A 72,089-nucleotide genomic window follows, 5' to 3' on the forward strand; every position below is an offset into this window, starting at 1 on the left:
AAGCTTCCCCTTTCAGTCTGCCTGGTTGATTTTACATTTTTCCAAGAGAAATCCCTTTACGACATTCCTTGGTGGTCCAGTGGTTAGCGCTGTCGCCTCACAGCAAGAAGGTCCTGGGTTCAAACCCAGGGGTTGTCCAATCTTGGTGGGGGGGTCATTCCAGGTTGTCCTCTGTGTGGAGTTTGCATGTTCTCCCCGTGTCAGCGGTGGGTTTTCTCCGGGTGCTCCAGTTTCCCACACCATCAAAAGAAACATGCATGTTAGGGTTTATACTCCTGTCTGTGCCCCTGAGCAAGGCAATGGGAAAAGAACTGGAGTTGGTCCCTGGGTGCAGCATGAAGGCGGCAGCCCACTGCTCCTAGCTACACAGATCACAGCTAGGATGGGTTAATGTGCAGTAAATGAATTTCCCCAAGGAGGATTACTAAAGGAAACTTAAAAGATACACCCACTAAATCCATGGACATTAGTTCCATCAGACCACTTCCTGTCTAGTGACCACTTCTGTAACCCAAACGCAACTCCTTGTTCACACCGAGCTCGATTGTTTCATTGAGTTGTTGCTGGGATTATGTGAGGGCCTGCCAGCCTGTCCAGGGTGTCTCCCCGCCTGCCTCCCGATGACTGCTGGGATAGGCTTCCAGCATCCCCGCGACCCTGAGAGCAGGATAAGTGGTTCGGATAATGGATGGCTAAATGTTCAAAACAGGCACATTTCCAGATGGATCAATTTGGTGTGATTTTGACCCTTTCAAACAAAAATCTAGGATTTCACTTGGGTCCGAAAAGAGCACAGAACGCATCACGTGTCCACAAAATCAAAGATTAAGACATCCACTGTGTTCAATTGTGCTTAAAACACCTCAACTATTGGGTTTTACCACGTCATGTGCTCATCCTGTGTCCAGTTTCTTAATTCTGACATACTGTTTTCTGTGTTATCTGCTCACCACACATGTCTGCAGTTGCGCCAGTGCAGCCTATCACGTGGTATCAGAGCACACTGTTGTAGAGATACTGTGTGCCACGTGCAGACTATGATCCGCGCACCCAGACTTGCCACGAGCTATTTATCACTTGGGCCGACGTTACGCGTGAAACCTTTTCGTGCCGCTTCAGCCTAGCTCACACTACCCGTCTTTCAAAGCCATCGGATCGCTGCACTGTTCACACTACACAACTTGCTGTCTTGTAATTGGGAATCTTGAAGTTGTTGTGGTTTTCACACTACATGACTGAGCGGTGATAGGGGGGGGGGGGTCACACATGACAAGATCTTTCACCCGGAGGACTCCCTGACGAGTCTGCCTGGTCTCCAAACTACGTTTTGTCACGAAAACACACGCGAGAAGTGACACAGGAAATGACGCAATCCAGGTAGCGGTCTATTCCATGGCATACCAATACGGGATCGCCAGGTCGAATCCCCGTGTTACCTCTGGCTGGGTCAGGCGTCCCAACAGACACAATTGTCCATGTCTGCGGGTGGGAAGTTGGATGTGGGTATTTGTCCTGGTTGCTGCACTAGCGCCTCCTCGGGTCAGGCGGGGCGCCCCCCGGATCGGCAGAGAGGGGGTGGAGCAGCGGGCGGGACGGCTCAGAAAGAGCGGGGTAATTGGCCAGATACAATTGGAGAGAAAAATGGGGGAAATTTGGAAAAAAAAAGAAAAAAGAAGGCCGTTTGGAAGGGAGGGGCAATGAGAGAGGAAAAAAATGACCACTAATAATCACTCATGGGAGGACATGACGCTGGAGCACACCACCAGTTCACTGGGATTGCCAAGTACTTCAATTCATACACAATGATAGGGAGGAGGAATTGTGTACTGGCCACATACGCCACGATAGCAGCTATTGCCCTCTTCTTGAAATTGAAACCCAAGAAACAGGCTGCTGTAACAGAAAAGTGATAATGGGTTCACATATTACATAACAGAATGGAAGAGAAAGCTGGATGTTCTGTGTAATATTAACTAACGTTTGCTTATTGGGGTCCCGATGTAAACAATAAAGATCTATGCCCCCCCCCCTCCCAAAAAAATGGCGTTCATCCCGGTGCCCGGGTAGCGTAGCAGTCTATTCCATTGCCTACCAACACGTGGGTCGGTGGTTCGAATCCCCATGTCACCTCCGGCTTGGTCAGGCATCCCTACAGACATAATTGGCCGTGTCTGTGGGTGGGAAGCCAGATGTGAAGAGTAGGGTAATTGGGGTTGTGGCTAGATGGGGTACACCCACAGACGGAAGTGACGCAAAGGCAGCAAATTCAGAAGAAGCCCACAAAGGCTGTTTTCACAGTTTCCCTTCGCATAGATGTTTTGAGGGGATTTTAACCAGGCAATAAATCTGATACGTTGCAGTTTATTTGTGTAACTTTACCAGGACAAATGCTTGGTTATACGGTGTCCATGCATTGGCAATGAATCTGATACATTGTAGTTTATTTCCCGCCCCTCACTACTGGCAGAGCGTGGCAAACGCGATACTTAATAGGGATAAATGCACAGAATTAATATTCTAAATATAATGTAATCTCTATGGATAAATAGCTACGGTGTCGCAGACACTAGCTAACGTCAGCTACCGTTTTATATAGACTTAGCTGGCTTGCTAGCGTTGGGAAGCAGTATCTACGTACAAGCAACAGTGATATTTCACTTAAAATACACAATTACCAGTTTTTATTAAGTGAAATTGTAGCTGTTTTAAGTAAAACTAATTCACCCAACTCATCATTCATCTGGCTTTAAAAACCAAAGTCCAAACTCGCGGTGGCTCAGGAGGTTAGCTTGGCTAGCTATCGCCATAGCAACGAAATACACCTGGCGAGATTTTTGCGTCACTTCCGTCCGTGGCTGTATCCCATCTAGCCACAACCGGTATGTAAGGTAATTGGCCAAGTACAATTTGGGAGGAAAAAAATATGGCGGGTTTATAAACACCAGTGGCATCGTTAGCACTGGGCGTCTGAGGCTACAGCCCCGATTGTTTTATGAATAGCCCCCGATCTAAATAAATAAATAAATAAATATTATTTTTTTTTTACAAAAATAAGAATAAAAAACAGCCCCTGATCTATTTATCTGTCATTCCGATCACACACCAAAGCCCCCCTTAATAACATGATACCGTTGATCAAAAACGTAAGTAACTTTTGGGGTCCTCTGTTTGTCATTGTGTCATTAAGCAGCAGATCTACTACACACTACTTGGCACATGCGCATTGTGTGTGTGTGTGTGTGTGTGTGTGTGTGTGTGTGAGAGAGAGAGAGAGAGCGTCGCACCGGTTACCAGGCTCGTCATGGTTGGCATCTGGTGGTAGCTAGCTAGCTAAGGCAAGCCTTGAGGCAATGGATATAAGAAGCCTTTTCAAAAAGAAAAAGGATGGAGGCAACGAGGCGCAGGCAATGCTAGAGGAGGTGAGGGAAGAGTTATCTCCTGTTGCTGTAGCAGCAGATGAGTCAGGGGGACGCGAGAGTGCCACAGTGAGAGAGCGAGAGAGAGAATGTGAAAGAGCAACAAGAGCACAACAGAGGAGGGGAGGAGGCTGTGAAGATAGATGTTATCGGCTGGAGAGAACACAGAATCCACTGATCAACCTGCAGTCAGTAATGAATAGCAACAGGATGCTGACCGACGTACATCTGTTGCTGTGTTGAAAACTGACCTGTAGTTGGCATCCCATAGTGTTGGTGTGCTGAGTGACTGTTGGCCCATATGGAATAATGAGGCCTGATGACTATTTAGCCCCTATGGGATGGAATAGTGCACAAATGATTTGTTTTTGTATAATCTGGTATTGATTGGTGTGTTCAGTCTATTGATAAAATAAAATTGATGAATAACGTGTTTATGATCGAATCAATTCATCAAAAAAGTGAGAGAGTTGGTTAGATTTTGCTTATGCTGATTGCATCCTTTTTCTGAGCAGGGCAGGAGAGGAGAAGAGAACAAACAGCAGGAGAGAGCAGAGGAGATGAGTGCGACAGACAAGATGAGACACCGAAAGAGCTACCGGCGAGGTGAAGAAGAGCAGGGTATCCGAGAGACAGATAAGACAGAGTTAACACAGTTTGTCACAGTTCAGAAGGAGCCCTTATCACACAATAGAAAGCAGAGGATATGAGACCAGGGTTGGTCAAGCTTCAAAACTGAACAAAGCATTGGCAACATAGAGTCTAGCATATGACTTCTTCATCAGTGTCAAGGCTCTTATTTTTTCCCAAGGATTTTACTGCTGCTGCTGAAAATAAAAATAATAATGAAGTTGAATGAAAACTCAGATTGCGTTCATTTTGTCCATGTTGTGAAAACCAGCCTACGCACCTGACCAGAACCTTTTGCTAGAGCACAGTGTCTCATCTCACATCTTCACCCATCACTTACACCTAACAGCACCACCATTCTCATTCACACCCTGATTACATCCCGTATTGACTACTGCAATGCCACCCTCTTTGGTCCATAACTTCCGAACATTGGGAATATGATCACACAACCGCATACCATCGTATTTGGATAATCTGCCTTTCCTCAGCTTGCAGACCCCACCGTTACGGGACATCCCCCGGCAGCTACCCACTTGAGAAAGCACCAGAGGTGGTACGAGAGGACCCGGATGCACAGAGGCATCTGTGCTAGGCTAGAGGCTAACCCCTTCTAGACCAGCTCCCCCATCCTTTTACTTGCAAACGTACACTCTCTGGAAAATAACATGGACTGGATACAGCTTCGACGGACATCCCAGCGTGAAATGAGGAACTGTTGTATTTTTTAATCTTAACTGAAACCTGGCTATGACAAAATTCCAGACACAGCCATACAGGTAGATGGGCTAGCATGCAGGGTCGTGGCGGTCGATTCCATTGCCAACCAATACAGGGATCTCCGGTTAAATCCCCATGTTACCTCTGGCTTGGTCAGGTGTCCCTAGAGACACAACTGGCTGTCTGCGGGTGGGAGGGAAGCCGGATGTGGGATATGTGTCCTGGTTGCTGCATTGGCGCCTCCTCTGGTCGATCGAGATGCCTGTTCATGAGGGAGGGGGAACTGGGGGGAATAGCGTGATCCCCCCACGTGCTACGTCCCCCTGGTGAAACTCCTCACTGTCAGGTGAAAAGAAGTGGCTGGCGACTCCACATGTATCGGAGGAAGCATGTGGTAGTCTGCAGCCCACCCCGGATTGGCAGAGGGGGTGGAGTGGCGATTGGGACGGCTCGGAAGAGTGGGATAATTAGCTAAGTACAATTCGGAGAAAAAGGGGGGGGGTCAAAAAAAAAGTTGAGCTAGCATGCTACCCAGCCGACAGATGATTTAGAGAGCAGAGAGCATCACCTTTGACAGGTAAGACCCCTGGTGGTGGCTTGTGTGTTACATTAACAAGGGATGGTGTGCAAATGCTATGATGGTCTCCAAACACTGCTCTCCACTTGTCGAGTTCACAATTGTCAAGTGCCGGCCATACTATCTGCCGAGAGAATTCACTGTTATTGTGGGCGTGCACTTGCCCCCGAGTGCTAATGTCCCAGAGGCACTGTGTGAACTACACAATGGCATCAGGGAACAACAAACCTCTTACCACGATGGATTTTTCATTATTGCTGGGGATTTCAATCATGCAGACCTAAAGACTGTATTACCTAAATTCCATCAACGTGCAAACTTTGTCACCAAAGACAACAACACACTGGACCTCATTTACACCAATGAGAAGAATAAATACAGGCATTCCCCCTCCCCACCTCGGAAACCCAGACCACATCTCTGTTATGCTAATTCCAGCATTCAGGCCACTTCTGAAACTCGCCAAACCGGTTCAGTGACAGATCAGGGTCAGGCCAGAGAGGTCTGTCTCAGCTCTTCAGGACTGCTTTGAGCACTGACTGGGGCATAGTCAAGCGACAGCCTCCTCTGGTGAGCACCCTGATCTGGAGGAATACACAATGAAAATGACAGCCTACATCAATAAGTGTATAGATGATGTCGCAGTCACCAAAACCATCTCTTTGCGGGCCAACCAGAAGCCATGGTTGACAGCAGAAGTCTGGGCGCTGCTGAGGACCCAGAATGCTGTATTCAGCTCCAGTGATAACGCAGCCCTCAAGACAGCATGGGCCAACCTGTCACATGGCATCAGGGGGGCCAAAAGACAATATGCACAGAAAATCAACAGCCACTTCACTGAGATGCACGGCACATGTGGAGGGGTATCCAGGCCCTCACTGACTACAAGCCTCCTCCTCAGACCTGTGGTGGTGCCCCCACCCTTCCAGATGCATTGAATGACTCCTACACACAGTATGAGAGACTGAATAATGTGCCAGTAGTGAAGACTAACTCCCTGATGGATAACCAGGTTCTGCAGGTGACCGCAGATTATGTGAGAAAGTCCCTCACAAAGCTGCAGGTCCACTCCAGACAGAATCCCAGGCGGAGCCACCGGGGACTGTGCTGAGCATCTGGCAGAGATGTCCTTGCTGACATCGTCAACATCTCGTTGTCTCAGGCAGTCATCCCTACATGTTTCAAGTCTACTACAATCATACAAGTCCCAAAGAAGTCCCCCATGTCCTGCTACAATGACTATTGCCATCATGAAGTACTTCGAGAGTCTGGTCATGAAGCATATCAAGTCCAGCCTCTCCTCCACTCTGGACCCCCTCCGGTATGTATACTGCACTAACCTCTGCCCTTAACCCAGTCCTGTCCCACCTGGAGAGAAAGAACAGATATGTGAGGATGTTGTTCATTGACTTCAGCTCAGCTTTTAACACAATTATACCTCAACACCTGATTGGAAAGCTGAGCCAGCTGGGCCTTAACACCTCCCTCTACAACTGGGTGCTGGACTTCCTCTCTGAGAGGCCACAGTCAGTCCAAATCCAGGCCATCTACAATGCAAGGTACACCCGGAAGGCCCTCAGCATCGTGAAGGACCCCACCCAGCCTTTGCACATCCACTTCACCCTCCTACCCACTGGCAGGAGGTACTGGAGCATCTGTGCTGCCTCCATCAGACTATGCAACAGTTTCATTCCTGGGGCGATGAGGTTCCTCAACAACCTGACCACTCAGACCTTCCATACAATAACATTTTAAAGCTTCCTTTTGCACAATTAATTGCACTGTCGCTTCTAAACAACACACTTACCTGCACAACTATCACTGTCAAAAACTCACTGTCCTTGTCAGGTGTCCTTGTAATGTTCAAGGTTTGTGAAGTGCTTTTTGTTTTTTAATATTTATTGCACATTTTTTGTTTTTATGTGGCACTGTAGTCTGTGTATAATGCAATCTTGTCCCCGTATGTATGAGACACATATGCGGAAATGACAATAAAAACAGTCTAAGTCTAAATCTAATCTAATCTCCAGGCAGGGCCGTGGTCCCTGGGCCCACCGGATGCAACGGACCCTTGCCGGAGCTGCGCCCAAAGAGGAAACACCGAGGGCAGTCTGACAGGAGGTGGAAGCGGGGCATACTAAGCTAACTGCTAGCCCATGCAGACCAGCAGTTCCAACAGTCATCCTGGCTGGCGTTCGTTCTCCTGGACAGTGATTTTTTTTTTTTTGTGTTTAGTTTGGATATATGTGCTCCTGTAGTTCTTGTAGTTTTTGGATGTGTGGTTTTTGTCTTTGTGGGCTGTGTGGGCTGTGGGAAACTATGTTTCGTTTAATTTCATTTCATTACGTGTGAGCAAGTGCATGAAATTAAATGACAAATAAAGTGTTCCTGATTCACGATTCCTGATGTTAACCAAAATATGCCATTACTACTATACTTGCCTGAACGCACAACAGGACAAGCCTCATACAAGCCTTATACATCATCAAAAGTAATGTTACAGGCACCCACACGAACATTAACAACGGCATCAGATAGCCTGGCACGGCGGCCACTTATTAACACACACACACACACACACACACACACACACACACACACACACACACACACACACACACACACACACACACACAGCAGATGCAGCACCATCAGCATAAAATCTAATTGTACACCCAACAAAACTATACCCATTAAACAATAATATTGAAACAGGCAATAGGCTACTACAGTCCGAAATTGTGAATTAGCGTACTTTTGGGGATTACAGCAGGAGACGACGGGGCTTGGTGTTGAACGCGGAAATTATGTCATGACGGTCCACCAATTCAATCAGTTGTCTTTCAAAGGAGAAAAGAGTTGAGTCTGTATGTCGTCACTGATGCTCTGATACCAGTTTTTATCTGACTGACAGCTGAAAAGTCCTTCAACGGTACAGCTGCTGACGGGGAACGGGCCGAATTAGCAGCCATGAACTCGGCACTTGAGGAGAAAGTGGTGCAGGAGTAGGTGTCTGGGTTGAGAATGATGACCGAACTTGAGCTGAATCCTCTTCCTCCTGCTCCTCACGACGTCTTTTCGTGACAAACTTAAACTGCTTTGTTTTCCCGGGATTTTTTCCCCCAACCTACATTAAAAGCAACTAGTTAGCGGAAAGTAGGCTTCTGTTCCTCTGTGCAATGCGCGGGTTATTCACTGAGTGAAAGGAGAGGGGCTGTTCGCAATCTGGCATTTGCAAAATGCACTGTCACGCTGCCAAAATCTTGCCTATCATCATCATCATCATCATACGGTAAACAATAAGCAAGAGACAAGAATTGTTTTATTCTTATTGGTCGTGTAGTCAGATGATTGAAACGGTATTCAGCGACTGCTATTCCTTGGCTATTCAACCTGCCACAGCCAAAGATGGTGCACTTTTACACTGCCATCACCTCCTCCATCCTCACCTCCTCCATCACTGTCTAGTACGCTGCTGCCACTGCCAAGGACGAGGGCAGACTGCAGCGTATCCTTCACTCTGCTGAGAGGGTGATTGGCTGAAACCTGCTGTCCGTGACCTGTACACTTCCAGGAAACGGACACTTTCAGGCCACTTCCAGGACACTGACACTTCCAGGCCATGGTCTCTTCAAAACACTCCCCTCTGGTGAGAGGCTAAGGTCTATAAAGACCAGAACCTCATACCACAAGAACACCTTCTTCTCTATAGCAGTAGGCCTTTCTAACAAGCCCCCAGACACCCACAGATCCTGACACTTCCGCCCACTCACCCCCCACCCCCTTTTTATCTTCCCTGCTGTGCTCTCTGTATATGGAAACCCTGCACAAAACCTGCATTACCCTGTAAATAACTTCTTAAAATTCTAATCTAACTTTTTGTTAATACAGCTCCGGCCACCCAGTGCCGGGCATCAGGGGCTGCCACGTGGTGTCATGTTCAAAACTCTGAACTGGTGTTGATTGCATTTACTTTCATTTTTATTTTGTATATATATATATATATATATATATATATATATATATATATATATTATTCTTTTTAACTTTTATCTATACTATTTACTGTTAATCGTTCTCTCTTGCACTAACATTCCACAACAAATTCCTTGTATGTTCTTGAACTTAGCAATAAATCTGATTCTGATTCTGAACTTTTACACCTGCACCACAGATATCATCCTGTTTGGGAGTATCGCCACCTGGATGGGAAGCAGCATCAAACAGGACTACTTGGCCCGTAGGAGGGTGGTCCGCTCAGCTGAACGAACCATCAGAAACACCCTCCCTCACCTGCAGGACATTTACAAAGGCCGATGCAGATCAAAAGCCAGGAAATTTGTTCGGGAGCCCAGTCACCCAATAACAAACCGTTCTCTCTGCTGCCATTAGGGAGGTGCTACCGCTGCTTGGGGGCCAACATTCACATTGTTCAACACCCTTGACAAAGTCTGAGCACAGGGCAAGGTAGCCCTCGCCACAGCTGCAAATGGCATTGTAGCTACCCTCCTGCCTGAAGGGACCGCCTTTAATAGTAGGACCAGGTGCCCTCTCATTCTCACTGACGAGTCCACTTGCAACATATGCGAAGAGGACAGCACTGCGGCACTCATCAGAATGATGCATGTCATGGTGGTAGATTTAGTGTCAATGATAGATCACCACGCATTAGAGGCACCAGATCATACATTCCAGTGGCTGTGGGGTTCAGAGAAGCCATTTGGTGTTATCACAATGGTATTTAGTGGTGACTGGAGGTAGATCCTTGATGTCGTGCCACATGGTAGCCACTCAGAGATAGTAGGAAGGTGCTTGAAGAGCTCATACCTGTGGAGGAACGTCGAGATTCTTCATCTTACTGAAAACATGAGGATCAGGCAAAATGCTGGAGAGCAACAAGATGAAGCAGATTTTGCCAAATTCCTGCTGGACCTTGGTGAGGGAAAGATTCCCGTGATTCCAGAGGAGGGTAGATTTGCCGATGAGTTCCACAAATTGCTCCCTCTTCCTGGTGAAAGACTCGAGGACATTGCCAGTTGGGTGTCTGAGGCCAACACTGCCAACCCCAAGTAGCTATGTGAGCATGTCATACTGTGCCCGACCAACTCTGAAGTTGACAAGGTGAACGAGTACATAACAATGATGTTTCCAAGAGAGGAGCAGTTTGCAGCAGCATGGACACAGCAGAGTCTGAGGGTCACCATGTGTACCCGGCTGAGTTTCTACATACCTTCTGCCCATGTGGTATGCCTCCCCATCGCATCAATCTAAAGGTAGGTATAGTGATCATGCTACTTCAAAACTTTGACCAGCACAACGGACACTGCAATGGGTCAATGTATCTCCTTGATCAGATCCTGCCCCATCTCTTGGTTGAAAATCTGTGGTTGGTGTCAATGCTGGATACACACTCCTCACTTATCACCCTGTGCTCATCTGACAATATCTTCCCATTCACTCTGTGGCATCGGCAGTTTCCAGTGAGACCCTGCTTTGCCATGACCGTGAATATGGTCATGACAAAGCGACATGTCGTAGCAGCATGCAACATGGCCTGATTCGACTTCAGCAAATATAAGCACAAGAGTGTGTTTCCTGACAAAAGTCATGCTCATGAGAAAGAGGTAATATATGCAAAAGTCTGTCATGTAGTCTATAGCATCTTCTTCTTCTTTCAGCTTGTTCTCTGTTTTTCAGAGGTCACCACAGCGGATTGTACAGTACCAATGGCGGCCGTTGTTAACCCGGGCCTCAGCCAATCCTGTATGGAGCCTCGACTGATCTGGCATGGTCTTGTCAATCCGCATAATGATTTGGCAAAATTTTGCATGCAACGTTGTGACATCAGCTGGTGAAATAACAATGGTGTTGGCTGTTGGCGACTTTTGCTGATGGCGTTGTGAGCGTGCCAGAGGGCTGGCTGTGCTTTGGTTTCATGGACACCCCTGGAGGAGATGCAGCAGCGTTGCATTCGGGGAGATCTCCCATCTTGGTGATACTCCGGGGAACTAAGGACGCAGTGTGCCTGCTGGCTCTGCTTGCACCGGGGAACAACATCACCTCGAGTCGCACTATTGAGGTATGCAAAATCTGGGACTCGTCCATAGACACTGAATAGCGCTTTGAGTTCACTGAGGCCATACAATATTCGTGTGAGCTTTTGCACCCAAATGATGCGGAGACTCCAGCATTGCTCGGTGATGCAACAATGTCATGGCAGATGTATTGCTGAGGACCCAAGGATGCATAGTGTCTGTCAAGTGTGAAGTTGTTCGGACGAGGGGTTCTCGAGAAAGCTGCAAGCAGCAATAACGGAGGCCAAGCGTCCGGCCCGCCCCCAACAGGCACGCTTTGAAATGGCACTGCACTCGTTTGCCTAATTCTGAAAAGGCCCCTGCTGGGTTGCCTCTCTGTTTGCCTCTGTCTCTGTTACTGTGAAGGTGACTGTGACTTGGTTTCTTTTAAGTCTGCGAGTGGGACGGGGCGGAACGATGGGAGGAAGGGGAGGACTGAGCAGCGGCAAAGCCTCTCGCCGCTCCAAAGCTATTAGCTCGCTCCCTTTCCACCTGTCACACATTGGTGACTTCATTTCGACTCGGCTGAGGCCCCCTGGCAGATATCAGAGAGCTCATCTCCGTCTTAAGCTAAACGACTCCAACAAGCGTTACGTCCCTCCCCTGTGACCCCCGCGACCCCTTTGGCACTATGGGCCGCCTGAGGAGCAGAGGTCTGGCCAGGCCAAGAGGGGAGTGGCCCTGGGAAGAGAAAGCAAAGTGGAGGGGCTGAAATGAGCTCTGTCATGCAGAAAACTGCAGGAGGGGAAGACGGCTAGCACACACTGTCACCCCCCCCCCCCCAACAGATATGCACACACAGCTGGGACGAAGAGTGCCGGAGATACACACACACATACACACACACACACACACACTAAAGACACAAAATTAACCTGACAGCAATCAAGCTGATCTCCCTCTCTCTCTCTCTCGCTTCCTCATCTTCTGCCTATGTTCTCGTTTCTTTGAATTGCTTTTATCCTGTCTTTTTTTTGCTCCCTCTTGCAAAAAAACACACACACACACACACACACACACACACACACACACACACACACACCACACACACACACACACACAATAGCAGCTGCGACAAAGCCCTCTGCAGGATTAGCCAGCCTTTGTTGGCAAAACAGAAATTACAAGTCTTTTAGCACTGACTCCTCCCTTCCTGCAAGTGAGTGAGTAGGGTGTGTGTGTGTGTGTGTGCAATAGAAAGAGATGGGATCTGTGTGTGTGTGTCTGTGTGTGTGTGTTTGTGTGTGGGGGGGCTCTTGCATGTGTGCACTCGTGTGTTTTTGGCTGGATATCATGTCTGCATGAACGCGTCGGGATTTGTGTGTGGGTGTTCTTGCGCCTGCATGCTATTGTGTGTGCACGCATACGAGACTGAGTGAGCTTGTTTATCTGTGGGGGGGGGGTGGATTGGATTGGGGCTATCCTGATTGGTGTGTGAGTGTGTGTGTGAGTGTGTGTGTGTGTGTGTGTGGGGGGGGGGGGGTAGAGTGTTTTGAAAAGGTTTTTTTTTGTTATCAGTCCCAGGCCACAGGGCCCTCCAGGGAAAACAGCCGTAACTGAGAAGAGCTGAACAAGGAGCTTACTTTCCCGTCCTGCTGATGTGGGACACATTGTGAGTCAGAGATGTCTTGTCTGACACCACGACACAACACCTAACAGTGATGAACGTTATTTGTTCAGCGCTATGGTCGAAAAGCAGTGACAGTTATATGTGCTGTACTTGAACAGCGGTCCATATTTGCATATGTTATCTTATTGATTTGTGGATCCTTCATGTTTATGACCATATATGTTTTTTTTCCCTGATCAGTTCTTCATCCAAATCTTCTGACGATACGAGATGAAGCCAAACAATTAACCTGCAATTCCTAAAAACCACTGTAGCAGCAAGAAGGCAGCTTCTCTTTGTACACATTTAAATGGACCTCCGGCTTGGTTGGGCATCCCTACAGACACAACTGGCTGTGTCTGCAGGTGGGAATCCGGATGTGGGTATGTGTCCTGGTCGCTGCACCGGCGCCTCCTCTGGTCGGTCGGGGTGCCTGTTCGGGGGGGGGGGACTGGTGGGAATAGCGAGATCCTCCCAGGCGCTACGCCCCCTGGCAAAACTCCTCACTGTCAGGTGAAAAGAAGCGGCTGGTGACTCCACATGTATCGGAGGAGGCGTGTGGTAATGGCCAGATACAACTGGGCAGAGAAAGGGGGAAAAGATGGTGAAGCATTACATATGGCACATGTTGAATTCCACCAAAGTGTTGATGAACCAGTTATTTTCACCTTGCTGAATTGTCAGCCTTTCATTATAGCCTTGCTAAATTTACAATTTACTTATCTGGTTTGCCCCTGTGTTGCTATCTAAATGGAAAGATCGCTTCACTTAAAGACACTGCGAGCAGTTGGTACGTTTAATTCCTTGTAGATGCAAGTCCATGGCCCGCGCACTGAAAAACAACCCATCTCTGGTCTCGCCGTTCATTCCTAAAATGCAATTTTCCCTCAAAACAAGGGTTATAATTCTGTCTGGGGGCGAGGCAATTTCAGCTGTTCCCGGCACAATTTAACTTGGGAATTGTCAAGATGTGAAAAATACACATCCTCAATTGACGCAAACTGGGAGGCCACATCAACAGGTGGCTGTTATCTAACCCACCTGGCAGATATATTTGCTCAAAGAAAAACGAGACTTTAAAACCCAATATCGCACAACATGACTCTGTAGCCGGTCAGATGAGCCGAAACGGATTTTCTCTACTTCCAAACCAAGGAAACATCTACACCCGCCCTGCCAAAGTATGCTGGTCACACAGCTTCAGTTTTGTTTTGGTCTACTTTTCCAGTCACCACAGGCAGTATTTGTTATCCATGTTGTGTCAAAATGTTTACACCGTGTCCTTCAGATTACTCCCCACGAGCCCGCACAGGAAGACAAGATATCGAGTATCGATCCTCATTGATCTTCACAGCAGCAAGCCGGCGAGAAAAGGAGAGGTGAGAAACAAACCCAGCTGACTGGTAAAGACACTGCCGTAGCCAGGGGGGGGGGTCCGGGTACAACAACCCCCGAAATAACTTGAAGTTCTTGGGCGTTCAGTATATTATTGTAGTTAAAGCTCAAACGATGGTCATAAATAGGAAATTATATGATGAACCAATCGTACATCTTAACCATCCTCTTTTACTGGAGACTTACTTTTTAACCTATCATGTTACTTATCTTGAGGTCATGTTTTTTATTTGCCCTGCCATCTGCTGCCTAAATAACCAGACAGCCAATCAGAAGGATGAATCAAGTGGTTGCGTTCAATTCCAGAGGGGACTTTACTTTGGTTTGTCTTTACTATTGCCTGCCTGCTGCTGTCAGACAATCAGAGTCTGTTGAACCTTTAAATCCAAGCTTAAAACTCATCTTTTTTGCCTTAGCCTACAATTAGTTGCCTTTAAATGGAGTACTTCATGACCTTTACTGCATAGCGGGTCGGTTTCTGTCGAAATGAGTTTACCAAGCACCGTTCTGCCGATGAGATTATAGAGCATAGATTATTGATTATTGCAAACTGTTCTCTTCTCTCACATGTCTTCTCTCTCTCTCTCTGAATGATGTCTTCTCCTTTCTCTTCTTCTCTGTGTGTGAATGGTGTGATGTAAGTTTCCCCTGCGTGCACGTGCAGTCCGTCCTCCTCCCAGGTCTCCATGGTGACGGTGGTCGCCACCTGGACACTGCTTGGCATCCCCCTCATCACATTCTTAATGGATCTTATAAATGCATATAATTTTGTTATCCTGTTTCAGTGTTATATCCTTCTCTCACTCAGACCTGTGACTAATGTTTTTTCTTGTCTCTTCTCCCGCGTATGTGAATGGTGTGATGTGAGTCTCCCCTGTGTACATGTGTAGTCTGTCCTCCTGTCAGGTCTACATGGTGATGGTGGTCGCGTGGCGCGGGTCCTGGGCTGTTCCGGTGGCATCTGGACACTGCTTGGCATCCTCCTTATCATATTCTTCATATGCTCATTATATTCATGCCCATTATAATTCTGTTATCCTCTTTCAATGTTGTATTGTGTAAACTGTGTAAACACAACATCCATTGCACGTCTGTCCGTCTTGGGAGAGAGAGCCCTCTGTTGCGCTCCCTGAGGTTTCTTCCTATTTTTTTCTGCCTAGTAAAGGTTTTTTTTTTCTAGGGAGTTGTTCTTTATCTGATGTGAGGGTCTAAAGAGAGGACATAAACAAACGGATGGATTGAGAATACAAGTGAATTTAAAAAAAATATGTTTTGCTGTGTCTGAAGGGAGGTATAACCCTGTTATAACCAACTACTGCTTTTTCGACAAGACCGGAACCAGTGGGCCAGCCCTACATAGTACAGATCACAGGGCCGGCTCCAGCCATTTTGGTGCCCTAGGCGAGATTAGGATTTGGTGCTTCCACACACACCACCACCACCATCACATTACCCCACTAGTACTGCCTCATCACCACCCACTTGTTCTATAGTAAAAAATATGGACAACAAACATCAGACCCAACAATGGGTATAAGACAAAAATACACAGTGCAGTTGTCAAGACAAGTGAGCATATTGTGTCTTTCAAAAAAGAAGGTGTTGGTATTACCAGGCCTTTCAGGAAAGAGTACACAAACTTTGACAGACAATGGGTCTTAGTGGGTGATTGTTTGCAGCCTTGTGTATTTTGGAGTTACCATACAGTATTGGAGTCCTGGGGTGTTGTTCTGAGAGGAAGTCAAACTCTTTTTGTGAGACCCATTTGCAATTCATGGCATATTTGAGAAGACTGTCGATTTCATTTTTTATTTCATTCATTTGAACTCGTAACCGGAGGGGATGTGGACGAGGACTGATTAACTGTGATATTGTTTTTGTTATTGTTGTGTCTGATGGGCACTTTTGTATGTTTTGGCTATATAATACTGAAACTGTATGTCCTTCTAGCTGTGTGTGTGTTTCAGGACTCTATCTTAATGTTCTTTATGTTTCTTAACTGTCTGCTGCAAAATAAATTGCCCCGGTGGGAATTATGAAGACGTTCTCTCTCTCTCTGGGTTGTTTTTGAGTCCCTTGTAGGAAGTCTGTGTTTTCCATATGAATAAGCATCTTGGGTGGCGTCTGGGTAGCGTAGCGGTCTAGTCCATTGTCTACCAACACAGGGCTCTCCAGTTTGAATCCCCATGTTACCTCCAGCTTGGTCGGACATCTCTACAGACACAATTGGCCGTGTCTGCGGACGGAAGCCGGATGTGGGTACATGTCCTAGTCGCTGCACTAGCACCTCCTCTGGTCGGTCGGGGCACCTGTTCGGGGGGAGGGGAACTTGGGAGGAATAGCGTGATCCTCCCATGCGCTACGCCCCCCTGGCGAAACTCCTGACTGTCAGGGGAAAAGAAGCGGCCGGCAACTCCACATGTATCGGAGGAGGCATGTGGTAGTCTGCAGCCCTCCTTGGATCTCAGCAGAGGGGGTGGAGCAGCGACCAGGACGGCTCAGAAGAGTGGTGTAATTGGCCAGGTACAATTGGGGAGAAAAACGGGGAAAAATCCCCCCCCCCAAAAAAATAAGCATCTTGGCCCAATAATAGTTTGCATCCATAACCACAATACCATCTCCCTTGTCTGCAGCTCTGATTGTGATTTCTGGATTGTTCTTTAATTTTGTCAAAGCTTGATGCTTGGCCTCACTGAGATTTCGATATTTTGGTCCTCTGTCTTTCTTAATCATTTCATCCATGTCATGTTCAATTAGTTTACCAAAGATGGTGATGATTGCACTTTGGCCCACTACAAATCCAAGTCCAATCATCACCTGAGAGAGAGACAGGTAGGGAGACAGACAGAAAGAAAATGAAGAGACAGACAGAAGAAAATAGTATAGGAGAGAGAGAGACAGGTAGGGAGACAGCCAGCCAGCCAGACAGATGGGCCTGTGACTCATCTATCAACTCCACTAAACAGTCGGGGGAATTTTGTCATTTCGGTGCATGCAGTCCTGAGTCCACTGACCAGGCTGACTTTATGATTTAATAGAAACTGATTTAATAGGGAGTTTCTATTAAATCAGAGTTTCTGTTAGAAAGAGCAGATCAGTCTGGATAACAGACCTCAGCCTGTTGACAACAGACGGAAGGCAGAATAGTTTCTCTCTTGGTTAATGTTAACTCACATTCCTTAAAGGATGCTGATTTGGAATAAGTCTCATTTCTTAAAATATACTGATATTAATCATCATTCAGTTTGTCAAACACTTTAACCACCTGAGGGTTTGACTTCAAGCTCGTAGTTCTGCTGCAGACTCAAGAGTAAAGCCACATGTTGAGCATCGTATCATTTGGTTTAAATAACCCGTGACAGACTGGAGACATATTACAGATAAAGGGATATATTTGTACAATTACTTAACGAGACTTTTTAAAATGAAGTCTGCAGGGTCGCGTTGCGTGCTTTTTCACATGTAAATCATTACAATATTAGGCTGTAACGAAGACAGAAATCATCCCCTCTCCGTTTTAAGAAAGATGTGCTGCATTTCTTTCTTTCTCTGTTCATCTGTGACCTCAAGTCAGAAAATGAGGAAGGGCGCCCAATGGCAAATTTTTATTTATTGATGTATTCTTTGAGGGGGACCAGCACCCACCAGAAAGCGGCGCTCTAGGTGACCGCCAATATGGCCTATGCTTTTAACCGGCCCTAACTGATCATGTTTGTTGTGAGTGAGTGATCATGTTTGGAGTGCCTGAGTCACAAAATTCTGTAACTGGGCCTCTGGATCAGGTGACCAACGGCTTTTGCGGCCGCTAAGCCTGCACAAATAAGACAAAAGCAAACCATGTAAATCTAAAAGCTCCTGCAGTGGGTGAAATGCACCCCTAACTGTGCTGCCAAGCAAATAGCGTCTCGGTGCTGCAGTGCTATTTGCATGTATTTACATTAGGTAATATGCATACATTTTGTGCAAAATTGGCCCCTTTCTATGCAAATGAGCCTCATTACAACAAAAAATAGTCCACAAACACCGGCGCTCATAGCCACACACAGTTAGAGTGAAAATTACTGGCGTCTTCAGAGAGTTGGTGGTCACTGAAGTGCATTCATAAGGGGAGTCATGCCAGACTTTCCAGTGATCATGGCAGCAATGATTGTAGCTAGGTGAGTGATGGACAATTCATGGTGCTATCAGCGGCTGCAATCAATTCTTTGTGAATTCGGCTGTCAACACAGAGTGAGTCTTCGAAAAATGACAGACATCCACAGATAGGAACAGATGAAAGAGGAGATAAGAATACTAGGTATACTTAAAATTGAATTAAGTTCTCTTTCAAATCAAACATCACAAGATATGAGTGGAAAATATTGTTCTTGCACCTGCATTTATAACCTTTTTTTTTTTTAGTCCAATGTAGCCAAACCAAATCTGGACCAAGGGCTCCTGTCCAACTACAGACTAATCTCCAACCTCCTTTTCCTTGCCAAAGTTCTAGAGAAAGTCATAGCCTCACAGCTCCAGTTATATCTTTTGGAAAATTAACTTTATGAAGCCCCCCCCCCCCCAATCTGGTTCCTGGCCTGCACACAGCATGGAAACGGCCCTGATAAAGGTTGCCAATGACCTGTTGATGGGAGCAGACAACGGGTCACCCAGCATCCTGGTCCTATTCGATCTGAGCACGGCATTCGACACCATGGACCACAACATCCTGTTCCACCGCCTCAAGACCTACACCATGGTCACTGACACAGCCTTGAAGTGGTTTACCTCCTACCTCACCAATCAGAGATATTACATGCCACTGGGGGGAGGAGTTCTAGGTCCGATGACACTGCAAGGACATGCAGTGTCACACAGGGGTCAGTGCTTGGCCCATCCTGGTCTCAATCTACTCACTCCCACCTGGACGTATCGTCAGACAGCACAACATCAACTTCAAGTCAAGTCAATTTTATTGGTATAGCCCAATATCACAAATTACAAACTTGCCTCGGTTACAAATTTGCCACTGCTATGCTGACTGCTATGCTGATGACACCCGAGTCTACATTAAAATGTACCCCAATCCCACCAGCATAATCTTCACCCTCAACACCTGCCTGGAGGACATCCACTCCTAGACGCATAACAACTTCCTCCAGCTCAACAGCAGCAAGACAGAGGCAATCCTGATAGGGACCGCCAAACAACTTGCTAACACCCAGCACTGGTCCCTCCCTCGATGGCCAACTCGTTCCCCTCTCCTCTGTTGCCACCAATCTTGGTGTTAAGTTTCTTCTCCACACTGTCATTCTAAGTCCATCCCAAACATTTGCAAGATTATCTTTTTTCTCCTTAAAAATAAAGCCAGACTGAAGCCATCACTTTCAAAAGATGACACCAAAAAAAAAAAATGGTTCATGCACTAATCTTTTCCCAAATTGATTATGGCAATGCTCTTCTCTCCAGTCTTCCAGTAAAATCTATCAGCCATCTATAACTCACTCAGAACAGTGCCGCCAGAGTCCTGTGATGGCCTGGTGGCCTGTCCAGGGTGTCTCCCCACATGCTGGGATAGGCTCCAGCATCCCGTGACCCCGGTTGGGATAAGCGGCTTAGATAATGGATGGATTATTATTGTTATTATTAATATTATTATTATTAACCATGACATGTGATATGCCATTTCAGCACACTTTAACAACAAATATTACTGGGACCATTACAGAAAATTGCCCAGGAATTCACATTATAGACACATTACCACACCACTGACTATTCTTGGAACAAACTGGCCATAATTTCGAACACTGGCCATGCACGGTCCAGCCATATACCAAGATTTAACCTAGTCTTGTTTGACCTAGTCTGTGAGACTGCCTGGGACAGTCCATGCCGCCATGAGGTAATCCACTCGCGCAATCAAAGTAATGTTCAATGCCATCGTAAATACACTAGTAGGGTCCCTGTTACAAGTGAAATTTCAGCAACATCTGGCCATATTAGTCCCCTACCACTTATGGGGCATGGACAGCCAAACCTACATTCAGCTGCTCTACCTGTAAATCACAAGCCGTTTAACACTCAAACACCGTAACTTTGTCTCCAAAATATCTCATTCGGCAAATTGCGACAATCTTATTAGCATTACACACACTATAATTTCATCCTTGCCACCCCTTTCCTTGAAATTTGGTCTGCTGAATATGAGATCACTGTCAAACCAATCATTTATCTGTAAAGATTTTACTTTATTCCAAAATCTAGACTACCTCTTTTTTTAATCACTGAGTCATGGCTTACCCCTGATGACCTTCCCCCTCTCATTGAAGCCACTCTTTCAGGCGACTCTAATTATCATCAACCCAGGTTATATGCACGAGGTGGTGGGGTAGCCGTAATTCACAAAAATGCCCTCAAGTGCACTATTATTTCTATAGGCCCTTTTTCATCTTTTGAATTTTTGGCTTTTGTGATAGATGGCACCCAATCGGTCTTCTGCCTGCTAGTATACAGACCTCCTAAGTCCGATATTGATTTTATCAGGGAATTCTCTGATCTCCTTTCAAATATTGCTCTGAAATATGACAACGTTCTAATTCTTGAAGATTTCAACATCCACAATTTGCTGTCCTAAGCCATGACCTGTGATTTTATAAATTTGCTTGAATCCTTTGGTCTCCAACAATCTGTGAATGACCCCACACATATTAAAGGCCACACCCTAGATTTAGTTCTCTCTAGGTCGCTCTAACCCTGTGACAGAAGATTTTCAATTATCTGATCACAGGGCAATCTATTTTGACCTCGATTTGCCACACGCTTCTCCTGTCCGGCCTGCTCTTCCCTGCTCCCACACTCGAAGTTCTTCAACCACCAATAAGTTTGCAAAGCCTATAGAGAGGCTCCCATCATTGCCAGTATCGAGGCTGAACCATCTCATGTCAGTACAGAGGAAACTGTCTTTCCATGTAACAGCTCTTTTCCCGCCACCCTTGACTGTTGCACCAGTCAAAACCAAAAAATGTAAGTGTTTGACTAACATTTGATCGTGGATTAATAACAATACAAGAGAAATAGGGAGCGCATGCAGAAAGGCAGAGCAGAGGTGGAAGTGGGATAAACTGCAGATTTCATTTCAAATTTTGAAGGATCTCTTGGATAGATACCAGCTGGCTGTAAAAAAAAGGGCCCAAAATTGTTCTGATGTTATTGACAAAAACTATCATAATCCCAGGATACATTTTACTGTGTTAAACTCTTCCACTCCCACCTCTTGCTTGGAAGCATGTCTCTAAATTTGAAGATTTCCTATACTTATTTAGAGACAAAGTACTTGACATCAGAGCTAGTATCATTACATCTGTAAACAGTCTATCCATCTTCTCTGAGAACACTGCAGTTCTAAATTCCCTTCACTCATCCCTTAACCAGAACTTCATCATATTATCGCTTCTATGAAGACCTCACCTGTTCTTGCGACATTATTCCAACTAACGCTTCAAAAAGTTACTGGCACCATTGACTCCGGTATTCTTTCAATTATCAATAGCTCCCTGGAAACCAGCCATGTTCCCCAATCTTTCAAACATGCAGATGTCTAGCCACTTAAAAAGAAAGAAAGAAAGAAAGAAAAAAGAATCTAGATCCTTTATTCCTCAATAATTACAGACCAATCTCTAAACTCCCCTTTCTTTCCAAAATCCCTGAAAAAGTAGTTTTTAACCAACTGTTGTCCCACATGGCTCAAAACTGCATTTTTGAAAAATTCCAATCTGGTTTCAGAGCTCTTCACAGTACTGAATCTGCATTACTGAGAATAACTGATGACCTCCTTCTAGTTGCTGACTCAGGTAACTACTCCATCCTCTTGCTCCTCCTCTTATGTTACAGAACTCAGGGGTGGGATGGCTTAGGAGGTAGAGCAGGTCATCTAGTAATCGGAAATTCGCTGGTTCAATCCCCGGCTGCTCCAGAGAGCGTGTCGAAGTGTCCTTGAGCAAGACACGGAACCCCCAATTGCTCCAGATGAGCAGGTTGGTGCCTTGCATGGCAGCCTGTACCATCAGTGTACGAATGTATATGTGTGAATGGGTGAATGTGAAGCATACATTGTAAAGCACTTTGAGTGGTCGATAGTCTAGAAAGGTACTATATATTAATGCAGTCCATAATTTTTATTTAACGCCTGTCCCCATATCTCACTGTAAGAGAACTGACATCATCTGACCAAAGACTTCTGTCTGTCCTATGATTGAGGACTGAGTGTTATGGGAACAGGGCCTTCTCTATCGCTGCCCCAAAACTATGGAATTTTCTTCCTCCCACCATCCGATCCTCCCCTACTATTGAGAGTTTTAAGTCATTTTAAAACACACTTTTACTAATTAGCTTTTAACTGTGCCTAACTCACCCAACTTAGATATTTCTCCTGAAGTCTCTGTAGGCCTGTGTTGTCATTATGAGCTCTGTGTGTCCATGTGCCTTTACTATTATCGTTATTACTATCATCACTCTGATTTTTCTTCTCGCGTTTGTTTCTTTTGTTTCTTTTTTCCTCTGTGGGTGCTGTAAAGCAATTCAGATCAACTGTGCTGTGTGTAAAGTGAATAATAAATAAAATAAAATAAAAATAAATAATAAAAACAAAATAAAATAAAATAAATAAAATAAAATGTGAATAGTAAATAAAGTTGAGCTGAGTTACGTTAGGGTGATTATGGTACTGTGAAATAGGCTATTGTCAAATTCATGTCATATTCCGCTTTCGGTGTGGGAAGATGGCGGAGCAAATTCACGTTTGCAGCGGCCTCACCCAGTACTGGTGTGGGATGATGGTGGGGCGAATTCACGTTTGTGGCGGCCTCATCCAGTACCACCCATGCAGTGTCTTTGTCCACGTCTAAGTTTGTCTTCATTTGATGCTGGGAGAGCTGGTGCTGGATCGGCTGGGAGAACTTGGTCTGCTGCATTCTGTGGACCCAGGGACCTTGGCCCTGCCTGGAGCTGTGCCCAAAGAGGTAACACCGAGGGCAGTCTGACAGGACGTGGACGTCGGGCAGGCTAAGCTAAATGCTAGCCCATACAGACCGGCAGTTCCAATAACACAGAGGGCGGTCTGGCGGCGGCCTTGCCTAGCCTTGACTGTGTTTTTAGTGTCGTCATGTGGAGTGCGGGGAGGTGTGTCGTAGCTGTCTGGCTGGGAGAGCTGGAATTGGATTGGCTGAGGGAGCTTGGTCTGCTGCACCCTGTGGGCGCAAGGACCATGGCCCTGAGCAGAGCTGCGCCCAAAGAGGAAACTCCGAGGGCAGTGTGACAGGACTCGGAAGCGGGGCAGGCTAAGCTAACTGCTAGCCCATGCAGACCACAGTTCCAACAGTCATCCTGGCTGGCATTCGTTCTTCTGGACAGTCATGTTTTTTGTTTAGTTTAGATATATGTGTTAGTTTGGCTATATGTGTTCTTGCAGTTTTTGGATATGTGTTTTTGTCTTTGTGTAGCACTGCTGGGGGAAATGATGTTTCATTTCATGTCATTGGCGCAAGTGCATGAAATTAAATGACAAAGTGCTTCTGATTCTGATTCAACCCAAAACTACACATACATGCCCCTATGAAATCTTACATTAGCCTACATTGATGATGTTGAATATACTTTATCAACCCCTCTTGAAATAAATTACTGGTTACGCCAGTGGGTAGGGATCTCTTTAACACCTAACTGTTAAACGTAACTAGGTTTTGACCATAAACACTAGTGGGGTTATTTTGCCTCTTACGTCTTCAACCATTCAGCATTATGGTCCAATTCCTTTCCATTTTGTTACTTGTACAAAATCCTTTGCACACCTTATTATTACAGATGCAAACAGGGGGAGGGGTAAAGAACTCCTATTTAATGAAGAAAAAAATACCCCTGCATGCCCACTCTGGCATAACTGGTTAAACTTTATGAATACTCTGGCGGAAATACCTTCATCGGAAGGTTTTTATACCTTTGTGTCAGCTTGGCTGGCAGCACCTTGATTTCTGTACTTTCATCATTCCTTTTCTTTTAAAACCTTTCTGCAGCAGCATGTCTCGGTGTGTAGCTGCTCAGATCCGCCCACATTGCTTTTCTTTACGTTTCACTCAAGGACTTTGACGGGGTCAAGCACACTGGCTTCCACAGGGCCCTAGTCTGTGGGGAGTACTATTGATACAAACACACACACACACACACACACACACACACACACACACACACACACACACACACACACACACACACACACACACACACACACACACACACACACACACACACACACACTCGGACTCCATCGTCCTTACTGGCTGTTTAAATGTTGCCAGCCATGGACACCGGCCAAACCAGGGAACTACCGGCCATAGCCTCGTGGTCTTGTAAAATGTTCACCCCTGCACACAATGAGATTTTATTTAAAATGAAAATTTGGGGGAAAGAAATTATGTGGTCATTGGAAAGTTATAGATTTGATCATGCCAACAGTGTTTTCAATGTGTTGGGGGGAATTCTGAAAAATGACTGGGGAAATTGATGACTCTCAAGGTTGGCGTTATTTTTTACCAAAATGGGTGCCATAGAGCTCACCTTTTAAAATTGCATGGGTAGCTCTTGGGGTAAACAGCTGGGAGATGTTACCCAGTTTAATTGGTTAAGCACCAGGGTCAGTCGTGTCAATATTTTCCCATATCAGCTGGGCATTGTCTCCTCTATTTACCTTCCCACACCCCTTTGGGAATAGCATTCCACTTCCATCTTAAGATGGTCCTAGATCACTTAAGCCACTGACCATATGTCATAACTCTGGGCTGGATTAGGCACATTCTCCACTTTATGGGCTAACTTGTGGGAAAGAGAGTGCAGAGGTAGACTGCCAGCGCTGCTTAGAGAGTATCTAACTCAGATCAGGACAGACTGAATTTTTGTTTGAGCTTGTCTTAAAAACAAAATTAACTACTCGAGCCCCAGAGCAAAATTCAAGAACGGCTGCCCAGTGGAAATAGATAGACGACGTCAGCCATCTATCTATTGATGCTCTGATCCGATGTGGGCCTTGATTAGATAGATAGATAGATAGATAGATAGATAGATAGATAGATAGATAGATAGATAGATAGATAGATAGATAGATAGATAGATAGATAGATAGATAGATAGATAGATAGATAGATAGATAGATAGATAGATAGATAGAGAGAGAGAGAATGTGAGGGACAGACAGACAGACAGAAAGCGACAGAGACAGAGAGAGGGACACACACAGAGGGAGAGAGCAAGAGAGACAGAGAGAGAGAGAGAGACAGACAGACAGACAGACAGACAGACAGACAGACAGACAGACAGACAGACAGACAGACAGACAGACAAAGCAAGAGAGACAGACAGAGACGAACAGACAGACAGAGAGAGAGTGAGAGAGACACACAGAGGGAGAGAGCAAGAGCTAGACAGAGAGAGAGAACAAGATAGACAGAGAGAGACAAACAGACAGAGAAGGAGAGAGAGAGACAGAGAGAGAGAGTGAGAGAGACACAGAGGGAGAGAGCAAGAGACAGAGACAGAGAGAGCAAGAGAGACAGACAGAGAGACAGAGAGACAGAGACAGAGAGAGACAGAGAGAGAGGGTGAGAGCGACAGAGAGAGACAGACAGAAAGAGAGAGCAAGAGAGAGACAGACAGACAGACAGACAGAGAGAGACAGAGAGAGAGGGTGAGAGCGACAGAGAGAGACAGACAGAAAGAGAGAGCGAGAGAGACAGACAGACAGACAGACAGACAGACAGACAGACAGAGACAGACAGACAGACAGACAGACAGACAGACAGACAGAGTGAGAAAGAGAGAGACAGGAAGACAGAGAGAGACAGAGACAGACAAACAGAGAGAGAGAGAGAGAGCGAGAGAGAGAGAGGGTATACTTAAATTATCTAGGTCATTAGACTTCATGAACAAATTTTACATTGATAAAATGTGTTATAAGACCTGAATTGTTTATGCAGTATTACTGGCAATGTCTGCCATCCAGACATTGACTTGACAGAGCACAATACGAAACAGGCCTAATTAGAAGGATGACACACTCCTCAGCCGTTATCTGACACTTAGCAGTTGTCATATGAATAAACAACAAAGGGTAATCAGCCTTATTAAATCAAGGCCCAGTTATGTCCGCAAATGTTTATTTAATGATATTATTACAATAGTAATACCACAGCCACACAGGTTTTGAAGTTTCACTGGCTGTTCCCTCATCTTCACAAAGAATGCATCAACAACCATGACTTATGCGTTGCAGAATTACAGAAAATATGCACACACTACCAAAAAAGTGTCAATTTTGAAAGTGTAGTTAAGTCACATTTCGTCTCAAAATGAGATTTTTCTTAAAAAAAAATGCTAGAATAAAGAAAATATGACAAAACGTCTGATCTTTGATTCAGGTTTCTCCTGGATTGAATCAGAGGCCCAGATCTCTAAGCTTTTAGACACCTCTGCCCCTGACGTGTTTACCATAGCCTATAGCCACTCTTGGAGGACCGCTCAGTTTACATCAAGACCTGGCTTTACGTCGACCTCATTCCAACATGTTCACATACAGTATATTTCAAACCATGAAAAGAGTACCATACAGCTGACACCAGAGTCCTTGCAAAGCAACCAGCGGATGACCGTTCCAAAGGCAACAGAGGCGCTCAGATGTAACCCAGTAAATTAGCTCTACTGGGACCACACAGGAAATATTCACTTTTCAAGTCCAAATAATGATTTTCACACTTTTACAGTCGCAGCAGGGAGCAATAACAAGACAAATTCCCCATAAGGAAATTTTGCTGCATTATTCATAAAATACACAGCGTTTAATGTGCAACCTTCAAAGCTGGATGGTAATCAATGATATCCATTATGCATACTGTAGATGAAGATGAAAAGCACAGCCCTGTTCTCATATGTACGGACAGACTCTACGGACTCAACTAAAAACCACTGTGTGTGTGTGTGTGTGTCCGTGTGCATGTGCATGTGAGTGTGTCCGCGGCTAATCTCACATACTAGTGGACCTATCAGCCTACAATTTTGTTTGCACAGTTCTGACTGTATGATCCTTTGAAAAACCTTTGAAAAACGTTTGCTTCTCGCTACCGCTGCTCCCTCTCTTCATTCACTCTCTAGCTCGCTCAACCAACGCTGCTCTCTGTCGCTGCCCGATCTGAGCCAACTGCGTGCATGCGCGACTCACATCTACGGTTGACTCGGATCAGGCAGCGACATGATCAAAAGTTATTAAAGGAATTTTGATAGTCCAAAAATAAACAAGTTATAAAGGGACAACTACCTCGAGGTTGCAGTCAAAAAAGGTGTTGCTTATTCTTGCCGCTGCCTGATCTGAGTCAACCGTAGATGTGAGTCGTGCATGTGCGAGTGTGGATGGTTTACCCAGCTTTATTATATTCTGAAAACAAAGACAGGGTTAGGGTTAGACCAAAATGGTCGCATAGCAAACCTTTTTGCTGTGTGTCCATTTTGGGAACCTCAGAATTGCCTCTCTGCTCTTCGCATCAGCAGTAATGCGGACGTTGTACCGGACCGTTGTGGTGAAGAGGGAGCTGAGCCGGAAGGCAAAGCTCTCACTTTACCAGTCAATCTTCATTCCAACCCTCACCTATGGTCATGAGCTTTGGGTAGTGACCGAAAGGGTGAGATCGCGGATACAAGCGGCTGAAATGAGTCTCCTCCACAGGGTGTCTGGGCTCAGCCTTAGAGATAGGGTGAGGAGTTCAGACATCCGGAGGGAGCTCGGAGTAGAGCCGCTGCTCCTTTGCATCGAAAGGAGCCAGTTGAGGTGGTTCAGGTGTCTGATTAGGATGCCTCCTGGGCGCCTTCCTTTGGAGGTTTTCAGGGCACGCCCAACTGGAAGGAGACCCCAGGGTAGACCCAGAACTCGCTGGAGGGTCTACATGTCCAATCTGGCCTGGGAACGCCTTGGGATCCCTCAGGAGGAGCTGGAGAGCGTTGCTGGGGAGAGGGACGTCTGTAGTGCCCTACTTAGCTTGCTGCCACCACAACCCGTCCCCGGGGAAGTGGCTGATGATGAGATTAGATAAGCAAACCTTTTCTTTTTGGAAAGTGCAAGTTCATATTAGACTTGGTCGCATTCGTGTGAGCGTCCGCCTAGGAGGCGGCACATCCACAGACTGACAAGCAAAACGTTTTTATTGGGTAGAATTTTTAGCTTGAGTGCTGCATATTAAAAACTTTCCCCCCCCATATTTCCCATTCAATCGACTTGGGCACTGCGCAAAAGTCTTATAATGGCAGGAAAGCACTGCTTTTTGTTTTTGTTAGTTTGTTTGTTTTTTTCCCGTGTGCATGTATCTGTCTGCTGCTAATCTGGCATACTACTGGGCCTGTCAGCCTAATAATATTTGTGCACAGTTATGACTGCAGGACCAAGGACCTCTCATGGTTACAATGATTCAAAGCCTTTGAAAAACCCGTTTTATACCGCAACTGAGTGCTAACTCCTCAGCTGGTTTTTCACCAAATCCGAGCACCAGAGAAGGAGAGATACACCTACCTGGTGGACATCTGCACTCTACTGAGTGCACTTTACTAGTTCATTTTGAGATGGCATATTAGAATAATGTCAACCTGCAAACTGATGTGGCCTAATTGATATTCAAATCGTCCTGCTCCTAATAACGTACATAATTTATGATATCAGTGAAAATCTATTTCACTCTATTGTGATATTGTCTAAATAAAGACAAATATCTGGCAAAGGAATGGGATGTCAGACACGGGAAAACGTGCAGGGACCACGTATCTTCCTTTTCCCACCTCTCTAACACTGGCTGTTCATGTACTTATGGATTTGTTTTGCAAAAATGTGTTCTTAAAGGCTTCTTCTAAAAACAATCCACAGTAAATACAATATTCAGAAGGGTTTTTTTCCCCATCAAAACGCTCTTTCTCAGTGTTACGACATGTGTAGGTGTGTGTGTGTGACCTAGAACAGAGTCAGGGCGAGCGGAGTCGGAAGAATCTGAGATATGTGAGGTGGGTAGGAGCTCAACGCTCCGACCGGATATATGACAGTTTTCAGATTCCTGGTGTGTTGAGTACCTGTCTTGTTAGCTCTGGGGGGGAATGGACCTGTTAGTGTTACCTTCCCGAACACCAGCCTCCGTCGCTGCACCACAAACTGTAATGTCATCAACCCTCCTCCCTGACGCAGGTGTCCTCGAGTGCTCTGAAAGGCGCCCACAAATAAAATGTATTATCATTATTATCAATCAGTCAATCGAGGTGCATTTTATATAGCGCTTTTCTAGCCGCAACAGCTTATCATTATTATCATTATTAAAACAGGGTGTTGTAGTCTAAATAAGTTTGAGGTTGTTTATATCCGGTCCAGTTTGATGACACAACTTACAGAAAATATCAGCAATGAACAGTATTGTGGAAGCATGCTCACTGTGAACTACAATACATGCAAGATTTGGTAACGGAGAAAAAATGATGGATGATTGGACGGATACATTGTACAAGAATAAAAATAATTAATTATTTCATTACAATAACTAAGACAATGTGCGAAACACTACAATTCCGCATCAATTTCCAAGACAGTCCCTTAAGGGGGACACAGGGATATGATTAATGGCAGTATCAACAGTGGTAGGTAAACTCAACAGGAAATCAATATGAGAGCAGGTAAAGCATGTTTACGTTGTATTGCGGGTGAGACTCAATAGGATGGTAGCTGGTGGTTGTCTTGGAAACAGGGGATGGTGGTCCTTTACTAGGGAGGAAATTGGACTTTAATGTACTTTGGGGTTGGAAAAAAAGAAGACTTGAACGTGTACCGCTGAAGATTTTTTCTTTTGAAGCCATCTATTTATCTACTCATGTATGTATCTACTCATGTATGTATCTACTCATGTATGTATCTATTCATGTATGTATCTACTCATGTATGTATCTGTTTATGTATGTATCTATTCATGCATGTATGAAAGCCACTTAGTGAAATGAAAGCCACTTCATATGACATTGTTTTCTTACAATGAATTTGTTCTCTGCATTTAACTCATGTAGCAGCAGAGGAGAGCTGCAGCACCCGGGGACCAACTCCATTTCTTTCCATTGCCTTGCTCAGAGACTCAGACTGCCACTGTACATATATATCTCATATATGCTGCGTTTGGTGGGCCCAGGGATCACGGCCCTGCCTGGAGCTGCGCCCGAGGAGGAAACACCGAGGGCGGTCTGACAGGATGTGGAAGCGGGGCAGGTTAAGCTAATTGATTCACATGCGACAGACACACAAAAAAAAAAAACCCATCATCGTACATATTTACATCAGTCCATTTCACACAACAACACTCAGTCAATCAGTGACCGAATAAGAAAAAGGCTGAAGCCCTAGGCTTATTGTTGCCTATCCTATACAGCCTTAAGTTAACCTAGAATATCAAACTTACAAAAGGAAGAAGAAAAAAAAGAGAAATGTATATATAAACATAAATTTATATATAAATATAAAATGTATAACCCCATGCCCGGATATGTGTTTCTGTAGTTTTATTGTTGTTTGGATATATGTGTTCTTCTTGGATGTGTTTTTGTCTTTGTGTTAAACTGCTGTGGGCTGGAGAAAACGATATTTCATTTCATTTCACGTATGCAAGTGCATGAAATAAAATGACAAATAAATGTTCCTGATTATATATATACACACACACACACACACACACACACCATGTGTATGTAGGTATGTATGTATGCACATCATGCATGTATTCGTTATCTGTTGAGGTATTTTTAGCCTTTTTCCCTTCTGCATATTTTATCCTTATTGTTTATAGCGGCCCACTCCTCTAAGGTATTTATTGGTTTTTCCCACAGACGGTGGCAGTGACGGGACGGAGAGAACAGGGTGACAGCCCAGAATTCAGTTCGGGGGCAGAGCCACGGACGCTTGAGGGAAATGTGAAAAAATGCTTGGTGTTATCTTGGCGACTCCTTCAGCCCGAAGGCTGCATGGGAATAATTTAAGGAATCAACCTGCTTCTTGACAAACGATCTGTTGTGATCACCTCACCGCTGTGTGATTTACCGCTAGGTGCGCTGCAGTGATTCCGAGATCAAAAGATCAAAGCTCGCTTGTAAGGTCCAGTGAGTGTGGTGCACCAAAGCACTGGAATGCACCAAAGCAAAGCAAATAAATATTGGAGGGCAGAGGATCTGAGCGGGAACCCTTCCCATCGACAAGAAATCCCTGTGGAACCCTTTATTCTTTAATGCGCACTCCGGAGTTTGACTACGGCTAGAAGGAGCCAACAGGATACCTCCAAATCTCTGACTACTGTTGCATGATAACGGAAGAAAACCCAAGTATCCCCAGTATATATAAGGTTTTGAATAATGTACACCAAGAACAACTGTGTACCGTATTTGCTTGTTCTGTTTTTTTTTTTCCAAATTGATATATTTTGGGGATGAAGCGTGCATTTAAGTGGTTTCGGGGGGCCTTGTGGTCCTAAAATTCACTTGGCACATATACAAACATGAATTTTGTTTAAGACCAGACAAAAAAAAAAAAAGCGGGATAATTGCACTTGCAGCCCCCCCCCCCCCCCCACCACCACATTTTATTCATTCATTTTGCAGACAGTGGTATCCCATCATCGACTCGAAGCCTGGTGAAAATCCACCACTCCCCAGCATCATCCATCATCTGCTAACAGTAAGGCCCGTTCAGAGAAAGTAATAACACCTCATTGGAGCTGGCTCCGTAGCGAGGCTGGCTGGATGAGGGGGGATTGAGCCGGGCACGGGGTTATGTTGATCAGAGGGGCTAACGTTCCTCATTTTCCCTCTTCCTTCTTCTGCTGACCCCTTCTACTACCATTGTTGGCCCGTGTCTGTGTGTCTCCTGGCTGGCTGTCTTTCTTCCATCTGTAACTTGTTCGGTTACTGTCTTTATGTCTATCTGTATGTCTCTCCTAATCAATCTCTGTCTTTCCATCACCCCTCTGCCTGTCGTCCATCTTTCTGTGTCTCTGTCTTCACGTCTCACTTTACCAGTTGGGTTTGCATGTCTGTTTTAACATCTTTCTTAGTCTGTCCCCTGGAATATAGGAGTGACAAACAATCGAAGACATTATTTGACAGCAAAATCAATCTGAGTCAGTCCATTTCTTTTTTTTTTTAAATTTTCTCTCCAATTGTATCGGGCCAATTACCCCACTCTTCTGAGCCATCCCGGTTGTTGCTGCTCCACCCTCTCTGCCGATCCTGGCAGGGCTGCAGACTACCGCATGCCTCCTCCAGATACATGTGGAGTCACCAGCCGCTTCTATTCACCTGACAGTGAGGGGTTTCGCCAGGGGGATGTAGTGTGCTGGAGGATCACGCTATTCCCCCCAGTTTCCCCTCCCCCCCTGAACAGGCGCCCCGACCGACCGACCAGAGGAGGCGCTAGTGCAGCGACCAGGACACATACCCACATCCGGCTCCCCACCTGCAGACACGACCAATTGTGTCTGTAGGGACGCCCGACCAAGCCGGAGGTAACACGGGGATTCGAACTGGCGAGCCCCGTGTTGGTAGGCAACGGAATAGACCGCTACGCCACTCGGACGCCCCTGCGTGTCTGTTTCAACACCTTTGTCAGTCGGTCTCCCGGAATACAGGAGCGACAAACAACCCAAAACATTCTTAGAGAGCAAAATCAATGTCAGTCAGTCCACTTCTGTCTCTCTTCCCTTCCTCCCTTTCGCCTCCCTTGCTCATTTTCTAGTAAGCGCCCCCCCCCCCCCCCATTGTTGTGCCGGAGTGGCCGGCTGCCCTCTGTACGCTACGTCCCGCTGTCAAGCCATGGTATATGGCTGCCCCGGCCAGTCACTACAGCTAAACACGGGTTACTATGTCTGGCCGGTGGTTTTTGTTCAGCATGACAACGTCAACTGCTTTCCTGGGCCCAAACATTTTGTGTTATGACAGCTAAAAGGAGAGCGCGTAATTACTGCCGCATAGTAACTCAAGTGTTCCTGTCGGGGGGGGGGAGGGGGGAAGAGGACTGCACACACACACACACACATTTTTAAAATAGGTTGCATCCAAAATAGCAGGCCGTGAATAAGCTCGGTAATAGAGCGTTTCGAGGGCCCTTCTGTGTGTGCAGCACACTCACTCGGGAGCAGAGTGGCGGCCATTTGGAGTAAATTTCGATACAAGCCCCCTCCTTCCCTCTCTCTCTTCCCTGTCCCCCGCTGTCATCTCACATCTGAGCCGAGCGGTTTCAGCGGGGCCTTCTGTCAAACGACGTTTCGCGCAAACCGCCGGTTAACACACCTCATTCTACAGCTGCCCTCGTCCGGCGCACCGAGAGGAGTATCGCTGGGTAAACAATGCCGTTTCAGTACATCACGCCAGGCCGGTACACGTATGAGGAAGTACTCCGTGAAGTACTTGCTCAGCCATTCGGTCCGGCAACGACACTTCATACGCTAGCAAATGACCCAGTGCAACACGAGGGCCGTAAATGTGAAGCGCAACATAAAATCCCTTCCACTTCCTTTAACGACTCCTCGTGTCTGGATCTCGAGTCGGCCATTTTCAGCTCACGCGTCTGTAAGCTGATATCTCCCATCACTGTCTCTGTCTGTAACATTGCGGGTAGCAAAAAAAAAAAAAAAAAAATTTTTTTTTCCATCTCCCTGGCGCTCCGTGTGTATCGGGGGCTTGCGTTCTCACGATAGGCCCTTGTTTTGACAGGAGTTCTGCGCTCCAGACAGCCCAGAGTATTACTTGACTCCAGCCCCCCCCACCACCTCCCCACCACCACCTCCCCATCTTCCTCACCCTTTAAAGGCGCTGAGCCATGCCTCAGAAACCCGATTAAAGCCTTGGACACTAATCTTTCTCAATTTCTACTCCCTCGTCGTGACCTCCTCTACCCCCACCCCCCCCACCAACCCCCCCCCCACCCCTATTCCAGCCACAGCTCCTTGGTTTTTGGTCAGCAAGCGCGGTGAGATCCTTGGCACCCGAGGCCCGGGTGTTTTCACAAATGCTTGACAAAGCACGCAGAACCGCCTCTTAGCCCCCGTCCTGTCCGCCGCAGAGGATCTTTCGGGGGGGGGGGGTATTAGTTGTTCTAACCAACAACCCCCCCCCTTTGCGTATCATGTTTTGTTTTTTTGGATTTTTTCCCATTTTTCTCCCCAACTGTATTTGGCCAATTGCCCCACTCTTCCGAGCCGTCCCGGTTGCTGCCCCACCCCCTCTGCCCACCCGGGGAGGGCTGCAGACTACCGCATGCCTCCTCCCATATATGTGGAGTCACCAGCCGCCTCTTTTCACCTGACAGTGACAGGTTTCACCAGGGGGACGTAGCCCGTGGGAGGATCACGCTATTCCCCCCAGTCCTGGACAGGTGCCCCATCCAACCAGAGGAGGCGCTAGTGCAACGACCAGGATACATACCCACATCCGGCTTCCCACCCGCAGACACAGCCAGTTATGTCTGTAGGGACGCCCGGCCATGCCGGAGGTAACACGGGGATTCGAACCGGCGATCCCCATGTTGGTAGGCAATGGAGTAGACCGCTATGCCACCCGGATGCCTGTGTGTATTATGTTTAAATCGCATTACGCACAAATGAGTGACCGCCGCCCGGTAGCACATGAATCGGAGTGTGTTTTAGGAGAGTGCAGTAGGTCTGCACATCCATTTGACCTGCATGGACGCTTCCATTAAAAACACAGGAGGTCAAATAACAAACACATGTCTACGCTGAAGTGTGCAAGGGGAGGGGATTTTGGTAATTACAGCTTCACCTCCACACCATCTGCAAAAACACAGTTCCACGTAAGTTTACAAATAAGAAAGATTCGTGAATTTGTGGGCTCCGCTACGCAATCAGTCGTCACACACATCACCGTTAACCTGAGAAGAAACGTGCTGTACAGGTCTGACAAACCGTTGTGTGGCAGAAAGAGCACGCCAGCGAAGAACAACAAAGTCAGCCTGAAAAACGTCATCACCTCCTCCCAGTTGTCTCGAATGCCGCAACCAATGTGTAACTTTGGATGCTCCTCTTTTATAAATCTACTGAACAAAAACATTACACCCCCCCCCCCGACAAACATTCACCTGTGCACTCATTCTCTCTCTCTCACACACACACAGACACACACACACACACACACACACACACACACACACACACACACACACACACACACACACACACACTCCGTACCGGTTTGCCTGTCCAGCACTCCCTCCCTACTTTGAAGCCGTCAACTAAAACCATCAATGAAGAAGAATTACAGCCACACGTTTGAGAGCCCGCAGAAGAAGCAGCTCATTGTTCCGCCACGCCCTCGGGCGAAGGGGGACCAGTGAAATAAGTGCAGCCATCAATCACGCTCAGCTGCCGCCTGCCGGGCCTGTGCCAACGCTCACCAGCGGGTGTGAAATGCCAGCGGTGAGAGGTGAGCTCCAGTCCGGTCAACTGAACGCCGCGTCCTCTCCCGCGTTATCTACACACGATGTCTCGCCGCCGCTGTCCATTTAGTGTAGTTTACTGGACAACTTTAACAATAAAAACAAGCAAGTCCTTCACGCGCACAAGAACACGAGGAGCCTTTCTGCCTTTAGGTTTTACCTTTAGCCCGAACACGCCTGGGCTGCTCATATGGACAGCTGGTTAATTTTTAGCTTACACGAGAACACGAGGAGCACTTAGAGAATATACACCGATCAGCCAAAACATTAAAACCACTGACAGGTGAGTGGATGACACTGATCATCTCGTTACCATGGCACCTGTCAAGGGGTGGGATATATCGGGCAGCAAGTGAACAGTCAGCTGTTGAAGTTTATGTGTTGGAAGCAGGAAAAATGGGCAAGCGTAAGGGTCTGAGCGATGTTGACAAGGGCCAAATTGTGATGGCTAGACGACTGGGTCAGAGCATCTCCAAAACCGAAAGGTCTTGTGGGGTGTTCCCAGTATGCAGTGGTCAGTACATACCAAAAGTGGTCCAAAGAAGAACAACCGGTGAACCGGCGATAGGGTCATGGATGCCGAAGGCTCACTGAAGCCCGTGGGGAGCGAAGGCTAGCCCATCTGATCCGATCCCACAGAAGATCTACTGTAGCTCCAATTGATGAAAAAGTTGATGCTGGCTATGATAGACAGGTGTCAGAACACACAGTACATCACAGCTTGCTGTGTAGACGCAGACCGGTCAGAGTGTCCATGGTGACCCCTGTCCACCACCGAAATTGCCTACAATGGCCACGTGAGTGTCAGAACTGGACCACGGAGCAATGGAAGAAGGTGGTCTGGTCTGATGAATCACGTTTTCTTTTACGTCACGTGGACGGCCGTGTGCGTGTGCATCGTTTACCTGGGGAAGAGATGGCACCAGGATGCACTATGGGAAGAAGGCAAGCCGGCGGAGACAGAGTGATGTTCTGGGTAATGTTCTGCTGGGAAACCCTGGGTCCTGGCATTCATGTGGATGTTACTTGGACACGTACCACCTACCTAAACATCATTGCAGACCAAGTACATCCCTTCACGGCAACAGTATTCCCTGATGGCAGTGGCCTCTTTCAGCAGGATAATGTGTCCTGCCACACTGCAAAAAGTGTTCAGGAATGGTTTGAGGAACATGACAGAGTCCAAGGTGTTGCCCTGGCCTCCAAATTCCCTAGATCTCAATCCGATCAAGCATTTGTGGGATGCACTGGAAAAACAAGTCCGATTCATGGAGCCTCCACCTCGCAACTTACTGGACCTTAAAGGATCTGCTGCTAACGTCTTGGTGCCAGATACCAGAGGACACCTTCAGAGGTCTTGCAGAGCCCATGCCTCAACAGGTCAGAGCCTTTTTGGCGGCACGAGGGGACCTACACAATATTAGGCAGGAGGTTTTAATGTTTTGGCTGATCGGTGCAATTTCACAAATATATCTGTGTGTGTGTGTATGTGTGCGTGAGAGAGAGAATGAATCACTATTAATATTAAAAGGCTCCATTCTGCAAAAGTATAATAATGTTTTCTTAATGAGTCTAAGGTTATACAGACAACCCTTCAAAGGAGAAGCACAATTTCTTTTTATCTAGTGTAATCCATCATTTTCCATGAGTGGGTGTCCTACTTTTCCAATGGGCGGAGTCCACGTTTCAGAATAAACCTGCCATCAAAAACAATACACAGGATCAGTGCAGTGTTTACCTCGCACCATTAAACTAAAGCAAGCGCCCGGGAAGAAACCTGGCGGAGATGCTGTGGACAAAGGAGGAGGTGGGTTAGGTGAGGGTGTGTACATCAGTGAGGTCACCGTGTTGGCTGCCATATCAAATCCTTCATTGGATTTGGCCCAAAAGTCCTTTTTGAAGGCTCAACAGTTAATTCTCGCGTGCCATAACTCTTCTCCATGACCATGTCTCGCAGCTCTGACCAGACCTTCATTCACCTGCATGAGATTCATATTACATTGACGCTGTAATCATGCCTGAGTGAAATACTCATGTGAAAAGGCTGCTGTTCAGTTTGATGGCGAAAGACAATTACATTTTTTTGCACGTCTGTGCCTGTTTCCTCCACGAGCGATAGGATGCCGTTCCTTTTGGCAGAAGCCCTTTTTTTTTTGGTTTATTGTTTTTTTTTAATTTAATTTAATTTTCTTTTATCCAAACGGTAACATGCTGTTGAAGACTGAAACTGCACACCGCCACGTGCACATTTACCCAGACGACATCCAAAAATCCTTCACCCCCTCATCCCGCTTGCTAGGCTGCTCAGACCCGTGACACCTAATCTTCTCTGGGATTATTCGTGGAGCCAAATCGGCTGCTTGAAGTTTGCAGGTAGGTTTGGCAGCGGCAGAAGCCCCGAGGATCTGAAGCCCCCCCCCCCCTCCCGAGAGCCTCCGGGGTCATCAGAAATCAATGAAACCATTGTTTCTGTTTTGCTATCGGTGGGCAAACACTCATAAATCTGACACCCGTCGACCCGTTCTCAGATAAATCGTTCCAGATAATTAGCAGACAAATATCCATGACTCCCAACACATTTAATTGAGGTGATGAAGCGGAACAAAGGAGAAAGGGTGGTGGGGAAGAGGGGGGATGTATAATTCATAAAGTATGTATTGACGTTAACTGAAGACAAGCGGTGAGGAGAAAGCGTCCCTCCGGAGTCATCTCCTGCTCCTTTTAAGATCGGCCTGGAGGTACAGCAGGGCTCCCGCTTCTCCCCCAACTCGCGCGGCGACTAATTACTCTGCACTTTCGGTGCCATCCTTAATTAAACGAACCAATGTTTGTACTGGACCCCTTGCAGCCGAGGAGCTCTCCTCACCCTCCCACGGCGAGACTCGGGTGACGAGACGGCGTATTGCCTCCAACCACAAAGTTAATAATGCAGTATAATGCTGCATGGCGCCCAGAGCCAATTTCACAGGCATGTGTTGAACTGATGACCCCACCCATCTGAAGAAATGCCACGAGGTCACGGAGAGATTGACGTGTAGAAAAAAAGAGAAGAGTTCTTTCAGATCGTATATTGAATCGCGGATTCCTTAAGTGGGGATTTCTGTGGGGTTCTGCTCGATTAAAAGGCACGGCTTTTGGGTTCTGAAACAGGCTGCCACAGCTGAAGACTCCTCGTGCTGATAGAGCCTGGCGAGGTATTTCTTTTTTTATAGGTTGCTCAAACGCAAACACGAATATTCCCCCCCCCCTTAATTTCCCCGCCGAAGAGCAGTCCATAAATTTTCTTTCCAGTGATAGCCAGCATACTTCTCATTTCAGGGAGATGGAATGGAAGATATGGAGTGAATTTGTGTAACTGTAACAGTATGAGTGTGGAGTCGGCCTTTGCTGAAACAGTGCATGCGTGCTCAGCAAATCCTTTCTTGGATGGATGAGGTTTTTTTAGGATTCACCGTGACATGAAACTGTATTAACATACTTACCTTTAAGGTTCACAATCGTTTGATATCCCAGTCATTGGCTTGGTGAAGAGGTAAATTTGTCGTACATCGGTATTTTCTAAGAAGAACAAAGAAATGATAAGAATAATTTTAAAAAAAACAGCCCACAAAAATGAGAGAAATGCACACCTTCATAGATGTGGTGGCACAGTAAATAGCAAATGTGGTTAGCTTACGAATGTATTGGCTGATATCATGAAGCAACCACAAATACAAACAAAAAATTGTTTTTAGGAAAATGTGTTTTTTCTTTCATTTTTGTCCTCCTAATATAGTATCTCACGTTGTTTGATACTACTTGGTACGTTGTTAAACTTTAATGGTCTATTTGTTACAACTGAACATTGTTTATTTTGCTGCCTATGATGTTACCTGGAGGCAAACATGAATCACCTCAGAGTAGTAGCAAAGGTACTTCTTTGGTAGCAGGCAACATCCCCGACCAAAAATGTCACGTCGCTGTGCTGTTGAGTGCTAAAATCGAAGAAGAACCTGCCACTGCCAGTCAAAAGAATCAAAGACAACTGTGGTTAAACACAATAAGACGAAAGATTTGGACTGAGGTGATCATCAAAAGGAAGATGGCGGCGTGAATTCACGTTTGCAGTGGCCTAACCCAGTACCGGTGTCGGAAGATGGCGGTGTGAACTTACGTTTGCAGCGGCCTCACCCAGTACCATCCATGCAGCGTCTTTGTCCACGTCTGCGTCTAAGTTTGTGTCTTTGTTTGATGGCTGGGGGAGGTGGTGCTGGATCGGCTGGGAGAGCTTGGTCTGCTGCGTTCTGTGGGCCCAGGGATCACGGCCACGCCCGGAGCTGCGCCCAAAGAGGAAGCACCGAGGGTGGTCTGACAGGACGCTGAAGCAGGGCAGGCTAAGGTAACTGCTAGCCCATGCAGACAGGCAGTTTCGATAACAGAGAGGGAGGTCTGGCGGCACCTCACCTAGCGTTGACTGTGTTTTTGGTGTCGTCGTGTGGAGTGCGGGGAGATGAGTCGAAGGTGTCTGGCTGGGAGAGCTGGCGTTGGATTGGCTGGGGGAGCCTGGTCTGCTGCATCTGGTGGGCCGAGGGACCAAGGCCCTGCCTGGAGCTGCGGCCAAGGAGGAAACACCGAGGGCGGTCTGACAGGACGCGGAAGCGGGCAGGCTAAGCTAACTGCTAGCCCATGCAGACCGGCAGTTCCGACAGTTATTCTGGCGCTCGCTCTCTTGGACAGTGAAACATATTTTTTTGATATGCTGGATATATGTGTTTTTGTAGTTTGGATATATGTGTTCTTGTAGTTTGAACGCGTGTTTTTGTCTTTGTGTTGCACTGCTGTGGGCTGGGGGAAATGATATTTTATGTCATTTCATGTACACAAGTGCATGAAAGGAAATGACAAACAAATGTTCCTGATTCCTGGAAAGTGCTCGTGTTTGTGGCGCACACTTCATATCAGGTAAGATTAAATAAAGCATTATCTGTTGTAGGTTACTTACTCAGCCACGCAAGTGCGGTTTGCCATCAAAATGTAGCTGTTTGTTCTATTTACAATAACCCAAGCCTGATACATGTTGTCTTCTGGCCTTGCGCTGGATAGGCAGAACTTAGCATGACACAAAACTCATCTGTTAAATCTTTGTATTTCAAGTCTTGGATATGACTATTCCATACCTGTCAACACTGGGATTTGAAAAAAGGGAAATTTTCCATCGCCCCACCCCAGGTCGTCCCACCACCCCTACCACTGTCCACATGCTCCTTACATTTAGACAAAGGTACACACGGTGAATCCGAAAATCACCACTAGGCAGTGGTGTACTGTCCATCGGGCATACAGGGACAAATTCAGGTGGTCCGCCACATCAGTGGGCTGGTGGACTGTCAAAAAAATCCATAGCTTTCATCGGCCTTGCGTGCCTGTCATTCGGGGTGTGCATGAGAGCGTGCTGACTGGGCTCACGGGCCAATCAAAACCAAGTTAGTTAATGTATGTTAACATTTTAGACTAATGCAAAAGTAGCTCACAGCAGTCAGTTGCCCACTGGGGACCGGGGTTCGCACCCCGGTCTTGTCAGATCCGACTATGGCCGGACTCGATGAAGCGGCAATAATTGGCAAAGCTGTCTTCAGGAGGGGGGCAGAATCGGCTTGTGTTCGTCACATGAATGTGTCTCTGGGTGTGTCGGAAAAAGCAGTGGTTCGACCTGGAGTCACCTTGTCACGAAAGTGGCGAGGCATCTCCTTCGAGACTGCCGGCCGGAGAGATGCGGGTGGCGAACGCATGCAGTACGAGGGTGGAGTTTGAACTAAAACTAGGGATCGATTGGCCACAAAATTGGGAGAAATCAGAAATAAATTAGAAAAAAAAGTAGCTCACAGCAGTGAGATGGAGGGGCCAAAAAAATGATTGAAAAGAGGAAGCAGGCATTACAGGCACAGGTTACCAAATGTAAACAGCCGCGAATCCATCCAGACCCATGGCGCACCTGTGCTGCAAGTGTAGATGAAGCAAGGCAATGTTCAATGAGAAAGGCGGGGGACCAACAAGTAGCGATTATGTTCCAGAGATTAGTCATACGTAAAACTAGGCTAACTATATAGCTAGCTAGCTTTGGCATGTCTTCACCTCTGTAACGTTGTTGTCTTCCGTGTGTTCATAAATCAGTTGCCAGAGCATCCTACTAAAAGTCTCTCTTAGGCCATCCATGAGTGAGTGAGTGAGCATTTTGTGACACATAAGCCACGGTGGCGGTTGCACATGTGCCGTGGGAAAACATTGACATACTGTTTATGTATCAGCATCCTCAAGTGGCCAGCAACGCTATTTAAGAGGAGCAGACTGAAGCGGTAAGATGAACGTTAAATTATAGGCTAGGCTACATGTTCAGTTAAAACTGCTGTAACTTGTGGTTACAAAACAACCCCACTCATAGGCTACTTGTTACTATTTAAGCCTTGCTGATGGCGTGTTACAATATAAGTCTGTGCCTACAGAAATACGTAGATCCTGGAATAGACAGATGCTTACTTTCTATTGCAAAAGCCTTTACCTGTCAACAATAAAAGAATATATCATTACGAGGAAGGACGAGGGTGCAAAATCTAGTGAGCTATATCCTGTAATTACATTCACCCCCCCCCCACCCCCAGAGCTGATAAGTCCAGAGTGGAATTTCTTTTCCAGTACACTCCTACCACTGGTGAGATAGTTGTGCAAAATTTCAGCCTTTTTGGCAGATACTCCATCCCTCTCATGTTCATACATCCTTCAACCCTTGCACTGCCGTTCTTGTTCTTGTTCTTGTTTTATAGGCAGGTGCAGTCTGATTGAATGACTTCTCGTCAGTAGCTGTTACATCTAATGCAGCTAATGTTCTTCATACTGCCACCTGCTTTATCAGAGGAGAATGTTGCAAAAGGCCCAGTGGTTATGCCTATCGTCAACATTACCGCCAACCTTTTTCTTTTTTTTAAGACAGGTTAAAATATGGGAGATTTACAGGAAAATATTTAAACAGGAAGACGGGGAGAGAAGGGTAAAATACGGGAGAATACTGGAAAAAACGGGAGGGTTGACAGGTATGCCATTGTGGACATAGTTATGGATATCTAAAGACTTATACGCCCTCAGTTGCTCTTTACTATACACGCTTGGTTTCTCTACCAGGTAGGTGTAAATGTCTGACCATTCCACAGTAGGTAATCTTGTCAGATTGTCCATCTCCATTGAGTGATAGTGTAGGAGTCAGCCAATCTGGTCCCATTCGTTAATGTTAACTTTTTCAAATAACACTCATGGTCCCAGAGAGTGAGTGACCATACATATTCAGAGAAACTCATATTTTCTTCAGCTATTGTTAAAAAAAACAAGCCATCAAAACATACTAGCCAGCATTGGCTAATGTGTTTAGGGAACTAATTTGCCTCCACCTACACACTGCCCACTAAATACATCATAATGTTTACTGACAGAAAAGGGGTCACCTGAACTGTTATGTACATTATGAAGTTATTTCATTAAGAGTGATGTCAGTCCTGCAAATAAGAAAACACATGTGTGAATTTGAGTTAAGGTTTGAATTTATTTTCCCACTGATCTTCAACAGATCACTGGAGCTGTGTGAAGTCTCCTCCTGCTTCAAGAGCTCCACTATCATCCCAGTCCCCAAGAAATCCCGTATCACAGGATTAAATGACTACAGGCCCATTGCTCTAATGTCTATGGTTATGAAATCCTTCGAGAGACTGGTTTTGGCCCACCTTAAGGAAATCACAGGCCCCCTGCTCGACCCCCCTGCAATTTGCCTACCGAGCAACCAGGTCAGTGGATGATGCAGTCAACATGGGACTGCATTACATCTTCTAACACCTCGACTCCCCAGGGACATATGCAAGTGTCCTATTTGTGGAATTCAGCTCAGTGTTTAACACCATCGTCCCAGATATCCTCCACTCTAAACTCACCCAGCTCACTGTACCAGCCCCCACCTGCCAGTGGATTAAAAACTCCCTGACAGACAGGAGGCAGCTGGTGAGGCAGGGTAAAATCACATCCAGCACCCAGACAATCAGCACTGACACCCCCCAGGGATGTGTGCTCTCCCCTCTACACAAATGACTGCACCTCAAGTGACCAGTCTGTTAAACTCCTGAAGTTTGCAGATGACACAACCATCACTGGCCTTATCCGGGATGGTGACGAGTCCGTATATTGACAGGAGGTTGATCAGCTGGCCCCCTGGTGCAGCCATAACAACCTGGAGGTGAACACACTCAAAACAGTGGCGATGACAGTGGACTTCGGGAGGAGCTCCCCAACACTGCCCCCCCCCCCCACACACACAATACTCAACAGGATGGTGTCTACAGTGAAAACCTACAGATTTCTGGATTCCACAGTCTCCCAGGACCTAAGGTGGGCATCCAACATAGACACAATTATCCAAAAGGCCCAGCAGAGGATATACTTTTTCTGCCCACTCAAAAAATTCAACCTGTCCACCAAACTGGACAGGGACAGACTACAACTGATTGCAGTTAAATCTGCAGAGAAAATCACTGGTGCCAACCTGCCCTCCATTCAGGATTTACACTGCAGACCCATCACACCCTGGTCACAACCTGTTCCAACTCTTCCCCTCTCATAGGCGCTACAGAACACTGTACCCCAAAACAACCAGAAATAAAAACAATTTCTTTCTGCGGTCTGTGATTCAAATGAATGCTCAACACTGTCAAATAAATCAAACCACTTTGTATATACTGTACGGTACATTGTACGTATACTGGCACACTATGTCATGTCCATCTAGCTCAGGCATGTATGCAAGTAACCTGCTAACATCTATTTCAGCATCTCTGATATATTCTCTGCACCATTGCATTTTATAAACTCTTATTTCATCTGTGTAAGTCAATCCTAGTGTATATAGTGAAGATGGTTGCGTTGTCAGTGTTGTTATTCTAAGTTAAGTACACCGAGAGAGCCATGAAACCGAGTCAAATTCCATGTATGTGTAAAAACCCACATGGCCAATAAACATGATTCTGATTCTGAGATAAGAAAAAAAAAGCCTTCATAGGGAGAGAAACAAAATGAGAGAAACCTCAGGAAGAACATCAGAGAAGGAATCCCTCCTCCAGGACAGACAGGTGAGCAATAGATGCTGAATAGCTAAGTGGTAGTAGTAGACAATATGGTAACAGAAATCAGATCAGTGATCAACCAATTTGGGACTTGACGCTAACGTAAAACATACATTCAAATGTTTTCACACAATAATGTAACCCAGGTGTAGGGTCACAAAGAATTTGTTTCCCTTTCTTTCTAAATACATAAAAGTTAGCTTTTTATAATAGACAGGATGTGGTTTGCAACGGTTTTCATTTGTCACCAAAAGACTAAACTTGATCTTCTCTGAAGATTATCATAATTTGTTTTGATTTTTGCCTCTTACTACTTTGTGAGCTCTGGCGCTCCAACACTCTATCTTATTTTGACACTGATCTCACACAAGGATCAATGTGATGGTGAGACAGAGAGTGAGCGAGAGAGGGGGGGGGGGGAGAGTGATGTGTGTGTGAGCCAACCCTACAGAGCACGTATCTCTTGATAATGGTCCAATTAAACGATGAAGTAAATCAATCCTGGAGCGCTTCCACCACATGAGAAGCGTGTCGTTTTTACAGTAATTGCATCTGTATGTGTGCTAAGGCGCAAGGGGTCTACTGCGGGGCCCCCTAAAGGAAGCCACATGAAGACAGGCCATTACGCTGAGGCAGTTACAGCAGTCAAAGCTATGATTCATATAGTGAAATACATGGAGAGCAACAGCTCTTTAATTCGCCCAAACCAGCCTAATAGTTTATACTGCTGAACGTGTATTTTTGTGCCATGGACTAGTCAGAATGAGGCATAAGGAAAGAGAGAGAGCAAGAGAGAGAGAGAGAGAAACAGAAAGACAGAGTGCATGGGAGAGGCAGAGAGAGTAAAAGATATTAGGAAGAAACAGGATATTGACAGTGAGTGAGAAAGAGAGATCCAGAGTTATGGAGAGAAGAGAGAGAGAGAGAGAGGGAGGGAGAGGGAGAGGGAGGAAGGGAGGGAAAAAAGAGAGACAGAAAAAGGGAGAAAAGCACAGACAGACAAAAGGAAAAACTGACATAAACACAGCGAGAGAGAGAGAGAGACAGGGAGAGTGAGAGAGGGAGGGAGAGAGTAAGCTAATTATAAGAGGGACAGAGAAAGCAGGGTGACAAAAACAGATAAAAACACGAAGAAACGGTGGGAGTAAAACAGAGTCGGCGACTTTGAACGCTCCCTCAAAGAGGCTCTTGTTTACTATTTCCTGTTTTGAGACGTGGTCCTGACATATCAATTGTGCATGAAATGGGCCGAGCCTCTTCTGCCAGGCGCGCCTCCTCGCTCCCTCTCCCCCGTTTTACCCGTGAGCGAGCTGGAAACGCCGCGTGCGCCGTTACCTGAGAGAGGCAAGACATGAAAGAAGCGAGAAACATCCTGGAAAAAAAAAAACGCATGAATCTTTAAAAAAGCTGCAGCTCTAACTAGGACAGCCAGAAACGACTTCAAACGGAAGCGGGGCCTCTTCCACTGACCCGTGCCGAAGCACACGCAGGCCGGGAGGGTCTCGGAAAGACGGCGTATGGTTTTTCACCGCCGCGTTGGGCCTCGTTTGTAATATAAATGACTTGACACTTCCAGTAAGCAACCGATTTATCTGGGCCTGGTACGGTTCACTGTGAAGGCCACGGTATGGCTCGGCGCTGGCTGCGGCTCTTGCGCAGCATCACACGACGTGCAGCGACCGGCGCTACACAACGCCCTGCACGTCTTGCCACCTGAGGAGTCGTCCATTAGCGTGCGGAGTGGCCGACTTAACCTGAGACAGAGCAGAATACAGCACAGCTGCAGGACCCCTCTGCTTCTTTTCGGCCAAGCTCAGTTTTGTCAGACAGCAGACTTGTAACTTTCTGTCCACATCTGTGTTATGCAACGCGCCTGAGCAGTCTTGCATGGTTATCTTTTGCTGAAGACGCCCCCCCCCCCCACACACACACACACACTTTGAACCATTCAAATTCTGAGCAGAAAAGCACACAGACGGATAGAAGGGCAGACAAACAAGCAGGCCGGCTGGTAAAAACAACACTGACAGGCGAGCAGGCATGGGCAAAGACTAACAGACAGGTAGTCATGCGGTTAGACAGGCAAGGTAGATGGGCAAAATCACAAACAGGTAGGCAGGCAGGCAGTGTACACAGCCAGCTAGGCAGACGGAGACAGACAGATAGCTTGGCAGGTATACAGGCAACGGGGCCGGCAGGCAGACAGGCAGACGGGCTAGTCATTATTAGACTTAGAGCACTTGTGATCAAGAGTAATTATCTTTTTTTGACCAGGATAAGGCTGCTTTTTATGCCTACCTCCCCTTTGACAGCTCATTAATCTCCAGCAGCTCAGCTGAAGGAGCAGAGCTGCCACAGCCCAAACCTGTTCCAACAACCTGGAGACATACCTGAGAGATGACACAAAACACTGTCTCACCTCCACCGTCCCACAGTCTTCATCACATACAACTCTGTATGTGTGTGTGTATGTATATGTATAAACACACACATATATATATATATACACACATATACATATATATACACATATACACATACGTACATACATACATGTACATATACATACACACATATACATGTGTGTATGTATATATATTTGTGTGTATGTGTATATACACACACATATATATTATATACATTATATATACATACACACAAATACATATACACACAAATACATACATGCATATACACGTGTGTATATATATATATATATACACATACATACACACACACATACATACACACATATACACACACATACGTACATACATATACATGTGTATGTATGTGTGTGTGTGTGTATATATATATATATATATATATATATATATACACACATATACACACACATACGTACATACATATACAAATACACATACATATATTTTACATACATATATATATATACACACTTATACATATATGTGTGTGTGTTTATGTATATATATATATATATATGTGTGTGTGTGTGTGTGTGTGTGTGCGTGTGTGGATATTTACAAAGTGATTTGTTGGATAATACGACTCCGGCATCCACAGCGGTGGAAGTGACAGGGTTGAATCAGTCTTTTATACCTTTCCACTTCTCTCCCCCTCTGTGTTTGGCTTTTTGACAAGCAAAGTATTTTGGGAAGGTGTGGGAGGGAAAGTGCATCATGATGTCTACATTACGGCCGAGTTTGGAGGAGCTTTTTTTTTCTCCTCCTCGCCCACGATCCTGACCGAGCCATAGGCGGCGGTGCGAGCGGCCCCCCCTGTTTGTCCGTGTCGCAAGCGCGGGGTTCAGCTCGGCGAGGGATGTGGATCAGGGGCGAAAGCAGACAGATGTGCATACAATTAACTTGGCAACTTCTCCCAGCACCGACGGTCAGCACAAACACAAAGTGGCCCATTTATTACCTCTTTTATAAGGACGGTTGCATCACACGGAGTCCTTAGGCGGCGGAGAGATCACACCTCTGCAAGCCGGGTCATAAAAGAACCGCCCGCTTCTAGAAGGGGGAGCCCGTCCAAGACACCGTGCGGACCACAGAGGATCAGACGCAGCCGTGGTGGACCGACACAGAGGCTGTTGACACAGTGGGAGTTTATTTTCATGCTTAACAACTCTCATTGTGTGGAGACACAACAACGCCGCTGCCAGGACAGAGATACTGGGAGCTCTTCCAGCCATTGTTCAACACCCCTCCGCCGTCAGGCGAGAAGAGAATCACAAACCGCATATGCTTGTTTTTCCTCTTTTTTTGAGGAAGACAGGTACGAACGCTCATTTTCTCAGTGACAGCTGTGGTTTATTTATTTATTTTTTTAATTAAACCTCAGGATTTTTTTGTTGTTGATTTTTTCCCCCCAATTGTACCCGGCCAATTACCCCACTCTTCCGGTCACTGCTCCACCCCCTCTGCCGACCCGGGGAGGGCTGCAGACTACCACACGCCTACTCCCATACACATGGAGTCGCCAGCCGCTTCTTTTCACCTGACAGTGAGGAGTTTCGCCAGGGGGGTGTAGCGCGTGGGAGGATCACGCTATTCCCCCACCCCCCGAACAGGCACCCCCAACCAACCAGAGGAGGCGCTAGTGCAGCGACCAGGACACATACCCACATCCGGCTTCCCGCCCGCAGACACGGCCAATTGTGTCTGTAGGGACGCCCGACCGAGCCGGAGGTAACACGGGGATTCGAACCGGCGAGCCCCATGTTGGTAGGCAACGGAACAGACCGCCACGCCACCCGGACGCCCTAAACCTCAGGATTTTGAGATGTTTCAGAATGGCCCCAGGAGCCCCAAACCTCCACTCAAAGCGTAAATGTAAAACAAACTTTTAATCCAAGTTGAGAGAAAAATTATGGACGAGCATTGGATGAAAAGTGGAGTCTTTTTTTTTTTGTGTCCTGACAGCTGCCTGTCATGGCAGCCAGGTCTGCAGAGCTCTTCAGACGCCTAACTCGGGGCCACTTATCCTTTTAGTGCAGAAACGATGTTGCTACGTATGGAGGAGCCCCCCTCCCCCCGAGCCCCCCCCCCAACTCCCCCACTTCTCTACCAGTGCCCGGACTGGCTGGGATTGGCAGGCCCTTGCTGCATAATGACGGCAATTCATTTCAATCAAACAGGCCCGTTATTATTGTTCAGCCGTAAGAGTGGCGTCGAGGAGATTAACACGCGCCGCCAGACGGTTGGGCCGAGCGAGACGAATTAAAATCCTGTCACCTCGGCGGCCACCGCCGTCGCTTTCACCGCCTTCCCACAGCCTTGCCACCGCCTTGCCACCGCCTTCCCACGGCCCACAGACAGCAAACGGCTCACGGCTGAATATACAGACCCCGATTCAAGGTGAAAACAGAATGAACACACACATCGGCCAACATATGGAGTGAGAAAAGATTGTGTGGAGTGCTAGGAATCACACACACACACACACACACACATGGCATGTCACACACACACACACACACACACACACACACACACACACACACACACACACACACACACACACACACACACACTGTGTGTGACATGCCATGATAGAGGAGATGGATCAATTATGTGATAAGATGACAAACCTCATGAACTCTTGAACCCACTTCACTTCAAAACACAGAACAACACAACAACGACAAAAGAAGTTGAGATGACAAGTGAAGACAAGACATCAGAGGAGAAGGGAATCTACGCGACAACAGAACGCCACCCGGGGGAGAATGCTGCAGCAACAATAAGACTCGCCCAACCAGACGAGGAGGATCACACCAATTCAAAATAACTTCATTTGCATGTTATGTGTTTCACTCTCCACACAGAGAGAGCAGGGAAAAAACTCGGGCGTCTGGTCAGCAAGGAGGCACTGAGGATGCAACATGGCAACATCCATCCATCCATCCGTTATCCACACCGCTGATCCAACTTAGGGTCACGGGATGCTGGAGCCTATCCTAGCAGTCATTGGGCAGCGGGCAGGGGGACACCCTGGACAGGCCACCAGGGCATCACAGGCCCCCCCCCCCCCCACATTCACACATTCACACTTAGGGACAATTTAGTACGGCCGATTCACCTGACCTGCATGTCTTTGGATTGTGGGAGGAAATCGGAGAACCTGGAGGAAACCCACACAGACACAGGGAGAACATGCAAACTCCACACAGGGGACGACCTGGGACGACCCTCATGGTTAGACTACCCCGGAGCTTGAACCCACGACCTTCTTGCTGTGAGGTGACCGCGCTAACCACTGCGCCACCGTGCCACCCTGGCAACAATCAACAAACAACAATACGGTATGAGTTAATGAGACAAAAATATATTCCAAGTAATAACCTCATTAAAATCTTGAATGTTGGGCATGTGCCTGCAAATCTCATTCACGATGAGCATCTTTGCTTGGGTAGGGTTTCAGGTTTCCCATTGAAGGACACATGACTGACACACACACACACACACACACACACACACACACACGCACCGGCTGTTTCTGTGGGTTCATACCTGCAACCTTTCAAGTACTGGGCAGTCTTTCAAACCACTAGGAAACGCTGCAAATCCAGTCACACCACTTGACACCAGACTCGAGCTGTCTGAAAACACACAGTTAAAAATACTCGGGGGGGGGGGGGGAGATTTGTCCGCCTTTGAGAGAAAAAGATGTTTGGCAGATATAACCAAGGCAACATTCGGCGCAATGGACGCGAACGTAAAGACATCTGACTTGCTGACAATACCCATTTTGGTCGGTGGAAGACTTTTATCGGTACCCTCCGTATGGGCCGCGGCCATGTAAATGCCTCCTCTCGTTTCCTGCCTGTGTGAAAATATGTTTCTTCGGCCTGCGCTCTGCACCGGTCTAATAATAATGTTATTCAGGGATACCAAAAGCAATATTTGCAACATTAGATGTGAATAAGTCCCTTTAATGGATTTTCCTATCCACCCCGTGGGTTCTATTTTTTATTATGTCTACCTGGCACCGCAAATACCCCACCCCCACCGCTACCCCCACCCCCCCAGCCCCCGTCTGTCTCGGCGAGAGAGGCAGCGTGAAGACGAGGAGGGGAGATGGGGAGGAGAAAAGACAGCGAGAGAGAGAGAGAGAGAGAGAGGGGGGATTGAAGAGGGTGAGGATGGGGCAAGGGGGAAGGAGAGGGGGCCGAGGGGTGGGGCACGAGTGGGTTTGAGCTGAGCCTATGGGGTGTCAGGCAGGAGGGAGGCGGAGTCACGGGGAGAGGGGTGACAGAGAAGAACCGAACAAGAGCGAGGGATTGCGATAGAGAGAGGGGGAGAAAGAGAGAGAGAGAGAGAAGTATGGCATTTTCTAATTTTCATATGCCAATCTAAAATAATCCCTTTAAATGGCAAGACGGCATTCAGCCGCTGTGTGAGTCACGCTGCAGCTCCTCACCAGCGGTGCGGTGCGGCAGTAACAGCTCTGAGACAACACAACAGCTCATTAGAGCATTACCGCCTCCTCCTCCAATGGCCTCCACCTCCTCTTGCTAGAAAAATCCTCCCATCTGAGGAGAGGAAAATCTCAATACCTGCCCTCCTCAGCGTTGCGATTTTGTATTTCTCGCCTGTGAGTGCTGAGCGATTTAATCCATATCATTAATTTAACTCATTTTTGATATTTACAAAACTGAGATCGGTTCTGGTATTGTTAAGACACATTGAAACTCGGATAACATGTTTTTTTCCCCACCCCGAGCTCGGTGATCAGGGAGAAAATGACACGCAGTGTTCGCTTTTGACTGTGGAGCGGAGTGATTTTCCACGCAGCTTTTAGTCTACTGGAAATTATAGCTTCAAACGCAAGATATTCAACATAGTTCAGGAACGCACAACAATAACAATAACCATAGTCTATTGTGCACACCATAATTGTACAGTTTCTGCAAAGTGCTGTTGCAGCAGAGGAGAGGGGGGGGGCGGGTCGTGAAATGTTTGGTTTACATTCATAATGGCTGTAAATATTGGCTACAGCTGATGGTATTTGGAATTTTATATGTCATTTTTTCCAAAACCAAACAAAAATGTTTTTCCAAAACCAAATTGAAATCAAACCGAGCTGAAAACCACTGATCACTCAGCGTTATTAGCCATTCTCAAGTCCTGCGGTTCCTACTGTTGGTTGCATGTAATGTCGGTGAGATATAATAACCCGCGGAACAATATACCCCGTCTCAACATAATGGCTACGTGTAGGGCTCTCATCTGGCTCAGGACATATCTGGCTACGTGTAGCCTACTTTTAGACCTAACTGTTCAGCTAATTATTATGAAATTATATATCACCCGCACAAATTTAACTGTCTCAGATGCACAACACAATTCCATCTATTGTGCTGTAATACTTTTAACTGCCTTTCTTGTAGAAGTGGTTATTTTGATCTCAAACTATGAACTGTAGACTTCTAACAGGCTTTGACTTTTCAACCACAATTAACATTAGCTTTTTTTTTTTAATTTATTATTTGGATTTCCCCCCTTTTTCCCCCGAATTGTACTTGGCCAGTTACCCCACTCTTCCGAGCCTCTGCCGATCCGGGGGGGGGGGGGGGGGGGCTGCAGACTACCGCGTCTCCTCCGATACGCGTGGAGTCACCAGCCGCTTCTTTTCACCTGACAGTGAGGAGTTTCACCGGGGGGCATGTAGCGCGTGGGAGGATCACGCTATCCCCCCCCAGACAGGCGCCCCGACCGACCAGAGGAGGCGCCAGTGCGACCAGGACACATACCCAATTCTGGCTTCCCACCAGCATGCACGGCCAATTGTGTCTGTAGGGAGGCCTGACCGAGCCAGAGGGAACACAGCATTAGCCATTCCAACATCTTTCAGATGTTTAACAATATAAAATTGCTAGGTGGAGGGAGACCAGACTTACATCCTCTACTGCTGTGCTCACTGTAAGTCGTCATGGACGAGAGGGCCCACTAGCTGGCTGAGAAGTAAACGCCATGTTATGCTTGTGTAAGTGAGAGAATACCCACTCTGCTGAACAACCACGAGTGTGCAGGAGTGTTTTCACTGGTGTGTCATCGGGGTGTGGTTTGCGTGTCAGATGGGGGCGGCCAGCCTAACGCTGTTGCATCAGCAGCACACCTGCAAGGGGGGTTAGTGATGAGTCACCACCATGTTGCATTAGTCCATAAACTGTGTATATATATTCCCCCTACAGAGAGATTAGACAAGGAGGATGCGAGGGGCGGCGTTCTGGCAAGGACCGACCGAAAAGTCAGCAACAAAACTGTTTAGGGTTGTTTATCAAGGCAAAAGACAGTGTGAGCAATAAAACCGGTGTGTTCAGTTCAACCCTGTCTGTGCATTTAAATACACAGGCCGTGACACTGAGTTCATGCATCTACAGGATCCAGCCCAGTGAAAATCACGTTATCCGAGGTTTCCAAGCTTTGTTAGTGTAAAGTTGCCCAAACTGTTAGTCATACTTTCGCAACAACGGCAGCTCTAATGGTTGAGAAACTCTCCTCCTGGTTGTCAACTTAATCAAACTGTTCCCGATAACCAGTCAGCTTCTTGTATCGAATTGCATCATTTTATAACCTGAACTGACTGGAGAAATCTCATCAGTCAGTTCTGTTTTCGAATAGTTGCCTAGCAACATCATGCCTGTTAGCGAATAAGCTAGCTATCGGTGAAGGGTCTCGTGAACTTGGGGCCACGCCCCCCCCCCCAGCCTCCTGACAACTTGGCTGTGTTGTGACAAGCCAAATGATACTTCTGAAGGTGAGAATATGACACTCCTGAAATTAATATTCCACAATAAACCTCGTCTGACTGAATTATAATCATTGGGCATGATCTTTAATGATCCTCTGATTTGCTTTTGTTTTCAGTAAAATGACCAAACGATGCTGACATACGAAGTGCTTTACAACATGCACTATCTTCTGTTTGAAAAGGTCACACCTTAGAAATGGATGGTTGAATCATTTTCACAGAGGCATTTTAGTTATTAACTGACTCAGCACTGTTTTTTTTTTTTGAGGATCAGACTCTGTACTCTCGAAATACCAAGTTGGGATTCCATGCAACAACATTAAAAATGCATCTATAGCCTTTTTGGAAACCTTTCCCATGTTGAATTTGAAGAACAAGTTCGATCCCCAGTATCAGCTGTGCTCTGCTCCTTTCACATCTTCAGTAAATACTGAGAAATAGGACATTCTGGGATCAGTGGGGGCCATAAAATTTAGATGGGTAGATAGATACTTGATTGATAGATAGATATGGATAGATAGATACTTGATTGATAGATAGATAGATAGATAGATAGATAGATAGATAGATAGATAGATAGATAGATAGATAGATAGATAGATAGATAGATAGATAGATAGATAGATAGATAGATAGATAGATAGCAGTGGTGGGTGGCAAGTACAGGGCGCTGGGTCGCCGCCCCCTTCAAATATCAAGAGATAAAAATCTACTTAAACATGTTAAATCTAATTTAGTTGTATCATGCAAATAATTATGAAATAAAAGTGTTTTCAGTCTGTGAAGCGCCTGTCAGCAGCCATTAAATATTGGTTCCAAATGGTGTTTGGTTGATTTTTGTATACTTCCTGGGTGAGGGGCGCCGGCCAAACGATACCTTATGTAGGCCTTCAAACTTGTGGCGAGCATGTGACCTGAGGCTGCTCTCTGATTGGTTTCTTCAGCTTTGCCATGGGGCGCAGTTCTGTGTGCCCCAGACACTCCCACTTTTATTGGCAGGGAATCGGTATTGTTTTAATGCTTTTTGATCTAACGTGGTTGGACAATTCCCATGGCTGTCAATCACGTTCACACCCGCCACCACGCCTCGTCTCGACTGTCAATCATTCCCTGTCTACGAACCCTGATAAAATCTATAGGCTACATTGTCCTTGTTAATAACTCTGTGACTGTGTGGACATTAAAGCAGCGGTCAGCTGTGCTGCACCAAGGTAAATTGTGGCCCCCGCACCAAAAAAAATGTAGCACCAGCCGCCACTGATAGATAGATAGATAGATAGATAGATAGATAGATAGATAGATAGATAGATAGATAGATAGATAGATAGATAGATAGATAGATAGATAGATAGATAGATAGATGTGTGGATTTTTTTTGCATGTGGGATGTGTTTTGTGTTTGTGGACAGAAGTACTTAGATATGTAAGCAGCAGGGTTGCAGTGTTGGCATATTTATTACAAGAAATGTGAATATCATCAAATTTGCACCGATATATTGACATTTTATCCAGGATATACTACGTAAATGGTAAATGGACTGCATTTATAAAGTGCTTTTCAAGGCTACTGACCACTCAAAGTGCTTTACAGTGTAAGCCTCACATTCACCCATTCACACACACATTCACACACTGATGGTGGGGGCTGCCAGGCAAGGTGCCAACCCGCTCATCAGGAGCAATTGAGGATTCGGTGTCTTGCTCAAGGACGCTTCGACACGCTCTCTGGAGAAGCCGGGGATCAAACCGGCAACCTTCCGATGACCCTGCTCTACCTCCTGAGCCATGCCTCCCCATACGTACAGTATATCTTCCATTAAAGGGAAGGTATATTTCTGCAATTCAGTCAAAAATGCATCTAAGGGTGCAGTTACGCTAAAAGCTAACTGCAGCTGCTGGCCTTGCATTTTTTAAAGAAGATGGCACAACTTTTTTACAGCATACTTACAACTGTCTCAACCTTCTTCCCCTACTTCTCACAACGCTTGACAGGTCATGAATTGACTGATGGCGGTAGAGAAATGTAAAAAGCGCTTTCTAATGACAGACGTCTCTGGCACTTTTCCATGCTATCCACTTTTAGCAGCCAGCGCTAAAACTGGATCTATTTACAGCACATCTCAACCCAACACTTATGTTGCCACACCTTGCTTTGCCAACGGCAGCACTACTGTTCATTTGATACCCCTCCGTTCTCTGCCAAATATCTATTTTTTCCCCCCATAGAGCTTTTTCTGAGGTTAAAAAAACCGTGCCGTGACGCGCCGAAAACCGAAATACAAAACAGTGGGCAAGCGAGGGAACGGGAGTTTCAGCAGAATGGCCATAAGAAGAACAATGAGAGACTGTGATGCAGGGACGTTTGTGTGTGTTGGTGATGGACAGATTCCTCCGGAGCCAGAGTCAAGGTATTTCAGTGTGAACCTCCTGAATGCTCCTGTGTGCAGCACCAGTTGCGTGGTGTTGATGGAAAAAAGTTTTATGTCCCAATAAAAGGAGGTTTACTGCAGACAAACTGGGTGTGTATTTATAGCTATTTAAAAAAAAAAGACACAGGAGGACTGAGAGGCCTTTGCCTGTTTTGTAACACACATAAAATGTGTGCAAACGTGTTTTGAAAAGGGAGAATCAAGTTACTGGGAGCAACTCATATCCTTCAAAATTGATCACATGCAAAAGCACATTCCAGTAGAACAGAACACGTAACCATCCACGGTGGAGACGTACTGCCGCATGGCTTGTTTCTCGAACCAGCGCCACTCTGTCAAAATCTCTGCCCACGAGATGAGAAGAAGCCTGCTAACCGCTCTTCTCTTTCAGTGACTTCGGCAACTGAAATGACAGCCTTACTCTCGGTGCACTGTCTGCCTTGAACTTTCTGCAGCCACTGGTCCTTTTCAAGTGGCTTATTGAAAAGACTGGAGTATCATGTTGGATTTCTTTTTCTTTCAGTCATAAGCGTGGCGGGTCGAGGCCGGGTCAGCTGCCTCCGACCAGGCTCGGTGAGGGTGAGCAGCAGTTGCATGGCCAGTGCAGTGCAGAGGACGCTGTTGCAGCTGGGGAGCCATGTGGGACGTGAAGAGAAACGATGGGAGACAAACAAGCCTAAACTGGTCTGCACAAACAACAGCGTCTGTGGTGAAGATACCCACGGCACCGCTGCCATTCCCAAAAATGAGAGAGCAAAAAAAACAAAAAAACAAAAACAAAACAAAAAAAAAACCCAACCCTGCACTGGTTCTTGCATAAAATATATAGCTTTCATTCAGGATGCTAACCATATGTTCCACACAAGCCTGTGTGTGTAGCATGATGGGGCGTGTGGGCAGTTTGTTATTCTGGTTTGAGGAGCTATAACTGGACAGCATTTCATAGCGCTCTTTACCGTAATCTCCGACCAAAATGTTGGCTCATACTTTACTGGCTTCATCCCACTCATACTGCAACCCCACCATAGAGCGAAAGGGGATAGCCAGGGAGCTTGAGGCACTGTGGCACCCAGCTTTTTTGGGGCATCTAAGATGGCTGTCGTCGCATGCTCGATCATGTAGTCGCCAAGATGGGCTTTGTTTCAATTTTGCAGGCAGCACAACTAGAATGTCCAGTTTGTTGGGCGTCCGGGTGGCGTGGCGGTCTATTCCGTTGCCTGCCAACATGGGGAATCACCGGTTCGAATCCCCGTGTTACCGCCAGCTTGGTTTGGCGTTCCTACAGACACAATTGGCTGTGTCTACGGGTGGGAAGCCGGACGTGGGTATGTGTCCTGGTCACTGCACTAGCATGTCCTCTGGTTGGTCGGGGCGCCTATATGGGGGGAATAGCGTGACCCCCCCATGCGCTATGTCCCCCTGGCGAAACTCCTCACTGTTGGGTGAAAAGAAGCGGCTGGCGACTCCACATGTATCGGAGGAGGCATGTCGTAGTCTGCAGCCCTCCCTGGCTTGGCAGAGGGGGTGGAGCAGTGACCGGGATGGCTCGGATGAGTGGGGTAATTGGCCAGGCACAATTGGGGCGAAAAAGGGGGAGAAAACCCCCCCCCCCAAAAAAGAATGTCCAGTTTGATGATACCTTTGTCATGAGATCGCTAAGAAATTCTACTGTATGGCAGCCATCTTTTGTAACAGCCTGATAATGACATTTGAAGAATATTGATTTCATCAGGGTGGATTTTTACTGTTACCTAACAGCACGAGGATCCTGGTTTCATTCCATTTGTGCAGAACTTGCATCTTCCCCCCTGTGTTCACGTGGGTTTCTTCTGGGTTTGTCTGTTTCCCAGCTCCCCCGGTCCAAAGACACAGATGATACGGAAACTCTAACTTGTCCATTAGTATGAAAGGTGTGAGGGACTGGATCTCTTGTGATGTACTGGCAACCTGTCAGGGGTGTCTCCCGGCCTCTCATCCAACGCATGCTGGGATAGACTCCAGTCCCCCACAACCCTGAATTGGATCAACTGGGCGGAGACGATGAATCGATGAATTTGTCAGGAGGAGCCTGGCATGGGAACAAGACGAATCCGCAAATGCTAATTAGTCCGGCTCCTCTCAGTTCATTTTCGATTTGCAAGGGGCATTATCAACGGGCATAGACCAAAAAACCTCAGGATGCAATTGGATAGACCTACACCTAATCAGAGCAATGAAACATATGACGTGGCACTTAAATGTTTACTAAATCTGGTCAGAAGTACGGCAAACACCTCTTTCTTATCAACTAAAGCTTTCAGTGCAGTTGTTTGTTATTCTTTTAGAGCAAATATACCGTCCGGTTTGTTTAATGCTGTTGCGATAGCGGGTTCAACAGACTGCCCCACATCAGCAGCAGCCAACAGCGCTCCTCTGTACATCAGCATTATCCCCCCCCACCCGCATTCCAGGAAGACCCACCCCTAATCTGCCTCTGATTGGCTAACCCTATCCATAACCCCACCCTAACCTTAACTAACCTAACTAATGGAGGCAACAAGTACTAGCCAATCAGAGGCCGAGTTCCTTGGGTGGGAAAATAATACTTAACGTCATCGTATCAAACCTGGCCCATATTAGATAATGTAACTGTAATTGGCCCGACTCCGGCCAGGTCGGCTGGAAATCTGTCTGAACAGGAGGGTGGCCAGACATATATATATACATATACAATATACCAGAGCAAATGTAGAACATGAGCTCGCAGATTTGTCTGGTTCCCAGGCTAGGAGGAGCCATTCTGTTCAGTTAATTCCTCTGCACCTCACATCCCTGCAGAGATACTCAGCCTGCTGTCCTCTTGGTCTCTACTGTTCTGTCCACTCGCTTCTCAGCCCCAGAGACGCCATGCACAACCAGGCAAAGCAAAGCTTCTCCTTGTTAAAGTGTGCTACAACAACACACAATACTTGCATAACCGAAATCATCTTCCACTCAATTTGAAGTCAGGGGTGTTGCAACCAAAGTGCCCAGTGGTCGAGCTCGGTTTTGGCGTTCCTCTCTCAAGGAGACAGAGCGAAGATGAACAATACACACCGCAAGCCTGAGTGTACTGTGGCTGATAGTTGCGGTGGACCCGATGTTTCTCTTGCTCTGAAAAACTATTAAGAAAAAGACTTGTCTGGGACACGTCTCTAAACTATTCACAGCCCCCTAACAGCGCCTGTACACTTCTGCGCGCGCGCGTGTGTGTGTGTGTGCGCGCGTGTGTGTGTGTGTTTGATACAAACACTGCCAAGTTTGACACAACAGTCTATGCTGAACACGTAGGCCTGTATGACAGAACAGTAGGACCACCCACACAGGCCCATGTAAGCTAACTCTCTGATCGTGCAGACTGAAATATTTAGGCTGCTCTGTTGTAGCGGTGAGGGTTTTTTTTCTCCTTGTTGTTGTTGCTTTTTTTTTTTTTTTTTTTTTGCTGAAACGTTTCATAGGCTTAGTAGTTAGCCACGAACAGAAGAGCAGCACCCGCCCCCCCCAACCCAAGTAAAAAACATCGTTAACACCACTTTGTGTTCCCTACCCTGCCCACTGCCACTGTTGTGCCATCAGTGGTCCCCTGCCCCGCCCTGTTATCAGACAGGTGGAAGGTCCCGCCCGCCCGCCCGCACGCCCGCCCAGCATTTTGCTAAAAAAATGCACTGAAAAAAAAATGAGTCAGCGGTAGTTTTAAAAGCACTGAGGTTCATTTCAGGATTTTAACATGTAAACATCGTTACATATTAGAAGTGAGTTTTTTTTGGATCGCGCCGAAGAAAGGAAACTTCTGAAAACCCCTCGTAACTGTTGTATGAAGTCTGAAACATTCTGAAAGTCTGAGGAGGTTTCTCTAAAACTGGCCTATGACTCAATTTCCAGTTTGCTTGTAATGGCATTAAAGTCATTAGAATTTCTTCCCTAAATCTGCATTTTCCCTTTGCTTTTCAGGGCGTATAGCTGACACTTCGATCCAGGAGAAATAATAGAAAGGACATTTTTTTTCGCCATCAAATAAAGATGGCACATTGCAGGAGTTAAAAGTGAAATCTGTGACTTTCCTCCGTGAGTAGATTGTTATTTTATCCATCTGGACCCCGGAGTGATGTCACATAATACTAACTGGCACCTTTATCATTGTACGAGACACCTGGTTGAAATTTTTGGGCCAGGTTGCAAAAGCACTGGTGCAGCTGCAAACACGTACCTGTTGGAAAAAAAAGGATTAAAACTTGATGCCGATGTGGCCATGCCGCTGTTGGACAGATCATCAATATTATGTGGAACAGTGTTGTGATATATTCTGATGTAGTTTGTGACACATTAGACCGCCTGCGTTAGCTTTGGCCTGAGGATGCCATTTTTACAAGGGTGCGGACTGTTTATTGGAGAGCTGATGGCTCACGAGCAACAATGGCTGCTCCACCTTGTTTGTAGTCTGAGAAAATCAGTTGTAATAGGTCTACTTCTCACTGCATCCTATATTGAACTATATCAGAACATTGTTGTACTGTAATATTGGTTGCTGGGCAACAGAATCAAATCATCATCACATTTCAAATGGATGAAATGGCGTGTTAGTAATGGTAAAAAGTTGCGGATCAAGACTTTAAACCTCTAGCCTTTTCTCTAAAATGGCAGTATGAGCGGGGGGGGGGTCTTCCTAATGACTTGACCCCAAGTTAGCCTAAATACTCTAGCTCTCTCTTGGTCCCCGATGAACACAGCGTCCTCATGTCTATTGTAATGGCATTAAAGTCAGGAGGGTCCCCTGTTAGCTGATGAGCAGACCCTGACTCTGGAGCTTCATAAGGCCCCCCTTTCTCTTTACCCTTCACACCTCCTGTCACTTCACATCATCCCTTCAAAATAAGGGTTGAAACTGCTGGAAACAACAAATCAAGATTAATCTTCCCTGTGACCAATCGGAGCGTTTAACTGTCAGCGATGAGACAAATCCCACAGTAATGGTCTGAGGTGTGAACGGTCACACCACAGTGATCAGGGTGTAGCACATCTTATTCGGGAGTGTTGCAAGACCTTGGCCACGAGAGCTCGAATCCCTTCAATGGACCAGCTCTATGAGCTGGAGGGAAACCACAAGCTCTCTGTAGAGTCCCTCCTTCCCTTCTCTCTCTCCCTCTCTTTTTTTTTTTCATTTCCCTCCCTCGCTCTCTCTGTCAGCCTCCTCCTTTCCTAACTTGACTTGCAGGCTCCGGCATTCTTTTGGCCTGACTGCATCAAACTGCGCTGCATTATAATTAATTAGTGGTTGGAAAAAAATAGAGACTCGGCTGGCTTAGAGAAAATTATATAGTGTGCTTCCAGCGGAGAGGAAAACTTAGAGAGAGTGAAAGACCTCTGCAACCAAAGAGCAGAAAAACACTAACTTTAGCCTCCTGAAGGTCATTGTAGCAGCCGAGAGGCGGCATGTCTACCTAATACATGAGGCCGGGCTATGCGAGAAATAAAAAAAAAACAAACAAGGTGAGAACATGTCCGTCCAAAAGTAGCAGACTCTCTCCAACAACATGAGGAGCTAGATCTTAGATGACCAAAGTCTAAATATATATATATATATATATATATATATATATATATATACACACACATTTGTATTTTTGTTGCTAATGTAGTCAATAGACTGTAACACTGTTGGAGTTATACTAGGCAGTAATAAACATTAATAAAGCCTTCACTGTCCCCCTGATTTCTGCAAGCATGAGATGCCCTAAGATCAATATTTGACACGATGTCCTCTTGATGATGATGTCCCCTTGGTTATTGTATCAGTGGTTGGGGTTAGAATTAGCCTGGGGTCAACATATGACCTGATTATCTAAGAACATCTCTCAGTTGCAGAAATCATGATGTGCAAGCGATCACACACTTTGACTCCTGAGTGCTGATCCAGGACCATTCTGAACTGGGTGGCCAACCCACACCAAGCATCATACACAGGAATGTCCTGGGGGATTCACCTTGTAACGTCGTACAAGGTCAACAGAAGCAAATCTAATTACATAAAGTATTACACGTGGTAACTAAAATGGTCCTATCTCAGTCCTCTTGGCACAGAGCCACATGATTTGAGCCATGAACTTTCATATTAAGCAGATCTGTGGCTAGCCAGGTCTCAACTGTGATCTCAGTCATTCTGCAGAATTAACCTAGGTATCTGTCGATCAATATATTTCAGTGGTCAAATGTAGATTTTTGTTGGTTGTGTCATTAGCAAAATGGGGTTGTCCTGTTCTTAGGAAAAGATGGCCTACAGTGGATAGTGAGGTTTTTATCCCCTAACCGGAGGAAGGCCGGTGATCGATTCCTTACACAGCCATACTTGTCAGTGTTCTTGAGCAAGATACCTAACCCTGACAGGCCCTGCTTCAAATTCCCTTCACCAGCTAGTTAACACTGGGTCCTAAACTGAGAGTGAAAAGACAAGAGTTCTGGCAGCATATAGCAGAGACACACCAGGAGAAGTATTCAGCTACCAAGTATGATTTATCAAAGGGAAATAATCACAGTTGCCAACATTACCTCTATATGATATAGGGAGAGCACTCCACTAGTAGCCATAATACTCAAAAGTCTTCTGTGTCTCTGAAATGCTGCCAAAATCGTACAGAAGAGTGTCTGCTGGTGACATCACTGATGGACAATCTATGAATGTGAGAACTACAATCCTTACTTCCCTGTTTGCCCATACCGTCGGATGGCTACATCGAAATAGCCTACATTACATAAGAAAATTCAAATAACAACACTGCGTAAAGCTCTTGTAGCGAATGTCACTGAAAGCCATGTGAAGAAGGTGTCTGCCAGTGACATCTCCGGCAGACACTTTACAAGATCATTTCAACAGTGTTTCAGAGACCCACAGAAGACTGGTCAGTATTATGGCTGCACATGGAGTGTTATCCTTACAACACACACACACACACACACACATATATCGGGAATCAGGAAGACGTTATTTATTATATTTAGTGTAACGACCACGGATGACTAGACTCACTAGCCCTTGGCTTATGGGTCGCACCCCTTAGACGACTGGTTAACGTAGTCGCCCGTGGCGACCCGGGTTCGCTTCCCGGCTGCGGTGGCGGTTCCCAGCTGCCCCCTGAATTCACTAGAATATATATGCTACACTGGAGGGAGAGAGAGAGAGAGAGAGAGAGAAGGCCGATTGTTTCCCATTAAGACAAACAAAAGTATGACTAGCAATCAGACACACAATGCTTTTCCGGTCAGTTAAGTGTATGTCCATAGTAAAAAAAGAAAAACCCAGTATCATATTAAGAAATGATTATTCCTGGTCACCTCACACACAGTCCAGTCTGTCAAATTGATACCTGTCAACATATGAACTCCATATATGAACTTATATAAGTTCATATATGTTGACATATATGTCAACATATGAACTTTCAGACCACTCCCCTTGCCTATGAAAACACACACACACACACACACACACAGTCACAGAGGGTAATGGCTGGTTAATGTTTGTTTGTGGCCCAGATGATCTCCTCATAACTCTACCCGCCCCTAAACCAATACATAGACCTCTCCACTGCCACAGTGAAAAACCAAACCATTCACACGAGTGTTTTCCAATCGTGATTTAGTATACATTTCTGTGACTGACGTTATGTAAATCTGTTATGCTCTAAGTGGTTCTCCAAGCACTGGAAAACAAAAGCTTGGAGTTATCTGTACTTTTAATGCTTTTTGACCCAGGTCTGTCAGCCAAACCGCTCCAGAGAAGTGAAGATTAGTGCTGTGCCGAGGGCAGATGTGGGTCGAACCACCATTACTATTTCAAATGGATTCATTTTCTTTATCTGTGAATTATTGATCTTGTCTGGCACAAGACAGACGGTCGGTCAGGTTGGCCCAAAAAGTGCATATCCATGCCACCCTTCAGTCCAAGCAGACTGGAGTCGTACACTTTGTGACTGCAAAAACAAAGGAAAAGACATTTCAAATAAAATGATTTCGATCAGACATTTTTGTTCGCATGTGTATTGTGCCACTTAAAACCTCCAGAAAGGAAGTTTCATCAAGCAAGAGTTTTCACAAATAACCTCAATATCTGTCATAAGGGCAAGTTTCTCAAGGTAATGTACAGGAACGGGGCATCCGGGTTGCGTAGTGGGCTATTCCGTTGCCTACCAAAATGGGGACCGCCAGTTCGAATCCCCGTGTCACCTCCAGCTTGGTCGGGCGTCCCTACAGACACAATTGGCCGTCTGCGGGTGAGAAGCTGGATGTGGGTGTGTGTCCTGGTTGCTGCACTAGTGCCTCCTCTGGTCGGTCGGGGCGCCTGTTCGGGGGGGGGACTGGGGGGAATAGCGTGATCCTCCCATGTGCTACATCCCCCTGGTGAAACGCCTCACTGTCAGGTGAAAAGAAGTGGCTGGCGACGCCACATGTATCGGAGGAGGCATGTGGTAGTCTGCAGCCCTCTCTGGACCGGCAGAGGGGGTACAGCAGCGACCGGGACGGCTCGGAAGAGTGGGGTAATGGGCCCAGTACAACTGGGGAGAAAAAAACTAAAAAAAAACAAACCTAAATGTTCAGTAAGTTCCCGGATTATGAACCAGTTCCGTTTTTGAGACTTCGTAAGTTGAATTTGTATGTAAGTCGGAACAGTTACATACAGCTCACATCTAGTGTCAATTAGTCAAACGTTTGTCTTAGTATATAGTTTATATTTTACCTAAAACATCATAGATATAATAATGCAGTAGTAATAATAAATGTAACTACAGTACAGTATCTATAATTGAGAGAGAGAGAGTGTGTGTATGTATAAAAAATTTAAGGTACATTTCTTAAACTGTTTAGATAGAAAAGAGAAGATAACCGAACACTTAATTGTTTCCACTTTCGTTTCAATCGTTGTCGTTTTCCTTCGTACGTACAGGCGTCCGTAAGTACGGGCGTCCGTAAGTACGGGCGTCCGTAACCCGGGGACTTTCTGTATCTTGTTTTAACTTTCCCATGCTTATTTCATATTTCATCATCCTTTCATATGCTTATCTCATATGCTAATTGGATAAGTGGTTTGGATATGGATGGATGGATGGAGGCTTATTTCAAGATCCATTCATCCATCCATTATCCAAACCTCTTATCCTGCTCTCAGGGGCGAGGGGATGCTGGAGCCTATCCCAGCAGTCATTGGGAGGAAGGCGGGGAGACACCCTGGAGAGGCTGCCAGTCCAGCACAGGGCCAAGATATAGCGCGTAAAATGTTCTTAACCCTCTGGCAAGAAAGTAGACTTGTTTCATGATGACAGGTCTTGTTTCAAGACATTTATCAATCTGGAATCAAATTTATTGTTTTAAGATTTCTTTTGCTGTTTAGTGAACATAATGAGATTATAATAAAGAAATTAAATCAAATGAAGTATAACTTCCTGAAACAAGCAATATCCTCTGCCCAAGAACATTTTACTCGCAATATCTTGAAATGAGCATTATGAGACTTCAACCAAGATAAAATACATATTATATAAGCTTGTCATTTTGGCAGTTAGTACTAGTTCATCATAACCCATTGCTCCCATTAAGTCAACAGCCTACGCTACAAAACAGCTTAACCCCCACTAAGCATCAAAGATCCCAGACATATTTTTTTAAGATTAGGGCAACGGGGGAAAAAAAACCTGCAGAAAGAGACTGTGGTGTGGGGTATCCCCGCTGATCCACTTAAAACGATGTGGGACAGCCTAATTGTGGTTAAGTCTGTTCCAAGTCCCAACAAATTCATCTCCAGCGCTCTTTGATTTAAACGATTGGGGGAATATATTTACGTCACTGTTGCTCTCAGATCTTGGCGAATTTGTCAAGCGACTATACCAAAAGGAAGCCATGATGCTTAAATGGTTCAAAAGAATGGTGATGGCGATTACTTTCATGGTAGATGTGCTTTGTTAGCAAATACATGAAGCAGGAGCTGCAGGCAAGCTCTGCAAATAGATATATACATATACACACATCCAGCCTAGCCCCCGGGCTCCTTCTTAAATCCTCTTATCTTGTTATTCATGCCGAGGAGGGAAGAGTTACCAATCCACTGAAGTCAGAGTCAGAAAACTTCACTTGTAGAATTGATCCGTCCAATCGATGAAGTGATAAACCGAGAGAAAGTGAGAAAGATCTTCTGAAATAAAACAGGAGGTCATTAAAGATACTCCCGGTACTTGGCTGCTGTGAAAGTGAAACTAATTATACCAGCTGTGGTCTTCATTAAGACCTGGGCGGAGCCTCTTCGCTTCTATGTTGCTTTGAATATTCATTTTTAACTCACATCACCAAACCTGCAACATCGGTTACTAATTTAGGTCAAGTCCAGAAATGACAAAACACCCTGTGCTCAGTAGTTAAAGGCTGAAATAAAATGGCAGAAGTACTCAGAATACCCTAGAAATCTTAATACCTTTCACCTCTGCTAAAGTTTAAATCCAAGCTATCAAAAATGTGTGCTATCGATCAACATTTTTTTTTTATTTACAGTAGATACAGTAACTAATGTTGGTGTTTTTGCTGTCGTCGTGTGGAGTGCGGGGAGGTGTGTCGAAGGTGTCTAGCTGGGACAGCTGGCATTGGATCAGCCCTGGGGGAGCCTGGTCTGCTGAGGCCGGTGGGCCCAGGGACCACGGCCCTGCCTGGAGCTAAGCCCGAGGAGGAAACACCGAGGGCGGTCTGACAGGACGCGGAAGCGGGGCAGGCTAAGCTAACTGCTAGCTCATGCAGACTGGCAGTTCCGACAGACATCCTGGTGTTCGCTCTCTTGGACAGTGAATTTTTTTTTTTTTTTTAATATATATATGTGTTTTTGTAGTTTTTTTTTTTTGTTTTGTTTTGTAGTTTGGATGTGTTTTTGTCTTTGCGTTGCACTGCTGTGGGCTGGGGGAATCGATAGTTCGTGCGTGAAATGAAACGACAAATATATATTCTGGATTCCCGATGATGCCGTTTTAATGGCGCATGTTTTGCCAGTGTTCCCGACCAGTTAAGGTCGCCACAGGGGAGAGTTTATCTGGGTGTGGTCGACCAACCCAGGCTCCACGAGGCCGATGGCGGCGGACACAACAGAGCCCTGTCAGCATACGGCCTGAATACGGGCCATTCAAGGTTAGGTTCACAGGCGACAAACACTGATATTTATTCATCGGTTTATTTATTCAGTTTAATACGCGTCGTACGTGGGACCAAAACCTCGACCCGCCCGTTGTGAAAACACTGAGCGATGATAACGTTACGAGCTCCTCGGGTCAGGCCGTAACTTCTGCTGAGACTGAGCCTGTTCATTCTGGACAGGCTCAATAAGGACTACGGGCTATATATTCCGCGGTAGAATATTCACCGCAGGCCACACACACAAAGTTATATTTATCCGGTGTGTCTCCAGCTAGTTTTCCTTTCGTCGCACGGCCTCTGAGGCGCTTTTCAAAGAGCCTGTAAATGCGCCCAGTGTAGCCGTGTCCCCCCCCCCCCAACAACACAGGATTTCTTTTCGTCTTGAAAGTCCCCCTAAATTATACCTCCCCCATATCCTCCTCTTCTTGACACTTCAATCTTTTTTTCTTCAGCTCTTTGTTGGTTTCCTTGAGCTTCATTGTTATGTATTATCTATCTATCTATCTATCTATCTATCTATCTATCTATCTATCTATCTATCTATCTATCTATCTATCCATCTATCTGTCTTTGTGACTGATTTGGGAACTTTTTCCATGTGGTTGTTTCTAACGTGGGACGTGATGCAAGTCGTTTCTCACTGTCACACACGTTGCTTGGGTTAGCGACATCAGTCAAAGACCTAAAACTTCAGTGAAAGCAGAGCGTAAGTGAAAGTCAGATGAAGGAGGGCGTTCAGCCGGGAGCTGTAGTGAGGGGCTGGACAGAACCGTGTGTTGGTGTATTTGGCCCCACATTCCGGGCTGACGTGGTTCTGGAGCCTGATGTTTATGTTAACCAGAGCGCCTTTTCATTGGGCAGTGATTAATGTGGTGCCCTGAATGGTGGAGTTTCCACATCAGACAGATAACGGTTTTCTGCCTCCTGTCACAGCCCCCCGACAAGGGGGGGGGGACTCAAAAGCAAAAATGGGATTTCTGGATTTTCGCATAAACACTTGCAGGTATGTGGCACTGGCCCCTGTCCACGGTGGTCGCGAAACGGACGAGAAAGAAATGCAAAATGAGTGCGCTTTTGCCCCCCCCTACACACACACACACACACATGCACACTCAAATGTATGTAATGTTTCCACACACGGCCACACTGGGATTACAACTGCCATGCCTGTGCATTTACACATACACATTTGCATGCACATGCAATGACACGCTCGTACACGCTGGCACAGACTGGCACGTGAACACAATACCAAAGAATGTGCTAAGACTCGTGCACAAATGTATACACAAACCCACTAAAAGTTAATGTCGGGGCTTTGATTTTCCAGTGTGCGACAGGTAACCCTAAATATTTACAGTGTTTGGCAGACACTGTGCCCAGCTATGTGGACCTGGAGGAGCAGAGAGCGCTGCTGATGCAGAGACCCGTGTCAGGGACACGTTGTCGGGGATTCACAGCGCCTGACTTACCCGGCACCTGAGAGGCAGGGTTTACAAAAACTGGACGCATCAGAAAGGATCAATCACAGCGACGCTATTAGGGCTGTCGAGTTGGCCGTCAAATGTTTTTTTCCCACTTTCACATAATGAAAGTCGGCGCTGTCCTGCGTAGCGGGCCCTGCCCGCATGGCACCTAAGTAGATTAAGTGAAACCATGAGAAGAATTCATAAATACTGTGTGACCCAGGTCTGGCAGAGACGCAGTCTGTTCAATACACGTTACCTCTCTTCCAGAAACACACGGACAGGCTGACAGCCCTTACTGGCAAAGTCAGCATCACAACACCATCCTGTCCTGGTTGAAAATCCTGAACCACGTCAGTACAGATCCCCGTTTCCATTTCAGTATGTTGAATGGCTTAGCATTAGCGACTATGGCAATGATGATATTCAAAGGGAAAAGCTGTGGTTTTAGATTACTGTCTTTGGTATAGGCAAAAAATACACAAGGAGGGGCGTCCGGGTGGCGTGGCGGTCTATTCCGTCGCCTATCAACACGGGGATCACCGGTTGGAATCCCCGCGTTACCTCCGGCTTGCTCGGGCGTCCCTACAGACACAATCGGCCGTGTGTGCGGGCGGGAAGCCTGATGTGGGTATGTGTCCTGGTCACTGCACTAGCGCCTCCTCTGGTCGGTCGGGGTGCCTGTTCGAGGGGGAGAGGGAGCTGAGCGGGGAATAGCGTGAACCTCCCAAGCGCTACGTCCCCCTGGTGAAACTCCTCACTGTCAGGTGAAAAGAAGCGGCTGGTGACTCCACATGTATCGGAGGAGGCACGTGGTAGTCTGCAGCCCTCCCCGGATCGGAAGAGCGGGTGGAGCAGTGTCCGGGACGGCTCGGAGAGCGGGATGATTGGCCAGGTACAACCGGGGGAGAAAAAGAGGGGGGGATACACAAGGAAAAGAAAAGACATGCAGCAAAGATCTTGAGGCCAGAATCAAACTCAGGGCTCTGCGACCAGGCCTGTATCTATCGAGGATCCACTTAACTGGTTTAGCCACCGGCCACTTCTGTGAAAAAGTCAATTTATTTTTGTAAAAAAAAAAAAAAAAACTTGACAAGTATTCGGTAATGGCACATGGCATCCATTTTACCAGCCATGTAGATTTGCACTAACAAGGAATTTGGCTTGTTTTTTTTTAATAGATTAACACACACACACACACACACACACACACACACACACACACACACACACACACATATATATGTATAAGCAATATTATAAGCATCATGTGAAAAAATACAAATATGACCAAGGCTAAAAATATGACCGTGCAAGACACTTTTCTCCCTTTGGATATATTTACACTAAACGTGTGTGTGTGTGTGTGTGTGTGTTTGTATAAAGGCTTGAATATATTTGCTTTAACAGTATCTCAGTCAATGCTGAGCATCAGCATCCATTGTTAAGCCCACAAGCTGTATCGTCCTCTCAGTCGCGGTCGTCTTATCTGTGTGACGCAGGAGTCCTCCTCCGGAGCACAGGAATGCTAAGCCCAGTAAATAAACAGCTCCTTGGTGCCTCTTTCCCTGTGATATAATTTGCTTCAGTTTTATTAGTGTGGGCCAGCCCAGGCCCCTGTACTTGTGGAGGGCTATTAAGTTTAACAGGGCTCTGTTGGGCTACTTTGGCTGGCAGAGGGGGGAAACACAGACAGACAACTGGCCAATGAGGTAAGCAGAGAGGGACACAGTCAGTCAGCCAGCCAGCCAGAAAGTCAGTCAAATAGATAGGCAGGCCGAGAGGCAGATTGGCAGATATACAAATATGTCACACTGCACCACTTCTATCTCTTAACAGGCCCTGTAAAACAAGTCCCCCCCCAATGTAGAATGACCATTCCCACCGGCCGAGTTTCCTATGCCTTCTGAACGTTGGCATATTTAAGAGTTGTGGTCCAGGGTTGCAAAGCACGCACAACTGAAATGAAGTCCTCGCCTTGTAACACATTCTTTTAAGCAGTTTCCTTTACCCAGGAGTAATAATTATTCAAATCTGAATGGATCGCAGCAGGAGCTAATGTGCTTCGTGCCCTGTGAGGGTTCAGGTCTCATTCAGCGGGCATTTAAACTGATTGCTCAGGTGTCTTGTTCTGGGTTGTTGTTGTTGTTTAGAGGGAAAACGTAACGGAGACCTCGCTTTCCACTGGTTTTCAATGCCAATGGGATTAAACAAAGGGTACAATGTGTGTGTACCGTGATGGCCAGAGAGGGCTGTCTGAAAAAGGACAACCACACATCTGGGTAGCGTAGCGGCCTATTCTGTTGCCTACCAACACGGGGATCGCCTGTTCGAATCCCCGTGTTACCTCCGGCTCGATCACTCAACCCTACAGACACAATTGGCCATGTCTCTGGGCAGGAAGCCGGATGTGGGTATGCGTCCTGGTCGCTGCACTAACGCCTCCTCTGGTCGGTCGGGGCGCCTGTTCGGGGCGGGGGAGGGGGAAGTGGGGGCAATAGCGTGATCCTTCCATGCGCTACGTCCCCCTGGTGAAACTCCTCACTGTCAGGTGAGAAGAAGCGGCTGGCAACTCCACATGCATGGGAGGAGGCATGTGGTAGTCTGCAGCCCTCCCCAGATCGGCGGAGGGGGTTGAGTAGCGACTGGGACGGCTCGGAAGAGAGGGCCAAGTACAGTTTGCGAGTAAAAGGGGGGGGGGGGA

General features: G+C 46.4%; 1 protein-coding gene across 1 annotated transcript; it reads left to right on the forward strand.

Annotated features, from left to right (window-relative positions):
* Window positions 1–1,733: 1,733 nt before the first annotated feature.
* On the forward strand, window positions 1,734–1,947 carry LOC130126858 (ATP synthase membrane subunit K, mitochondrial-like). The gene has a single exon (XM_056296501.1). It carries the CDS (start codon window positions 1,734–1,736, stop codon window positions 1,908–1,910), a length of 177 nt encoding a protein of 58 aa, XP_056152476.1. The 3' UTR covers window positions 1,911–1,947.
* Window positions 1,948–72,089: the final 70,142 nt, after the last annotated feature.

Source organism: Lampris incognitus, chromosome 16 (genome assembly GCF_029633865.1).
Source record: "Lampris incognitus isolate fLamInc1 chromosome 16, fLamInc1.hap2, whole genome shotgun sequence".
Classification (NCBI taxonomy): Eukaryota; Metazoa; Chordata; class Actinopteri; order Lampriformes; family Lampridae; genus Lampris; species Lampris incognitus.

Excerpts from the sequence above, each read along its gene's own strand:
- LOC130126858 (XM_056296501.1), top strand. The coding sequence starts at position 1,734 with ATGGGAGGACATGACGCTGGAGCACACCACCAGTTCACTGGGATTGCC.